General features: G+C 37.7%; 1 protein-coding gene and 2 long non-coding RNA genes across 4 annotated transcripts; 1 reads left to right on the forward strand and 2 right to left on the reverse strand.

Moving 5' to 3' along the window:
• Positions 1–1,830: 1,830 nt before the first annotated feature.
• LOC125277085 lies at positions 1,831–15,985 on the reverse strand. Of its 2 annotated transcripts, XR_007186808.1 has the most exons (5): positions 12,727–15,985; positions 12,482–12,578; positions 9,988–12,358; positions 4,453–4,499; positions 1,831–3,797 (listed from the first exon to the last, which is right to left on the reverse strand). It is a non-coding gene; the product is annotated as an uncharacterized LOC125277085 (long non-coding RNA). The 2 variants fall into 2 exon arrangements; XR_007186809.1 differs by having other exon boundaries at positions 12,482–15,985.
• Positions 15,986–16,489: 504 nt separating this feature from the next.
• LOC125277087 lies at positions 16,490–48,011 on the reverse strand. Its single transcript, XR_007186810.1, has 3 exons — positions 47,399–48,011; positions 17,124–17,250; positions 16,490–16,550 (listed from the first exon to the last, which is right to left on the reverse strand). It is a non-coding gene; the product is annotated as an uncharacterized LOC125277087 (long non-coding RNA).
• osr1 (odd-skipped related transcription factor 1) lies at positions 40,651–46,844 on the forward strand. Its single transcript, XM_048205323.1, has 3 exons — positions 40,651–40,973; positions 44,375–45,055; positions 45,880–46,844. The coding sequence occupies exons 2-3, from the start codon at positions 44,394–44,396 to the stop codon at positions 46,010–46,012; spliced, it is 795 nt and encodes a 264-aa protein (XP_048061280.1). The 5' UTR covers positions 40,651–40,973; positions 44,375–44,393; the 3' UTR covers positions 46,013–46,844.
• Positions 48,012–72,089: the final 24,078 nt, after the last annotated feature.

Here is a 72,089-nt window from a genome sequence, read left to right on the forward strand (position 1 = left end):
GGAGAGTTTCGGCATGTAATTTATGACTTCATTATGTTGGTGCTGTAGCATTTTGAGCAGAAAAGAATTATAATAATATTCTCTTAAAACGAACTGATCGGAATAATGATGAAACGCGCACTTCCTCGCCACACGCATTCTCGGTGAAGTGGAATCTGGATCCTTTTTCCCACGAAAAGCACAAGAGAAAAGCTGTTTCTCATAAAGAGAGACTTCACACAAGAAAAACATACGGGAATTGTCATCAGCACTACCAGGCTAGACTCTGCAGGGTCGACCTGCCCTGGGTGGCAAGTGTCACCAAATGCCAATCAGAGGGACTTTCCCTGCATTTGCGGTCACCATCTTTGATGGTGTTTACAAGTGTATTTTGAGGAGAAATGAATGAAGAATAATTTATTCATTCAAGTTTCTTCACAGTCTGTTTCATAATCCTGAGTCTGTTCCAACTATACCAGTTGGCTAAGCAAAGACTTTTGCAAAGACTACCATAGCGCTCTCAGTACCAGACAATGAAAATCATACCACTAACAAGCTGTAGTTAGATCTTCCACTTCCATTAATAAACATTTTTTTTACTGTATGTTTCCTTCATGTAAAATCAATAAACATCAATATGTGCACTATCACTATACAAAATATCTAACAGAAGGTGATTTTGCTAAACAACTGTACCACTTTCTCATGTTGTATTTTCATGTAAAATTCTAGATTTAAAAAAAAAAAAAATTGGAATAGAAGATTTCTATTTCAAATAAATGCTATTCTTTTCTATTCAAAGAATCCTGAAAAAAATGTGTTTCCACAAAAATCCAAAAACAAAACAAAACATTGTTTTCAATGTTTATAAAAATAAAAATGTTTCTTAAAGGTGCTACAGAGGATCTTTTTGTCAACTGAGAAACCAAAGACTGTCAGTGAGTTTTTTAAATGAGTGGATTTCATTATGTCGGACTCACCGCAGGTAACTCATAATCTGCAGTTGTTACTCCTGTCTCCTGACAAAAACATTGCACGCGGCGCCTGTGGAGTATGGAAAGTTACTGGAGCGCGCAGCCACGCTCGTCTCTCACAAGGAACGTCACGGCAGTGATTGACAAGCCAGATGGCCAATCCGCGCACGTCTCTCACAAGGAACGTCATGGCAGTGATTGACAAGCCAGAGGGCCAATCGTTTACATGATGATCGCGTAAACGATTGGCTGATGTTTTTAAGGCCCTACCTCGTGCACAGATGATGTATATTAATAATATTCCTTTCAGTGCACCTAATAAATAGTCTTTTATCAGTTAGTAAAGACAGTTTCAAGTAATATTGCAAAAATGTATAAAACAAAACATCCTCTGTAGCAACTTTAAGCACCAAATCATCATATTTGAATGATTTCTGAAGGATCATGTGACACTGAAGACTGGAGTAATGATGCCGAAAATTCAGCTTTGCCATCACAGGAATAAATTACATTTTATAGATATTAAAATAAAACACAGTTGTATCAATATATGTATCCCTTAAAACGCCTCTTTGATCATATTTTAAAAAAAAAAATTCCTGTGAAAAAAAATTCTTCATGCCTTAAAATAGCTTGAATGTAACTTATTTAATATACACAGATCTATGAATATGCTAATTAGCCCCGCCTCCACTCACTTGCACAAGCTCAAGAAATCCACTCGGTGAACTTACTGAGGAAAATGCTGTACAATAGTATCGCTTTTTACAACGCCAGACACATGATTAGCCTTTTGCTTGACTACATTATCAAACAGCTAATGTTACACAAACCATGTTCACATTCACAAGTCAGACAGCTGCCTTCTAACAATCAGTATCCTTAGAAACGCTTTGAATAACTCAGAACGTCAGTGGAGAAAGGCATATAGTTCATCATAACATAATTTCATAAATCATACACCCACCATATTGCCAAATCTACCCAATTTTTTATATCAACAGAAAAATATATCGGGATGTATTCTCTTGAGACTTCTGAGCGGACATGGTTAATGCTAAAGCCGCCGGCACGTTGATGTGATTGGTTACAAGGTAGTTTGTGACGTCAGAAACACCAGCGATTTCAAACCTTTCAAAAATCTTTTTTTCACTGCAGTTTTAAATAGAAAATACTCAGCAATGATGTTGACTTCTGAATTTGCACATGTTTTTTCTTAAAGCATATTAAAAACACCACATAGACATATAAACAACATTAAAAACTTGATTTTCACCACTGGGGGACTTTAAATTGTTGAAATATTTTACAGTATCACTGTTTTTACTGTATTTTTGATCAAATAAATGCAGCCTTGGTGAGACTTCTTTTGAAAAGATTTAAAAATCTTGACTTCCAAACTTCTAAACTGTAGTTTAAGTATTTTAAATAAGTAATATTCATTCTTTTTTAGCATGCAAAATTTGCTCTCAATAGATTGTGCCTTATTCAAAAAACTTTTTGAATGACTTTTTTGTTTTTGTTTTATTTGAGTCCTGTAATTAACAATGCACCTTTACTGCCTGCAGAAAGCATAAAAAAAAAAAAAAAGAATTTCAATTAAGAGATATTTGTGTTAATTTCCTCTTGATTCTGGAATCAATAATAAAATAATGGAGAAGTACATTCAAAATGGGCATATATCCTAGTACAGAACACAAATACAGTAAAGAATATTCGTGTTCTCTTCACATTAGTCACTGTACATAATTTAGGATATAATTGGCTCTTGTATACAGCCACTACAATGTCTATTTCTGAATACAGAAAAACAGAATGTGAAACATATTACACCTGTGAAGTTTTGTTTCAATCAGACTCTGAGGTCAGCGGTGCTGCTAATCATAAAGATGAGCTGATTACAGTCCAAAAACACAGTATATGAGTAGTCCTTTCTGAAATTAGAAATTACCAGCTCTCAGTTCGCCCCATTTGAAAGCATGGTTAATACTGTCCCATGAGAGTTACATGCTATAAAACATAAAACTAGGCTTTTCTGTGAACAGAAGGAAAAATGACAAAAACAAAAAAAGGAAGGGGGTTTGGTTAAAAAAAAAAAAAAAAAAAAAAAAAAAAAGCACAGAGAGCAGAAAAGACAGCAAAAAAAAAAGGGGTAGAGAAGGAAAAAGGAAAAAAAAAAAAAAACAAAGCGAAAGAGGAGAAACTTGGCACCTCAGCCACACACTGTCATGTAGGCAGGCTGACATCATCATTGTAAAATTGGGAGGCCGGTTTCGTCTTTCCTGCAGATGTGGAGGCCTGATCACATTCCGTGGGCCTGTGCCACTTTTCATCAACATCCCTCCTTCACCCCTCCCTCGCAAACCCTCTCTCCTGTGAGGAGACACCAACAGAGGGCTGTGGGTATGTCTGTGTGTATTTGGGGGATAAGTTGTTGAAAGAAGTATGTATGGGCACATCACCGAGAAAGAAAGAGCACAAAAATGTGTGTGTGAGTTTGTGAAAGAGTAAAAGGGAAACTTTAGGTTAGTAGTGGATGTGATGGATCTTCCCCAAGATCTTTCAGCGTGTTGGCATCCCTCAGGGTTCCAGGTCGGGTCGTCCGCACTTTCTCCTGTTCTGGGCCTTTAGTCTCTTCTGGTGTCCAGCACAGAGCTTGTATTCCCCAGGCCTGGCCCCCGAGCTGCCCCCTGGGCCTCCACCTGGGCCTGATTGGATCCTGCTGCTGCAGAAAGCCTTGATTTACGAGAGCAGAGCGCCAAGCCTCAGACACGCAGCTGTGTGTCGGCAGGAAAGGGAAGTTGTGCATCACACGGTGTGCGTTTTACGGGGGAGAGTCACACCCTGATGAACCAAAGAGCACAAAATCAGACTCCATGATTGACAGGTGTCAGGGTGGCGTCTGATATGAGCTGAGGTGTGGCGTGGGACACAGTTTTTTTTTTTTTCTGTCATCAAAATGGATAATATCAATGGATTATGTATATATATATATATATATATATATATATATATAAGGCATTAACTGAAACTAAGCTACAAAAACACCTATTTAGCATACTTATTTTTGAAGATTTAATAAATGAGGACTTAATATTGAGTAATCTACATTTGAAACTAAATATTGTCAGTTACTTTGTCTATTTTTGCTTCGACAACAAAAACAGCCAAAGCAGTTTTAAACATCTTGTGTTTAAACAAAGGGAACGTCTCACAAAGGGAAAAAATAAATCAGCTCCTTAGCAGATTCCAAGTGATCAAGGGCTTGAGACATTCCGATTCAACCCACTGTACGGATTACACAAGTTGTGGGCACTGGTGCAATGTAAGCAATGACATTCATCTGAGTCAACGACATGGAGAGAATTTAGAAAGGGAAGGGCATAAAAAAAGAAAAGCGGAATGCAGCCTCACTCATAAAGACTTGTCACTTGTTTTGTTCATGAATGAATCAAATGTTGTTGAAAAAATTGGTTGAATAAATGATTCAATGACTCACTCATAAAGACAGTCACTTGTTGCCACTTATTGGTGTAATGATATAATCTGCAGAAAGAACAAAGAGATATGAGACAACAAAACAAAATATAAGAGTAAAATTTGACAAATCTTGTGCTGTTCCTGGCAGCAAACCACTGTATCTCAGTTCACATGCAAAGGATCTCAAAGGCACAGCAGCACAGAACAGCTTGTTTAATTCTAAGCATATGAGAAAAGGTGGAAAAAATGCTCAAGAAAAAAATGGACTTTTGTAGCACATATGCACAAACAACTTTAAAAACATTATAAATGGACCTCAGGGGAAAACAATAAAAAAAGTTTCATATGACATTTAAATCAAACTGTTTGGATAATTATAATGATCAAAAACAATTTACAATTGAACCAAATTTAAAATCATTATGATCCTTACCCATGAGACCATACCCAATGCACATTCATTCCTTGAATTAAAGAATGTTTAGTCAGACTCACATATAGTTTCATTTATAAAGCCCAGTGTAAACTTCTTTGACACAAATACGGCCACAGGCAGTATTTTGCGGTGGCATACAGGTTTCGTCTGATACACTGAGCTGTACAGCATATGCTGCTTCGGACCAGGAGCAAATGGGACGCACGTCCAGCAGAACCAATCCATTCGGTCAGGCCTTTTCAAATCCATTTCCTAATCGCATATCCCACAATTTCAACACATTGTCCACGTGCAGTTTCTGAGACAAGGGCTTCTTTAGCACAGCTAAACCTGCACGGATCATCATCCCCATATTTCACCGTGAGTTATGAACCATGCTCATCTTAACATATTTCAAATATTCCACATGGATCTCAGTACTACGGTATGGCAAATTTAAAATTCATTCAATTTGGTGTGGTATTTTTGAGTCCCCATTGAGAGCTTCAGAAGCTCTGACTGATTCAGAGAATTAGCATGAACGTGTCACTGCCAGTAAAAGTGCGTTCACGTCAAGACCGGCTTATGCATTAAACATATGCATGTGGGCAGTTTTTCCTCTTTCCTGCAATAAAATCAATTAGCCATACGTAATAAATCTAAAGATTGACACACGATGCAGAAATAAACTTTCCATGTACAGGGACCCTTAAAGTCAAAACTCTTGCCTGCGCTCGAGACACATGTTTCAGTACTTCTCTGAGTGTCAGATAAAGCGTTTGTCTGGAATACTCTTCGGATGACTTACGAGCTCAGCAGTTTCCTTTCCTCCATCAGAGCTGTTGGCAAAATTTGCCCCGTGTTGCTAATCTGAAGCCAGTCTGTCACTTATAACTGCTTAGATTAAGATTTGGTAGGGGAAGTTTGATCCACGCCAGAACGCAGGAACAATGGGCCTTCAAAGTTTCCTCCCTCGGTCTCTCTTCCACAGTATTTATGATGCTCAAATGTGAAGTAATTGGATAGGCAGAAGAAATATGATGTGCTCTGTCAATAGAAAAGTACGATGCAACGAGAGCTGTTGGAAAACTTCAGGGTTCTATCATTTAGCCCAGTATGATAATGTGCTTCATCGTGCGCATTCTGATCCACACATCCTTCATGCGGTAAACCAGAGAACACCCCCATGAGCCCCCAAAAGATTAAGTCAGAGTCAAAGTAAGTCTTAAAGTGGAGATGAGTCTAGTGGACATGAACCGTCCTCCTGAGTCAAATTCAAGAATATCATACTGCAATAAGTCCTGGCTCCACACTTATTTGACTAATTCATAAAACTGCTGGATTCTCAGTAGAGCAGTGCTGGGTTGTAAAGAAGGGCCTGCATCTTGGGGATTTCAGTTAAAATTTGGCTTTTGCATGCTGCCTAACCGTAGGACAGGCCCATCAGTGAGAGAAAAGCAGCAAAATCCACTGCGGACTTCCCGTGGGAGACGGGAAACAAGTTCAAGATTGCGTCGTGAGCGGCGCTCGCTTCTCTTCACGAATCACTGCTGTTGTCGTTCAGGTCGTTTCTCAGGAAGCGCTATCCAGATGGGAGCTGGAAAATCACCTCTGTTATTATACTCTGCGTCTCTCCATGTTGTTCTCAGTATAAATACCGCTGTGTAAGACTAACACAAATCTTAATAGGAAACTTACCTGTCTAAGAGTTTCGATCCACATATGCAATAAAGAAGTCCTACTTAGTGCTGTCTGCGGTGCTGAAACCTAATATGCATCAATGCCCATTGGCCTCTTTTTGGCCTTAGAGACACAAACGCTTCTATAAACTTATTTAACAAACAAACAAGCAAAAAAAAAAAATTCTATATTTTAAATTGTAATAATATTTATGAAATACAGTTTTGGTGAGCATAACAGACTTCTATTCAAAAACATTAAAAATCTGTAAAATAAAATAAAATAAAATAGACAGAACTCAAACTTTTGAACGGAGCCTAAATTCTCTATCTCTCAATCTATGTTAAACAGTGCTAATGATCTGCAGTTTAATTTAAATTCCTAATTCTATGGTGCAATTTCTTAAAGGGATAGTTCACGCAAAACAAAAATTCTGTCATTAATTACTCACCCTCATGTCATTCCAAACCCGTTTCTTTCATTTTCAGAACACAAATGAAGATCTTTTTGATGAAATCTGAGAGATTTCTGTTCCTCCATGACATTCTACGCAACTACCGCTTTGACGCTTCGAAAAGTTTATGAAGAGATGGTAAAACTAATCCATATGAATTGAACGGTTTAGGAATTATCCGAAGAGCCTCAATCGTTTTATATGATGAGCAGATTAAATTTAGGCTTTTATTCACATATAAACATTGATCAGTGAACATAAAGCGAAGCTCAACCAAACCTGCTGGACGCGCGAGAACAAAACTCTTGCGGAAGCTCAAACGTGCTGCGCAACACAAGGATAAACCTCATTGGTTCCTGCGGAAGCTCAAACGTACTGCGTAACACATGAGAATGAACCTCATTGGTTCTAGCATGTCAAGCGAACATGCTTGAGCTTCTGTTTACCACAACTGATGCGTGAGTTGATGAATGTTTATACTGTATATGTGAATAGAAGCCTAAATTCAATCTGTTCATCATATAAAGCAATCAAGTCTCTTCAGAAAATTTGGACTAAACCACTCAATTCATATGGATTAGTTTTACGATCTCTTTATGAACTTTTTGAAGCATCAAAGTGGTAGATGCATTGCTGTCTATGGAGGGACAGAAAGCTCTCAGATTTCATCAAAAAGATCTTCGTCTGTGTTTAGAAGAAGTACGAAAGTCTTACTGGTTTGGAACAATATGAAGGTGAGAAAATGATGACAGAAACGTTATTTTTGGGTGAACTATATCCCTTTAAACTTGTAAATAGTGCCATAGTTTTTTATTTCTGATATGCCAGTTCTGGTGATATCACCCCACAATAGCTCTGAAATGTAAAACAAACACATTAAAGGTGCCCAAGAATGCTTTTTCACAAGATGTAATATAAGTCTAAGGTGTCTCCTGAATGTGTCTGTGAAGTTTCAGCTTAAAATACCCCATAGATTTTTTTTAATAAATTTTTTTAACTGCCTATTTTGGGGCATCATTAACAATGCACTGATTTACACTCGGCACCGCACCCTTAAATAGCGTGCTCCCTTCCACATGAGCTGTCGACTATATTACAGCGCATTTACAAAGTTCACACAGCTAATATAACCCTCAAATGGATCTTTACAAGATGTTCATCATGCATGCTGTATGCATGCTTCGAATTATGTGAGTAAAGTATTTATTTGGATGTTAAAGTTTTATTCTGAGTGAATTTGAGGCTGTCCTCCGTGGCTAACGGCTAATGCTACACTGTTGGAGAGATTTATAAAGAATGAAGTTGTGTTTATGCATTATACAGACTGCAAGTGTTTAAAAAATGAAAATAGCGACGGCTCTTGTCTCCGTGAATACAGTAATAAACAATGGTAACTTTAACCTCATTTAACAGTACATTAGCAACATGCTAACGAAACATTTAGAAAGACAATTTACAAATATCAGTAAAAATATCATGCTATCATGGATCATGTCAGTTATTATTGCTCCATCTGCCATTTTTCGCTGTTGTTCTTGCTTACCTAGTCTGATGATTTGGCTGTGTGCAGCTCCAGACGTTAACTGGCTACCCTTGTGTAATCCCTTTCATAATGTTGGGAACATGGGCTGGCATTATGCAAATATTGGGGTGTACACCCCGACTGTTACGTAACAGTTGGTGTTATGTTGAGATTCGCCTGTTCTTCGGAGGTCGTTTAAACAAATGAGATTTATATAAGAAGGAGGAAACAATGGGGTTTGAGACTCACTGTATGTCTTTTCCATGTACTGAACTCTTGTTATTTAACTATGCCAAGGTAAATTCAAATTTTGAATCTAGGGCACCTTTAAAACAATATAATGTGATGTAGTTTTTTTAATTAATTAATTTATTTATTTTACATATATAGACTACTTATAGAAATCAAACTTTCATACTTGCTGGCACTGATAAGAGAAGCATGTATTTTGCATACCAAACATTTGGCACAAATGTGGTTCCTTTAAAATATGTCTGTGCCCAACCTATTTGCAAAATGCTAATTTATTTTTACTAGCTAGCACAATACAAATTGACAATTTACATTCAAATTACATGTAAAAAAAAAAAAAAAAAAAAACATTATTTAGGGTTTTTTAGATAACCAGGACTATAGTCTTTCCAGACAACTCATGTCAGATTTTTTCAGTTCATTTAGGGAAAACTTTCTAGGAGATATCTCACAGCCTTAAAAAAAGAAAAAGAAAAACGTGTGCAATTCCAATCAGGTCCCACAGCAAACTCACTCATTTTAGAAGAAAGCACAAGTTCCACCCACGAACAGCACAGCGTTGCTTTCCACACTGTGATGGAGACTAAAGCAGCAGACAGCTGGTGCAGTGGGGCTGGCCACATTCTCCAGCAGATCATTTTCACACGCATGCTTCAGCCTTTACGTTAACTGAGCCCAGCATCTCAGAGCCATGCCAAGAGGGGCCTACCACCTGCAGCGGCCAAGCAAGCGCAGGCACGGCGTGCTCGGCGAGATGATAATCAACACAAAACAAATGCAAACGTTTTCCACAGAACGTCCGTAGGGATTCCGCACTGACACCAGCTGGTGATGTAATAGCTATCTGTCCTGTCTCATTCATCACATTTGGAAATGAGTTTAGAGATATTTGCCCACAAAAACTTTTTGGTTTTGTGTAAAACCTTTTAAATCCTCAAACGTCACAGTGCTGTAACTCAGAGGGTTTCTAAGTAGGGCTGCAACAAAAGCAACATAAAAAAATATGAAGCATGTTTTAGTCATATTTCTAAGAGAAATCAAGACAAACACATGTAGTTAAGTTATGTAATTTAAGGCTTTTTAAAAAAAGTTCAGCTATTACAAATAAATATTTCACTACGTGTGTGAGAAAAAAAATCCCTCAACTTGACAGCTATAATAAATTACTTATGTAACAGTGGAGTGTTTGCTTGGATTTAAAATAAATAAATGAATAAATAAAACCACAGACCGATTGCTCTCTCTTTCCATCGGAGCTCTCTCGTGCTTCCTGGGATCTTCCTTCTTATTCATTTCCATGCGGCTGCCTGCAGCTGTCCATTCTCACGACGTGCAGCCTTGCTAATTTTCCTACAGGGTGTGAGATTGATTGTGAACAGAAGAATGTCCGGTGAATGGAGCACGCTGTCTGTGAGAGCACTGAGCATGCCTTTGGGTGATGAAGCTTCTGTTTTGGCCGGACAACTTCTGTTTGTCTCTCCCTAAAGCCTATGGCCCAAAGCCAGACCAAGGCACCCTACATTGCACAGTTTGCTATGTCTAATGAATGCATTTATCTCATGTGTGGGATAGGACAGCAAATCATTTACACTAGCAGATTCCTCTAACCACAGCTGGGCCTGAGTCTTAGAGCAAACCCCCCAACGGTTTTATTCACTCATCCATATTCTCATATTATTACTCAGGGTGTCAAGTAGCAGTTAAGCTGCTTCTAGTTTTGAGACTAGACCTACTTTAAGGGTCACAGAGCAGTATTTTCAGGCTGGAAAAGTTTTCAAACATTTCTTTCTTAGAAAAAGGGAAGATCAAGACGGCTATTAGAACTCTTTAGAGTTCAAAAGAGGAGGACTGCATACCTCATGAAAAACAGCACAGTAGAGGAAAGCCAGCATGTTGCTGAGGGCACTTCTGAGTCCATGTTCTCACGGTCTTATTTATATAAATACAAATTATTTGGACACTTTTGCCACATTTATAATTGTATGAAACTCTTTAACCAAGTGGCATTCGTTAAAAAGCAATATATCATAAGTATGTAATAAAAGAATACAAGAAAAACATTTCGCAAAAAGAAGTTTGTTAGCCTTCAATAGATCATTCCAAATGAAGACACTTTCTGATCGTCAGATGTTAGTGGAACATGTTCAAAGTTAATGTGATGAACTACTCCGGTGGTTATTCTGCTAGGACACCTGTGTGAACTCGAGAGGAACTGACTTCATACATCCACTAAAATGGGACCTTGGGACCTGCTGATTAAAAGTAATTGCAAAAATGGCTCAGAAAAGTGAAGCTAGTTCTGAGAAAACTTTTTTTTTCTTTTTCTTTTTTGCAAATTCCGTATGGTTTTATATTTTATTAATTTAATGCAACAAAGTTCATACATTTTTTAAAGCATGACATAAGTGTCCAAAAATGTATTTTGGGGCCACTGTATGTTCTAAATAAGCTTTTCATAGACATTTTAGGCTGTAAATATACTTATGGTGTTCTTCTAGAGTATAAATTCAGCTCTGTTTGAAATTATGGAACGGATCTTCACTCAAAGGAGAATAGAAGCAAAGCGGCGTTTCACATGTTTCCCCAGAATGACATAAATCAGCAAGCACTTCGTTATGAAACAGTTATAATGAAAACTGTAGGAACGCCTTGAATTTAACCAGTGAATCTTCAGTGGGATCAGCAGTCAAATTAAGGAAGCATGGGGAAGAAAGGATACCACCTTAATACACAATGAAATTGTATATCCGCGAAAATTTAAAGACTGATATCAGGTAACATGACCACCTGAGGACCTCTATGAACAGCTCTAGTGAGCGCTAACAAGTGTTCATCAAAAGCCCATGAGCCGAGTTTGACAGATGGCATTAATTATTACTAGAACTGTCATCAAAAATATCTCCCCCTTTGTTTTGGTTTCAACCATTTCATGCATTTTTTTTTTTTCTGCCAGGACTTCTTTACCGACTAGCTATCAATGCAAGATGTCAATTACCAGTGAATGAATAAATGAATAACTAATTAACATAACATTTAAAATAAAAATCATGAACGATACTGCCTCGCCAAACCACACTCACTAAGAGTCTGTTTTTAAAAGAACTGTTTTCCTCTTCCCTGCGACCCTACAGAGGATAAGTGGTTTGGAGAATGGATGGAAGGAGGTTTTCTTCCTAAACATAAGTCTTATAAGTAACTCAAAGTAAAAAAATAAGTGAATACAAAGTATCGGCCAAAGATAAAAAAAATAATAATTTGCATTTATCAATCAGCACATCATGTAATTAAATAAATAAAAATAATAATAATTAATTGCCAGTCCAATTTCTAATATAACCTAGTAGCATGTGCTCCTCAACATTCTTTCAAATGATAGTGTTTAACATTAAGCGTTCCCCACCAAACCGCTACCAGCTCTGGAATCCTGGAGTGTCAGATTATTTTACACACTGCGGATGAGTCCAGTCCAACCACAGATCCCTGGCAATTCCTGTGGTAAAATGAGTTCAAACAGAATTCCCCGATCAGAGGATCACAGGAGCAGACCGCTGTTGAAACCCTGAACATCAAGGACACATGCACATTTCGACAGGTGATATGAACTGGAATGCAAACACAAACTACAGATCAACAAGCAGAAATTGTATCTTATTTTTGTAACAATCTTCTTGTGGATTTGTGGTGTGATTTAACACTCGCATAATCCAATCACTGCTTTCTCTTACTTTTGTTTTTTTTGGGAGCTACATCCCTCTGAGGGTGTACAAGAGAACGGCTTCACCTTCAGCCAACGCCACTGAAAGATCCAATCAGTCATCTGAGCTTTTGAGAACAAATGAATAGTAAAGACAGACAAAATGTTATAAAAACAAACATAACAGGTATACAGAAAGATGTGTAGTCAAAGACATCCGTTGGGGAGATTGGTTCAAGAACTCCAAGTAGTCAGAAGTTAAACTTGATTCTTTACCTCGAAACGGACAAAAACAACTGTGGGGATGCTGAGGAGCCCAGTCTCTAAGCACCCACTCCATCTGTCTCATGTTACCACAATTTCTTTAATTGGCCCAATTGAAGCGCAGCCATTGATTGGGGCTATTTGCAGACAGGGCAAACATCTCAGCCTCCTCAATTATCTCATTGATTACAATAATGCGGAAAATTGCCCATGGAGAGCTGGACAGTAAGTCAAACACCTGGCGAGAGCATCAAACTCCACCATTTAGATGCAGAAGTGTGGAGATGAAAAGAGCGCAGCTGTCAAACCATGTTGAAGAAATGAAAGCCGAACAATTCATCACTTCTTCTCAGCGATTGGAAGAGCTCATTCTCGATCTCGCAGGAAACATCATCTGTTTATCTCACTGTGGCATTTTGTTGAGTTTCCAAAGTGCTCATTGCTTGTGTATTCAAATATTTAATGGAAGAATGCTGCTTCGTTTCCATTACAAACAGCTCTGTTTTGAACCATTACCAGATTGACATTTTTGTTCAATTACAACAGATAGTTTAGTAGAAAAAGGGTGACAGCAAAACGACCATGTGGTGATCGCTGTATTCATCGGTTGCTAAGCTCGCAGAGGGTCAGTGTTTCATTCTATCGGAGATAAACTGCAACATCAGATGGAAGAATTTAGGCATTGTTTACATTAGCTGTGCCCTCCTAATCCCCATTACCAGAGAGGAATTCACAAGATGGCTTCCAAGCACAACTCAAAACACATGGATCTGACAGGAGGAGCTCATAAATTAAGAAATGACTTCATTTTGTGCGCTTAAGTCTTCTCAGAGCTGCTAAACTTAGAAAAGAGGCGGGACTGTGGGCACGGACACTGTCATTTCAATATGTTTTATTCAAAACGAGACATGAGGGATGCATTGTTGTCTGGTCTTGTTCAAAATGAAAGAGAACGGAAGAATGCGACCCTTCATCAGCATATGAAATCTGGTCTAAAGGATCGCTTTAACAAAACCATTGTATTTTGTCAAGATTTCCAGAAGAAGCTTAAAGTATCTCCTAGGCTACAGAGACAGTCATAAAATGTCTTCAAGATGTTTATCAATCCACAACAGAACAACATTGGCTCAACTTAAAGGAACGAAAAATCACAGATAAGATCTCTTTAATATACTTCAAAAAATGCTATTTTGTACTTAGTATTTTTTGTCGTTTTTCCAGTACAAATATCTAAACATTCTTAAATCAAGATACAAAAGTAAATGACTAGAGATAATAAATCTTGTTTTCTGAAAAATCATATCAGTTGTATCTCCTAGACCACATGTGTCAAACTCTGCTCCTGAAGGGCCGCTGTCCTGCAGATTGTAGCCACAACCAGCTCCAAAACACCTGCTTGGAAGTTTCTAGTAATCCTGACGACTATTATTAGCTGGTTCAGGTGTGTTTAATTAGGGTTGGAGCTAAACTCTGCAGGACAGTGGCCGTCCTGGAACTGAATTTGACACCTTTGTCCTAGACCAATGAGATTAAATGGGGAGAAAATGGATGCTTGCGTCTCCTCTAGAGTTTCAGACCTTAACAATGCCAAACTTGAACATTTCCCAACATTTTTCCAAGGCCAATGTAATCTGCACAAATCTCTGTACTAGTTGCCTCATATGAGTGATTATTTCTCCTTATAGGTGAAACACCTAAGACAAAGTCTATCCTTAAATGAAATATAACTGAGAGTCCATTAAGTCTCCTGAAATATGAAAGGAGGAAACATCTAAGCAATAAAATTTTCCTCAATGCTCATTTTACAAATGATTTTAGTTTAGCAACCACAGATGCAATACCGTAAAATGCGATTGGCTGAAGAATGTGTTACACACCAATCAGAGAGCATGTTATTGGCCCGGCAACAGCCAGAGCATTCACATGTGTTAAAGATTTTAAAGACGCTGGCTCTGTGTATGTTTACAAAAGAGTAGGTCCTCATTAATGGATCATTAGTCATATACACAGTAGTTTGATTTGAATGTCCTCCATTTATCTGTGTCAGCACTTTTTACTCTGAGAGGGCTCATGAGCACACAGGCATGTCATGTGTTGTGTGTTGCTTTAGTGTGTACATTACCTTGCATCTTTGTTTCTGGTAAAGATTTTAAAGACTCTGGCACATGTCATGTTTTTGTAGGTCATTCATCTGATCATTTGTTATGTGAAGTGGTTTAAGTGATGTTTGAACCAGTTGGTCTTTCCATTCGCACAGCAAGAGACGAAAAGACAGTGTAAATATTTAAATGTCTTTAAATAGAATTGAACTGCATCAATGCACTCTTATATAACAGAATTTAATTTGTGTTTTATGAGACACTGATTCAATTAATCATCTTTGGTTGAGCACAAATCTGCAAAGTCCAATGTTGTTTTCAGTGTTGACTTTCATTGTATGAACAAAAACATTCTTCAAAATGTCATCTTTGGTGTTCCGCAGAAGAAAGAAATTAATACAAGTTTGGAATGGAATGAGGGTTTTTGATCTGACATGAATTTCTCACACATTTTATCCCAGATGTTCTTACTATTAATCGTGGATAAAATACGCCTATGCAATTACGCAAATTTGATATATTACTTTACTTTCTGAGATTCATTCACTCTCCACCACAGCGTGTATTCAAAGTGTGTCACTGTGTTTAGTAACACCTGCACTGGTCATCTCTGCCTGCTGAGTTCTCAATACACAATATGAGTGCTCTGAATCTCCCTTTAGACTGTGCTCCATTAAGCAAAGCTCCAGAGACCACACACACACTTATAGGCAGACAAACAGACTGTTCTATTCCTCAGACAGGAAAGGCATACACAGTTTTATGATATTTGTGATGTCAGTCTGACCCCAAACTTCAGCTGCTACTGCCTGGGAACAAGCAGAGTGAGCCAGAGTTCACCACAGGTCAGAACAACAGCGCCGGCACTCCTTAACACGCAATAACAAACCAAGACAAAGCAGCAATTAGTTGTGGTCACAAAATGAGAGTTGATTTATCACATCAGAACTGAGTTGCAGAAAAGAGTATTTTATTTGAACGTTTATAATGATGTTCTAATGTTTTATGTTTATGCTTTTGAAAGAAGACTCTTGCTTACCAATTAGCTGAATATATTGCAGAACCTGATTTCACTAAGTGCAACATGTTCCTGGATAAACATCTTTGTTGATCCTGGAGCAACTTTACAATAAACCAATCAGATCTGAGGAAGACGTGTACAGTTTATGTCAAGTTTAGACTGATAACCAGGGTTAGGTGTTTCAGAATCAGTGTTATTCACCTATCATTTCTCTCTAATTTTAGGGATAACTTATGAGTAGGGTTAGGTTTAGGGGTAGTGATATGTTTGGATTACATTTTCAGACAGGAATGTTGTTCTAGGATCAACAACCCAGAAACATGGATAACTCTGCAAAATCAGGACGCGTGAATATATTTTCATATTCATCACTTGTGGGCACGTGAGCATCAGAATTGGACCACGGAGCAATGGAAGAAGGTGGCCTGGTCTGATGAATCACATTTTCTTTTACTTCACGTGGATGGCCGGGTGCATGTGCGTCACTTACCTGGGGAACACGTGGCACCAGGATGCACTATGGGAAGAAGGCAAGCCGGCGGATGCAGTGTGATGCTTTGGGCAATGTTCTGCTAGGAAACCTTGGGTCCTGCCATCCATGTGGATGTTACTTTGACATGTACCACTTACCTAAGCATTGTTGCAGACCATGTACACCCTTTCATGGAAACGGTATTCCCTGATGGCTGTGGCCTCTTTCAGCAGGATAATGTGCCCTGCCACAAAACAAAAATGGTTCAGAAATGGTTTGAGGAGCAAAACAAGGAGTTTGAGGTGTTGATTTGGCCTCCAAATTCCCTAGATCTCAATCCAATCGAGCATCTGTGGGATGTGCTGAACAAACAAGTCCGATTCATGGAGGGCCCACCTCGCAACTTACAGGACTTAAAGGATCTGCTGCTAACATCTTGGTGCCAGATACCACAGCACACCTTCAGGGGTCTAGTGGAGTCCATGCCTATTAGGAAGGTGATCCTAATGTTATGCCTGATCTGTGTATTTTAACAATTTAAAACATATTTTACTTTTTTTTTTTCCTGTGATGGCAAAGCTGAATTTTCAGCAGCCATTGCCCCAGTCTTTAGTGTCAAGAATTTGGTGCACAAGAAACATTTCTTATTATTAGTTGGGCTGCTTAAAATTTTGTGGAAAGATTTTTTCAGAATTCTTTTCTAAATAAAAAATATTTATTGAAAAACATCTTTACTGTCACTTTTGAACAATTTAATGCATCCTTGCTAAATAAAAGCACTAATTTCTTTTGTGTAATTTATATTAATATACTATACCTTTCACATGCTCTGAAGGAACCATCTTTGCTGACAATCATTCTTGTATTGTAAAGGAGTTTGCATTCACACGCATAGCCACATGAGGGATTTGGGTGGAGAGGTCTTGTCACCATAACTTCAAAACCTAAAATTCTCAAATATACAAATCAGTAAAGTACAATTGGATTGATTAACATTTCAATTATGTAAACACTGAATCTGGCAGATGCACCGCAATAAAGTTTCAACTACAAACATATATGCAAATTCACCACAGAACACTATGGGAATGTTTTTGTTACCTGAAGGCAAGAGGAGATGCACAACCCCTTACATAATAATTATGTTATAAATAATTTGAATTTCAGTATATGCATTTTTCTCCAGGCCAAACCTTGGTGATGACAGATTTTGCATACTTCATGTAGCCCAAGCCTAAATCTGTGATTCTGAGGCAAAGAGTTTTGTGATGGGCCCAGTGCTGTGTATATTAAGATAACGGTTCTGTGGGCTGCAACCTGAAGGTTTATCACAGGTCCAAGGAAAGCAAGGAAAAAACTAAGCTAAATGTAAGTCATAAAAAGCAACTAACCATATAATGAGGAACGGGTACGATAAGCAGGCAACATAAATAAACGTTTCAACTTTTAAGAGGGAGAAGAAAACTCTTTCCACATCTTTTATTGTTGACATCAAAGGCTGTGCATCCAAACAAAACCTGCAGTATTTTGGCGCAATTTCATCCAGCCAGTTAAATTAGGCAGATGCCAACATGGAAAGATTGCATAATGTCTCCTAATGCTCAGTAACCATGAACAACACCATGAAACAAGATAATAAACATAGTTTGTGTTTGTGATGACCACAGTTATTATTGGTAGCCAAAAGCATGAAACCATCGAAATTCAAGAGACATCTTGAAACCTGGTCTAAAATGGTCCGCTCTCCTGTTATGTTAAAAATGGTCATGTTAAAAAATTTGCATACTGTTGTGTTGATGCAGTTCATGGTAACATTAATAAATTTCAATGTTTGATCTTAAAGGGTTAGTTCACCCAGAAATGAAACTAATGTCATTTATTACTCACCCTCATGCCGTTCCACACCCGTAAGTCCTTCGTTAATCTTCTGAACACAAATTAAGATATTTTTGTTGAAATCCGATGGCTCAGTGAGGCCTCCATAGCCAGCAATGACATTTCCTCTCTTAAGATCCATTAATGTACTAAAAACATATTTAAATCAGTTTATGTGAGTACAGTGGTTCAATATTAATATTATAAAGCAACGAGAATATTTTTGACTTCTTTAGTGATGGCCAAATCCAAAACACTGCTTCAGGAAGCTTAGGAGTGTTATGATTCTTCTGTGTCGAATCATGATTCAGATCAAACTGCCAAACGACACACTGATTCATAATGCTCTGAAGCTTCCTGAAGCAGTGTTTTGAAATCGGCCATCACTATATAATTCGTTATTTTTATTATTTTTTGGCACACCAAAAATATTCTCATCGCTTTATAATATTAATATTGAACCACTGTACTCACATGAACTGATTTAAATATGTTTTTAGTACCTTTATGGATCTTGAGAGAGGAAATGTCATTGCTCCCTATGCAGGCTTCACTGAGCCATCAGATTTCAACAAAAAATATCCTAATTTGCATTCCGAAGATTAACGAAGGTCTTACGGGTGTGGAACGGCTTGAGGGTAAGTAATAAATGACAGAATTTTCATTTTTGGGTGAACTAACCCTTTAAAGCCATGTTTGTTTACTTTAGCATCAGACTGTGTTTGGATATGTTCTCCTGTGCATGCAATTCCTCACTCTTTCTTGCTTTCGCTTTTTATCTCTCCTTCCAAATCTCTAGCTCATTTTCAGATTGCGTGTGTAGGCATGGCTCTAAGTTGCTTAGGTGCATGCTGTTCTCTCTCTGAAGCAAAACAATGAGAGAGGATTTACACAAGTTCGTCTTGCTATTAATTAGTGATCTCATTTATTTTGGAGATGGGAGGAATAACAGGCCTTCCACTCCGGCCTAGATTTACTGCATTTTCTTGCTATGTGCCGCTCAGAAATCTGAATGAAATCCAAGTCCAGCTTTCAGCTTTCTGGGTTTGCTGTAACACAGAAGGAATTAAGGCAAAAATGTGATCTGTTAGTCTTGGCAAAATCAACTGTTGCTAAATCACAGAATGTGTCTATTTTTCATTTAGCCCAGGTGTAAAAGTCCAGGACATGAAGATTCAACCCTACACATGAGGTTGGGCCAATATTAATTTCTGCGCTAAATAACTCACAAGGTAGATAAATTACACGGCGAATACAAAATTAGGAAGTACTGTTCTCCTTGGAAGACATCCATGAGAAGCGTTATCTGCATTTCCAAATGAGTTTGGGAAGAGTATGTTCATCTAGTCCTGTCAATCACTTACTGTGAGGGTCTTGGTCATCTTGTCCTTGTTTATTTCACAATAATGACTTGTTGACTCTACATTATCCTTATCAATATTCAACAATATCTAGTGATGGGCGATTTCAAATCACTGCTTCATGAAGCTTTGAAGCTTTATGAATCTTTTGTTTCGAATCAGTGGTTCGCAGTGTGTATCAAACTGCCAAAGTTACGTGATTTCAGTAAATGAAGCTTTGTTACGTCATAAGTGTTTCGAAATTTCAATGGTTCACCACTGGGGGGCGTGACTTTGGCAGTTTGATACACGCTCCGAACCACTGATTCGAAACAAAAGATTAGTAAAGCTTCGAAGCTCCATGAAGCAGTGTTTTGATATCGCCCATCACTAGATATTGTTGAATAAAGTCAGTTGAACCACTGTAGTCACATGAACTGTTTTAAATACATCTTTAGTAGCTTTCTGGGCATCTGGAAGTGTTAATTATCTTGCTGGCAATAGAGGCCTCACTGAGACATCAGATTTTATCTAAAATATCTTAATTTGTGTTCCGAAGATGAACGAAGGTCTTATGGGTGTAGGAAGATATGAGGGTGAGTAATCATTGACAGAATTTTCATTTTTGGATGAACTAATCCTTTAATATTGAATATTTTCACTGGAAACAATAACTTGGATGCAAGAAAGCACCAGCTGTGTTTTCTGTCAAGAGAGCAGGAGTCCGCTGTGTGATACGAGAGACATGAAAGAAGCAACATTTTCAGGATGAGCAGTCTTATATAAATCATTGCAATTGACGATGACAAATATAACTGACCAATCAGAAGTCAAGTATTACATATAGCATTTTAAAAAGGGTTTATAAATTCTGGTAAGAATTAAGAACTAGCTTGTGCTCAAAAGAAATTTATTCAGGTTTTTTTGGTTTGACAACCACTGTTGAGATTTGCAGGGTGGTTCCCAAATATACTTCAGAGAGATCGCAATGCGCAATGTTCTTTCTTCTAATTTATCAATTTTATCTCTCTGTTCCTTTCAGAAGATAACAGTCCATATAACTGTACTTGATGCATCACTATCTGTGGCTTCTTGGATGTTGTTTCATGCACTTTTGGATGTTACTTTTGCAATATTTATATTTCATTTACCTGAAAATGTGAACATTTTGGAGAGATCTCTGCTAAAAATAACATAAGAAGTCAATCCTATATTCTTCCTTCTATTTTTCTTTTTTTTTGTTAAATGTGAGAGACAGATGCTGTTTGTGATGGTACACAAAGAGAGAGGCTGTAACAAATGCTGATACAAACAGAAACGCAAACACACACAAAAAAAAAAGAGCAGGAAAAGAGAAAGAGAGAGAGAGTCAGGGAGGAGGGCTGTTTTTGGATACATTTGTTTTATGTGTGGATGCGACACAGCATTGGAATGCATTGGACCAGAATACAGTTCTCCAGGGTTCGGCCGTAACACAGGAATGTTTCGGAGCATAGCTGCACTCATCCGTCAGCGCTGCAAGCCCACCCGCCTCCCCCCTCTACATTAGCTGCTACTTATTGCACTGGCATTAGCAGAGAACTGGAGAACACAGCTAATAAATTACTTTGCTTTCAATTATTTTCCCTCCCATATTTCAGCCCAAGGCATGTAAAGTAAACAGTGTGAGAACGAGAGGGGGAGAGAAAGAGGTTTTCTTAAATCGACCCCAGTAGCTGAGAGCCTCAGTGCAGTTGAGCTTGTAAGAGTTTATATGGCGGTGCTGCATACTGTCACTTTTATGAGTGTCTGTAGTCCATGAATTCTGCTCTAATGTAAACCCATAAACTCCCAGCACTCACGGTGGAGAGAACAGAACAAAAAAACAGTCGGTTCAGGAAATATGCGCTTATTGAGTTTCATAAAATTCAAAAACTTTTGTTTGTGCTTTTAAGTTTTACATTTGCGAAGGAAAACAATGAAAAATAGATTGAAAAAGCAGACAAAGTGAATGTTCTGAGTGCACTTTTATGTCTTCTGCTCTCTCTGATAGTTAATTGTGGATGAGGAAACGTAGGGAACGTAATCTGATCTCAGGTCAGGGCTTTTGGGCAGCAGCCTCCCGTTACAGTGGACGTTCCCACCGTAAAGCTGCTCGAACCTCTGCTCAATTGCACAATAATCATCCCTCAAATATTCACTAATCTTTCAGATTAACCACAAAGCAATTCTTCTCTCCTTCTTTTCCACATCCCTCTTTCTAGTCAGACCAGAAGGAATGCCTGAAAGTCTTCTATAGCTTAATAAATTCACTCCTCACACATTTGGACATGAAACTCAAAACCCATAGAGCGGCCTTCGGGAAAGGATACCCTATGCGATTCAACAGCTCTACAATTATATCGGAGGGAAGAGAAAATAAAGAGTTCTGTGTGGAAGAATATCCATAACCAGTAAAAAAAAAAAGAAAAAAAGAAGCCCTTTAGTGATTATGAAAGCAGACAGAGTGATGTTATTAGAAAACGGAAGGAATATTTACATATATAATCCAGTGGTGTGTATATACAGTGGCCCCATTTATTGTATACCACACATAAAAATATATACGCTACCATTCAAAAGTTTGGGGCCCCTTATGTTACTTTTATTCAGCAAAGATCCATTAAATTGATCAAAAGTGACAGTAAAGACATTCATAATGTTATAATGTTTTCCCCTTTTCTTTATTATTCTTCTCTATTAGTCAAAGAGTGAATAAAAATGTATCACTGTTTCCAGAAAACACCGAAAACACATATTCGATTGACTTCAGAAGGATCATGTGACACTGAAGATTGAAGAAAAATTCAGCTTTGCATCACAGGAATAAATTACATTTTACAATCTATTAAAATAGTAAGCAGTTATTTTAAATTGTAAAAATATTTCACAATATTATACAGTTTTACTATATTTTTGACTACAGTTAAATCAAAAAAATAAAAACTATATAGATACTACAAAAGAGATGTACTATACAATACACTGTGCATATTTAATATGTTTTTTTTTTTTGTATATTACTTGTAGAGCACTACATGCACTAATTATACAACAAAATGGTAACATGGCAAAGTTCAAATGTTCAAAGTTAAAGATAATCTATTATGCCCCTTTTTACAAGATGTAATACAAGTCTCAGGTGTACAGAAGAGGATTAGGGCCAAGCAATAATAAAAAAATAAAACCATCTTGAGATTAAAGTTGTTAAATTTCGAGAAAAAACTCGTTAAATTTCAAGAAAAAAGTCGAGATAAAATGTTGAGAATAAAGTCATTAAATTATGAGAAAAAAGTCGTTAGATTATGAGAACAAATTCGTTAAATTATGAGAAAAAAGTCGTTAAATTTCGAGAAAAAAAGTCGAGATAAAATGTTGAGAATAAAGTCATTAAATTACGAGAAAAAAGTCGTTAAATTATGAGAACAAATTCGTAATTTAATGAATTTGTTCTCGTAATTTAACAACTTTTTTTCTCATAATTTAATGAGTTTATTCTCAACATTTTATTTCGACTTTTTTCTCGAAAATTAACAAGTTTTTTCTCGAAATTTAACAACTTTAATCTTGAGATGGTTTTATTTTTTTATTATTGCTTGGCCCTAATCCTCTTCCGTACAGGTGTCCCCAGAATGTGTCTGTAATGTTTCATCTCAAAATACCCCATGGATTTTTTATTACACCATGTTTTAACTGCCTATTTTTGGATGGGAGAAAAAAATGCACTGATTTGGTGTGTGTACCTTTAAATGCAAATGAGCTCGTGCTCTCCACCCCCAAGCTTGCAATTACAATACGCTGAGGCAAAAATAACACAGGAGAAGCTCACACAGCAAATATAACTCTCAAAATGGATCATTACCAACAAAAGTGTGTGATAGCGTGCTGCACGGCTAACATGGCTAAAGCTAACGTTACACACTGTTGGAGAGACTCGATAACAATGAAGATGCGTTTATGAATTATACAGACTGCAATACAAATGAAATTAACAACATGGTTTTGGTCTCCGTGAATACAGTAAGAAACAAAGGTAGCTTTAGCCACATTTAACAGTACATTAGCAACGGGCTAACGAAACACATTCAAAAGACAATTTGTAAACATATTAATTTATCTGTTAAATTATTCAATTAATAAGTACAATTACACAACTGCATCCTTAGTGGCTCAGATGCCAGGAGTTTATGGAGACTCATATGTTTACTATTGTAGCTGTTTACAGATTAGTGATAATGTTTACTTAGCTGAGACAAATCAAGCTCAGGGATGGTCTTTCTTGAGTGCTGCTGTCCTGCAGAGTTTTGCTCCGACCCAACTCACCTTCCTTCGTGTAGCTTTAGTAATCCTGAAGACATTCAAGTGTTTGATCAGTGTTGTAGCTAAACTGTGCAGGACAGCTGCACTCCAGGACCAGTGATACAGGTACACTCTTATAGCTTGCGAAAACAATGGTGGCGCCGTGGGTGGAAACATACAGATTCAGGGGGAATCTTATATTATAATAAGCTCAAGGGAAGCGAAATCTGAGTGGCTTATTTTTTCACATGCATTCAGAGAAAGGCTTACCAAAAACAAAGTTACTGGGTTGTCCCTTTTCACGTTTTCTGGTTTGGTAGATGCACTGGGGACCCGATTATAGCACTTAAACACGGAAAAAGTCATATTTTCATGATATGTCCCCTTTAATGTGATAAGCTATACCTGGAGGTGACTCTGCATGGACACTCAATGAAAACTGATTTTACTAAAAAATGGCCTAAGGACAAGATGATTAAAAGCAATTGCAAAAATGGTTCTGTTCTGAGAACACCTCTTGCATTATTTAGACTCAACTATAGGTTTGATATTTTGTTATGCAATGACAATCAGACATTAAGTTTGATTAAGTGTCCAAATACTTTTAGGGACCACTATATATGCTACGCTGGTATTTTGGACATCACAGTACAGACTTTATTATTATCAGGTGGTGCTTTTGTAGAAATAACTAGAGCCAAAGAAAATCAATAACGTGACGGTCCTATGGTGTAATAAATTCAACTGAAGGATGACAGCTACCTCTGATAGTGCTTTACACATACTAGCAACAAGTTGCTCCACACCCCACTGCCTCTCTCTCTTTAATTTATACACGTTCCACTCCTGTGTCATTACTCACTGTTTCTGAGTTTCAAGTTAAATGCCACTTCCCTCAGATAACTGATACCGATCTCCTGCACATGGGACCTGTTTACACTGGCGCAGCTGATGGATCTTGTGCAGCCAATGCACCTGCATGCACACACACGAAAATACATACACACATGAAAGTACTCTCATGTACACCATTAAAGGTTTCATATTGTGTGTGTGTGTGTGTGTGTGTGTGTTCACTCCCTGACATCAATCTGGCTACTGGCTGAGTCTGTACAGATGGGACTGATTACTACACACACTCTCCACAGGTAGAACACACTCTACATCAAACACCAGCAGAACATACACGCATACATACATTTGTACCGAGTGCACTACATCACATGGAACGACACACATATTATATGCTCTTCATCAAACTTTAAAGCATGCCAGCACACTTGCACACTTGCACACATGCGCAGATATTTTCATTGTGCTCTCCTTTAAAGAAGGAAAATGTGAGTTTTTCTTTTAGGAAGACAATTAGGCTATAGTCCTCCAGACAATATTTATTTTAAAATAGCATTTAAATATTATTTACACTTATATATGTTTACATTACACCTAACATGACATAACAATGAACAGCATTTCTTCATCTTGGTTAATGTTAATTTCTACATACATTTTAATATTTCATGTTGTATAAATTAGCATTAATTAATGTTTTATGAATTACCAATGAAGAATAGCATGTTTATAAACCTATATTAATATTCTGTAAATATAGCTCATTATTAGTTCATGATACCCATTGCAAAACCTTACTGTAAATGGCTACCAAAAATAAATAAATAAATAAATCTATGCATATTGTAGTTCCAGTAGCTTATAATTCAGGGCAGCATTTTACTGTTTTCTAATGCATAACAAAACCATACCATGCTCCCCGTTTCTCATCTGGTAACTGGATGCATAAGAGCATCCAAACAGCATGATTTACAAGCACTGTTACTGCCAGCAGTATAATCATTTATTATTCTCTGCATGCATGCCAAGATTCTCTCTCTTTCTCTCTCTCTCTGTCTCTCTCACACACACACACACACACACACACACACACACACACACACACACACACACACACACACACACACACACACACACACACACACACAAAACATACCACCAGACCTTTGATGATCTGAGTGTTAGACTTTTTGAGGTGGTGTAGGCTAGTAGTTAAAGATCTAGGCTAGTAACTGATTGAAACTGATTTAAACCCAGAACTGTCATTAACTAGCATCATTGGATCACTGAGCAAGACTTTCAAGACACTTTTGGATTACAGATCAGTCATTAATAGACAGAGAATAAATGATCAGGATTATACATGTAAATAATTGATGTAACACATGGAATATCAGCCTCATAATTAATTAAAATGATTAAATGAAATATGATTGTGCATTTATTTTCTGTAGATGGTTTATGTTGCAGTGATTTATGCCAGATTTGACTTCCAAATCTAAAAAACAAAAAACAAACAAAAAAACAACAAAAAGCTAAAAAAAAGAAAAGTAATCGCTATGGACAGATAAAAGCTAATTCGCACACTATCGGCTATTGGCAGAGCAGATATATCATGTCAATCAAAAGAAGGCAGGAAAATACACTGAATTTGTGCTTTGTGTAAAGAAAATGCAAAGAAACCAGTTTGATGTTCAATATTATTAGTAATTATATGAATTAATAACATTCAGAAAGTTAAGAAATGTTAATTTAATCTTCAGAATTAATGTGTGTTAATATTAATTTGTGTAATGTGTTTAATGTTCATAACTGATACCAGTTAATCTGAAACAAATTGATGAAATGGAGAAAATAACGTTTTTTTTTTTTTTTTTTGCATTTATTTCATAATATAATAATTAAAAATATAATGATTAATTATTATTTATAATGAAATTATCATTAATTTAAAAGAAGGTATAAAAGGCAGAACCCCCCAAACTTTCGGTATCGGTATCGGCATCGGCAGATATCACTCTCGGCTATCGGTATCGGTGGAGAAATTTAGTATCGATGCATCTCCAATAATTATTATTAGTAGGATTATAAACGTATTTTACCCAACAAGTCCAGAGAAGTAATAGCAATATATATCTGAAACTCTTGGTCTGTCTCTATATCTTTTTCAAAATATTATCCCTTGTGCTTTTCGTATTTATTACTTTAACTGTCACGTTTAACAGAACTAAAGAAAACAGAGAGAACGAAGGACTGAAAGGGGAAATGGGAGAGTGTGCCGTGAGAACTCAACGCTCCTGTCATTAATTCAGAGCAAGATTGTTAGGTTTTGTCATTCTTTTCTAAGTGAATATTAAAACATTTTTACACACCTAATTGTTAAAAACACCAACTTTGTGAATCATGAAGTCATTTCTTAGGCAATATAAAACTTTTAGGAGATGAAGACTTTTACTTACACTTGTTTTGTCTTTCAGTCTTTACTGTTATCTTTCCAAACCAGCCACTGAGTGTGTGATTTACATGCATTAATCTTTTCTTTATGCTGCCTTTCTATAACTTGTGTGTTCTCACTGCATTACAAAATTGCATGTATAGTGTATTTTATAATATAGTCTGCTTAAAGGATGCAGTGAATATTTTAGAACTACTTAACTGTTTGAATAGAATAGAAGGCCCTTTAAGGACTCTAACTCTGAGATATTTTCCTTAATGTTTCTGATTTCCTGATAAATTAAATCCTATTTGCTTTAAATCCCCTCACCAACATGCACATGTGTGTTTCTAATGAGGTCTCATGATATCTTGAAATTTCCCATTTCAGACACCCTCCAGAGGAGCATTTTTCGTCATTTCACAAGGGCCTAAGTACAACTGATGCAAACACCAATTTAATAAAACATAATTTAAAATGATGGATCTCAGGTTACTTTGAAACACTGCCAATGTGACAAAGTAAAAGAGGAAGGAAAAGAGAAAATTAGAGAGAGAGAATGAGATGTTTGTAATGTCTCAATAAAACGTATGTTCAGAGTTTAAAAGTCCCTTGTGCTTGTAGGTCATTTTGCTAAATAAAAGCAAAGAGGAAGAGAGAGTTTTCAATAGTACATAGGAGAATTCTCACATTTCGTGAGCTCACAGACATGCTACTCTGAGCAACGGAACTTCAACAAATCTGTGACAAATCTATTCAGTGAGCTTTAAACATGTATTTCACATGTCTGCTAATCCCACCAGCCTACAACACAACACCTGAAAGAACAAGTGAGGGGCCAATCGTCAAACCAACCGAAACAAATTTATTTAGCACTTGCTCTCTAAAACCATGTCCTAACCAGGGTTGACATGATAAAAACCCCAATGAGCTATTTCTTCCATATACAGTGGGTACGGAAAGTATTCAGACCCCCTTACATTTTTCACTCTTTGTTATATTGCAGCCATTTGCTAAAATCATTTAAGTTCTTTTTTTTTTTTTGCAGATTTATTAAAAAAGAACAACTGAAATATCACATGGTCCTAAGTATCAGACCCTTTGCTCAGTATTTAGTAGAAGCACCCTTTTGATCTAATACAGCCATGAGTCTTTTTGGGAAAGATGCAACAAGTTTTTCACATCTGGATTTGGGATCCTCTGCCATTCCTCCTTGCAGATCCTCTCCAGTTCTGTCAGGTTGGATGGTAAATGTTGGTGGACATTTTTAGGTCTCTCCAGAGATGCTCAATTGGGTTTAAGTCAGGGCTCTGGCTGGGCCATTCAAGAACAGTCACAGAGTTGTTGTGAAGCCACTCCTTCGTTATTTTAGCTGTGTGCTTAGGGTCATTGTCTTGTTGGATGGTAAACCTTCGGCCCAGTCTGAGGTCCTGAGCACTCTGGAGAAGGTTTTTGTCCAGGATATCCCTGTACTTGGCTGCATTCATCTTTCCCTCGATTGCAACCAGTCGTCCTGTCCCTGCAGCTGAAAAACACCCCCACAGCATGATGCTGCCACCACCATGCTTCACTGTTGGGACTGTATTGGACAGGTGATGAGCAGTGCCTGGTTTTCTCCACACATACCGCTTAGAATTAAGGCCAAAAAGTTCTATCTTGGTCTCATCAGACCAGAGAATCTTATTTCTCACCATCTTGGAGTCCTTCAGGTGTTTTTTAGCAAACTCCATGCGGGCTTTCATGTGTCTTGCACTGAGGAGAGGCTTCCGTCGGGCCACTCTTCCATAAAGCCCCGACTGGTGGAGGGCTGCAGTGATGGTTTTGCCCATCTCCCGACTGCATCTCTGGAGCTCAGCCACAGTGATCTTTGGGTTCTTCTTTACCTCTCTTCTCCCCCGATAGCTCAGTTTGGCCGGACGGCCAGCTCTAGGAAGGGTTCTGGTCGTCCCAAACATCTTCCATTTAAGGATTATGGAGGCCAATGTGCTCTTAGGAACCTTAAGTGCAGCAGAAATTTTTTTGTAACCTTGGCCAGATCTGTGCCTTGCCACAATTCTGTCTCTGAGCTCTTCAGGCAGTTCCTTTGACCTCATGATTCTCATTTGCTCTGACATGCACTGTGAGCTGTAAGGTCTTATATAGACAGGTGAGTGACTTTCCTAATCAAGTCCAATCAGTATAATCAAACACAGCTGGACTCAAATGAAGGTGTAGAACCATCTCAAGGATGATCAGAAGAAATGGACAGCACCTGAGTTAAATATATGAGTGTCACAGCAAAGGGTCTGAATACTTAGGACCATGTGATATTTCAGTTTTTCTTTTTTAATAAATCTGCAAAAATGTCAACAATTCTGTGTTTTTCTGTCAATATGGGGTGCTGTGTGTACATTAATGAGGAAAAAAAATGAACTTAAAGGTCCCGTTCTTCGTAATCCCATGTTTCAAACTTTAGTTAGTGTGTAATGTTGTTGTTAGAGTATAAATAAAATCTGTAAAATTTTAAAGCTCAAAGTTCAATGCCAAGCGAGATATTTTATTTAACAGAAGTCGCCTACATCGAACGGCCAGTTTGGACTACATCCCTCTACTTCCTTCTTTAATGACGTCACTAAAACAGTTTTTTGACCAACCTCCGCCCACAGGAATACACAAGAGTTGCGTTTGTAGAGTGTGTTTGTCGCCATGTCGTCGAAACGCTGTTATTTTCATCCCGCAGTCCAATCACTGGGTCTGATTCCGGCTCAAATTGATAGGGTAAAATTAAAGACATGATTACAATAACACTGAGCGCATGCATCTCCACGTTATGGTAAGAGGCGTGACCTTTCCGGGCAAGGAGCGCTAAGCTGCTGTCGAATCACAACACAGGAACTGCTGGCACAATCAGAACTCGTTACGTATTTCTGAAGGAGGGACTTCATAGAACAAGGAAGTCATCAGCCCGTTTTTATGACAGTGGAAACAGCGGTATACAGATAAGTAAATTATGTGAAAAATACTCTGTTTTTTTACACGCAAAACATGAACACATGTTATATTGCACACTATAAACACAATCAAAGCTTCAAAAAAACACAAAAAACTTTAAATGATTTTAGCAAATGGGTGCAATATAACAAAGAGTGAAAAATGTAAAGGGGTCTGAATACTTTCCGTACCCACTGTATATGAACCTTTTGTTGACCGCTTGGTTCTATTTCTGCAAAGTTGAACTGGGCAGCCCCACTCAAAGTGAAATCTTAAAGGGTTAGTTCACCCAAAAATGAACAAATTGTCATTTACTCAACCCTCATGTCGTTCCAAATGTGTAAGACTTTCGTTCATCTTCGAAACACAAAGAAAGACCACACAACTACCACTTTGTTGAATTTAGACTTGTATTCACATATTAATATTGATCAGCGAATATAAACAAAAGCTCAACTGTATTTACTTGCTTGACACGCTAGAACAAACCTCATTGGTTCTTGCAGAAGCTCAAACGTGCCATGTGACACACAAGAATGAACATCATTGGTTTTCGCACGTCAAGCAAGCACGTAACTGATGTTGTTGATCAATGTTTATATGTGAAAGCCTAAATTAAATCTGTTCACCATATAAATCGATCATGTCTCTTCACTATGGACCAAACCGCTCGATTCATATGGATTAGTTTTACAATCTCATTATGAACTTTTTGAAGCATTAAACTGGTTGTTGCATGGAATGTCAATGGAGGGACAGAAATCTCTCAGATTTCATTAAAATTTTAATTTGTGTTTTGAAGTCTTACGGGTTTGGAACGACATGAATGTGAGTGAATGATGACAGAATTTTAATTTTTGTGTAAACTAACCTAAACCTTAATGTTTTTTGATCCAGCATGAATTTCAAATATTGCATTTTAGCCCAGATGTCCTTATTATTAACTGTGGATAACGGGCAACGTAATGTTAACCAACCTGTTAACAGTTTTGTGAGTGCCATGGAGATGTTGAAACCATTCAGGTTCGTTATAAAAAGACATTGGACTGCTATCCCTGGTCTGAGATTTTTAGAAGCAATTACACTGTCATAATATCAGAACGAAAATAATATTAAGCGGAGAAACAAATCTGCTGAAATGTAGCAGCCAAACCTCATAGCTAAATCAAATGTGCTGAGAGAGTACTGGGTCTCATCAGATCTCGCTCTGTGTTTACAGTACTACAAGGCACCAAATGCTCAGTACTGTTACCAAAATGACCCTGACAGCTTTAAACCGGACCTCACATCTTTAGAAGGTCAAAGGCCAAATACTGTAAAATCATTTTTTACACAGCTCAAAACATGTCTCAGTCAACCAGGTCAAGTTTAAAGTATTTCGCTCCTGGCTAAAGATGCAAATGCTAGCGTTTTGAAGTGACATCTGGAAAACATCAAGTCCTCAAGCTGCTCCTAAAAGGTAGGACTAATTTTAATTATACAAATTTTGCTCTAATGTTCGCGTTACTGTTGCCCGCTTTGTTTAACTTTCGCCGCCGCTTATATCGCCCTGCCATCAGTGCAGTGAACCCACAGAGTGGCGGAGCGTCCGTCGGCAGATCTTAAATCATCAGCAGATTAAAGAGCGAGCCGATCGGTACCTATAAACTCTAACTCTGGCAAAACACACTGGATTGTGGGACTCTGGGGTGAGAGCAGTGGATTTGCTATGTTTTCCCAAGCACAGCTGAAAGGCTCATCAACAGCTCCCTGATGGTCTAAAGTAAAGCGTGTACACACACAAACACACACACTCTTGGCGTTCTAAAGTGGAAGGTCCCACCAGATCCCCATTCCCAGATTCATACATACTCTATATAGAGACTCACTCTCTCTCAGTTTCAAAATAGACCAATAAGAAACCAAAATTCTCTTGAGGCTCTGTGGGTGGGCAGAACAGAAGTTGTAAAATGTTTCTGACCTTTAAACACACTCAAATGCTGAAACATAGTTATTTGTCTATATTTCTGAGTATTTGGAAGAAGGGTTAACTGTATTCATAATTTTAACTCTGCCCTCTGACACTCTCGCCCTGGATTCGAAATTGTACAGATGCCATTATGAATGGAGAGACCCATTTGGAACCTGGGTCATGACCTCTAAGGTCATTCACAAACTTAATACACTTGTGTTTTTGTCATAATTATATGACATTTCAGTTACAAAAAGCTTTCCGCCCCAAATCTAAGATGCACATTTTGATCGTTATGTTTAAAGTTGGCATGAAGTGTAAGTTGCGATAGTCTTTTCTTCCCTATTGCGACGTACTGCATATCCGAGTGAAATGGCTTCTCGAACAAGAAAAAATGTAGGGCGGGGCTTGATTTTGTCCATCAGGAATTTACTGGATTGTTGAGTCATTGTTGTTTGCTAATGCTGCGATCTCATGTGACTGACAGGTTGTCCTGCCCTTGCGCTGAGGAAAAACACGCCATCAGAGAAGAGAAGAATTTTTCATACATACTGCAATATTCCATAAAATAAAAATTGTCAATTTTTGATTTTTTGGTGACTTTAAACATGATTTGTGTGGCTGCATGTAGGCCAAAAGTATTTGCTCTTGAAATGTGATGTTTTATGAAACTTTTACGAACATCATTTGCATAAATCGGAGACTGGGAGTGTTGAGAGCATCAGCTGTTTAATTTATCAAAACGCAGCTTCGTTCCTCCCCTCTGGTTTGCCTAAGATCTGATAACACTGTTATTCTACGGCTTTATTGAAATGTTTTGCATTCAGCCATACTCGTTCTCTGGCGCGGAACAATCCCTCGGCTCACACGGAGCTTGACCCGTGCTGACACTTCTGCTCAGCCATGATAAAAACATTTATCACTGGCCATACAGGGGTCAGAAGAGCAACTGAGGGGTGTTACACATCTATCCTTCGAGCTCCCTCTCTCACTTGCTCTCGTTATCCCTCCCTCTCTCGCACTCTTTTAGCCTGGACATGAGGGAAAGAGACCTCAGCTGAAGAGAATTTGTTTTCATGAAGTCCTGCGGATATTTTTTTAAAAGGTCAAATGCTCCATCTGATGTTTTTTTCTGTTCTTTACATGGTCAGCATGGATAGAGGATGAAACATAGAGCAAGAAAGTGTGACAGGGATGCTGACATACTGCAGCAAAAATGAAGAACAGACTTGTTGAATAAGAGAACTAAAAAAAAAAAAAAAACTCTTGCACTTTGGTCAGCATGACAAATAGGCCTACTGCATTTATTTAAAACTCATTTCTCCAATATATGAAAAATTAAGAGGATAACACTCTAAATCTCATTCACTTGTTTTTAATTCCTTGCATAAATCTGACAATAAAATTGATTTCGGTTATAGAAACACTCTGGCAAAAGTCATAAACGAGCATCAGCAGCTCTTGAAAAGTGTGACTTATGTAATTAGTGGTTAAACTGTCATCAAAAACACAATAAGCCTTTACATTCATTAGTATTTTCTATGTATTGAGTGCAGCTTGAAAGGCATTATTATAAAAGTAGGATTCGTTTTGTAAATGTTGGCACAAAGAAACTTACAGATTCCATAAAATGAGGTTGGAGGACAAAAATAACTAAATTTTCCTCAGGAATTTATGTCTGCTCAAACAAGTCCTTCTGTGGAAAGGAGACTAAAGATATTATGTAACATAATCAAATTAAAACACTCCATGACTTTTGTTCATGCTTAATCGATGTTCTAATGTTGGCTTTATCTCAGGGGTATGAAACTCAATAGGACGGGCTTAGGATAAGAGCATAGGGCTCATAAATTCAACCACAGGGTGTATGTTTGTAATTATTTAGCGAAGACTTAGTAAATGCAGATACTGTTGAAACGGGTCAAACCAAGTGCCTTCGGTTCACACCCTGTTCGTGAAAGTGGCTGACGTGTTCTTAAAGAGAGAGTGGACTTCACACAGCACAAATGCATTAACAAACATCTGACCCATATTCATCTAGGATTTGAGCACTAAACCTGTGCATATTCATTGCAAACATCATCATCAGCAGCAGCTGTAACACTTCCTATAAATGCATAATCATTTCCTCCATAAATACCATCCGGCGTGTGTCACTATTGAGAGGTCAGTCAAAAGATGATCCTTCCTAAGTCTAAACACAGCTTTTTACCCGTAAAGTATTAGAAGCGCCTCTGAGCGCTTTCAATTATCTCAATCACCTCCAAAGCCATCTGAGCTAAAAACACAGCAGTTTCACGTAACCACGAGAGGTTCAGAGAAGCTACACCTCTGTTCTTCATTAGCCATTAAAAGCCTGTTGTTTTTGTAGAGGGAATAAGTGACCTAAAGGGGCATCGTTATGGCTTTGCGGTTTCAGTTTGAACGTAAAGCCGTGCTGGATTACCTCCCTGAGAAGCACCAAGCCCCATTCCATCCAGCTGACTCACAACCCAGCCCTATACATCTCTCCAGCTCTCTTTCCTTAATATATGAACAGCTGTGATTGCTTTTATTAGCTAATGCATAAGTTTCTTCCTGATTTTTGCATTCTAGTGAGACTGGTAAGATCATTACTGAAAAAAAACGAAACCCAAAATGACTCTAAAAGAAAACAATTATCAGACCACAGTTAAATAAATCATAGCTAAACACAATTTTTTCAAAACTATGAAAGTTTTGCTTAAAAATGCTGAAATTTTGTTGCCGCCGATAGTCTCTTGGGCAGAGCGCCGACACTTCAAAATGCTAATTGATTAAACTTAGCAAACGACTGTTGAATCATTCACTCATCTGATTCGTTCAAATATGCTGATTCGTTGAGGAAGAAAACACTGTGTTGCTCGGAGACGCAGCGGTTTGTTCTATTTTCTTTGACGGAGCAATAACAGAATGTGTTGTGGGTCTATGAACGTTACTCAATAACTTGTTTATTGAACTGTTGTATAAAATCAATGTTACATTTGCAATTGTGCAGATGGTCAGAAAAAAACACTCTTTCTTGTGTGATAACTCGGTCACTAGACAACTATTCAAAAATATTTTTTTTGTGTATGCATGGATTTTGATCCACCAAGTGGCAAGCCGTTGTATGTGGAATTTTTTTTCTCCAAACCAAGATGGCCGACGGTCAGTCAGAAATGCCAAGTTGCTCTGGAATATCGATCCATTCCTTCTATTCTAGCAGACTCTTGCAGGTAAAAAAGATGTTGTAGCATCAAGTAACATCTAAGGAGTCATATCATTGGCAAATTTTTCAAGTATCAATTTTAGATTGGGAGGAATTTCTGATTAATCATCTGTCCACTAAATTGGGCACCATGCATCACAAGCTATATTTCAGCTACCATTCATACTACATACTGTGACTGTTGTTCTTGAAAATATTTCAGCTGCAGTACATTTATTTTTGGCTGTAAATAAATGTATTCGAATGTAATTTGCAGTTACATCAAAAAAAATAATGTGATTATGTAATGTACATTACTTGTAATACATTACTATTCGCATGTATTGAGTAAAGCATTACAAGTTGTAATGTTTTACTTGTTGCATCAAAAAAGGAATCTGATTACAAAATGCATGTTACCTGAATTGCACATTATCTTTACTTGTTACATCAAAAAGTAATCTGCGTCAACTCTGTATGCAGTTGACACTGTGAACGCAGTGCAGAGATTCTGTGCTCTACGTCAGAACACCAGCTCTGTATTGGCCGGCTCCTGTGTCAGCATCACATGCATCCGTCGTGGTGCTCAGCCAATACTGAGCTGGCGGTCGGACGTAAACACGGAAGCCTGCACTGAGTTCGCTGTGTCAGCAGCGTAGAAGACTGACAGGGAAGAGGAAAAATTGTTGAATAAAGCCGTTATTTTTGTTTTGTTTTAACGCACAAAAAGTATTCTCGTCGCTTCATAACATTAAGGTTGAACCACTGTAGTCATGTGGACTATTTTAATGATGTCTTTACCACTTCTCTGGACCTTGAATGTGGTAATTTCGTTGCTTTCTATTGGAGATAAAAAAAAAAACTCTCGGATTTCATCAAAAATATCTTAATTTGTGTTCCGAAAATGAACGAAGGTCTTGTGGGTTTGGAACGACATGAGGGTGAGTACTTAATGACAGAAATTTCATTTTGGGGTTAGCTAACCTTATATTACAGTATCTCTTCAGTTAAAACCAAAATTCTTATATATATAATAAATAAAGGAAAATTCTTGACTTAAGTTGTCATAATGCATGCATGAAAGGGTTAAATGTGTACATACATACATGCATGCATACATAGATATATTGACGGCAATGAGTTGAAGAGAATGCTTAAAATTCTTAAGATCACATAATTTTGGAAAATGAATAGAAATTATCATTCTCTGTAAAGAAAGTAGACGTGAACGTGAGAATGTATCAATATCTTTCTAAATGTGCGCTCTTTTGGCCTACAAGCCTTAATGGAGCTGTTTAAAGTAGCCATGTGATGACAAATAAATCGGAGCAGACGCGATTCAATACGTGCGTCCTTCATTTATGTGAAATAATGATAAATACCAGTTTGATTATGGCCTGGAAGCTCGCAGTCAGAGGGTATTAGCCCCGGCTGGCCCGTTTATAGACCCCGCTTGCACTGGCCGAACAGTGGAAATGCGGCTAATAATTTCTGACTAGCATATAACTGAACAAATCAAACAAACAAACGTAAACGGGTAAAGCCCAATAGTACATGGAATTTTTTTCAACCACAGATGGCGATAGAGAGACCTTAGTTCCGTTTGTCATCTTAAAGGGATAGTTCACCCAAAAATGAACATTTGATGTTTATCTGCTCACCCCCAGGTCATCCAAGATGTAGGTGACTTTGTTTCTTCAGTAGAACACAAATGATGATTTTTAACTCCAACCGTTGCCGTCTGTCAGTCGTATAATGCATGTCAATGGTAACAAAATCTATGAGTAAAATAAACATACACAGACAAGTCCAAATTAAACCCTGCGGCTCGTGACGACACATTGATGTCCTAAGACACGAAACGATCGGTTTGTGTGAGAAACCGAACAGTATTTATATAATTTTTTACCTCTAATACACCACTGTGTCCAACTGCCTTGAGCGCGTGCATGGCATCTGGTGTGTGAGGTGTGTACGCGCTCTGGCATAGTTTAAACATGGTGCCTGTAGTACAACAGTTGTCATACAAATGGAAGTAAACCACTAAAAAATATGGTTTTATTACATCAAAACTTAATTTTATTTTGTTACTTTTCATAAGGGCAGCTTTACAAGTAAAAAGGACACATACAAAGATCTTGTTCACATACCTCACTTGGATGTGGAAAAACCATAGGCACAGCTGATGGTTTAAATCGTACGTGATCCTCTCCTGGGTATGTAAAATCATCAGGGGAAAAATGATCGCTGCAGACCCTCAACAACTTTAGTACATTAATGGGTGTGTTGATATCCAGCCGAAGAGCAATCAACCATAACTTCAGGCGAGCAAGCTCAGAAGTTGGGAATACGTGGAAAGTCACCACTCCCGAATGCACGCTCAAGGCAGTTGGACATAGTGGTGAATTAGAGGTAAAAAATTATATAAATACTGTTCGGTTTCTCACACAAACCGATCGTTTCGTGTCTTAGGACATCAATGTGTCGTCACGAGCCGCAGGGTTTAATTTGGACTTGTCTGTGTATGTTTATTTTACTCATAGATTTTGTTACCATTGACATGCATTATACGACTGACAGACGGCAACGGTTGGAGTTAAAAATCATCATTTGTGTTCTACTGAAGAAACAAAGTCACCTACGTCTTGGATACCCTGGGGGTAAGCAGATAAACATCAATTTTTAATTTTTGGGTGAACTATCCCTTTAAAGGGATATTTTACTCACCTTCATGTTGTTCCAAACCTGAATGAGTTTATTTCTTCTGTTGAACACAAAAGAAGATATTTTAAAGAATGTCGGTAACTAGACAGTTGGCAACCATTGACTTCTATAGTATTTTTCTACTATATATTTCTAATACTTCTATAGTATTTCATCTACTATGGAAGTCATTGGGTGCACTGTCTGGTTACCAACATTGTTCAAAATATCTTCTTTTGTGTTCAATACAGGCTTGGAACAACTTGAGGGCAAGTAAATGATGGCAAAATGATTGCAAAAATGCAGTAAATGAGGGCAAAATTTATTTTCATTTTTGGGTGAACTAACCCCTTTAAGCATTTTTGTCATGATAGTAGGGTAGTCCGAGATCCGTGATTGAGAACGAATTTCTTGCGATTGGCGGACAAATCATCCGTAGTAAATCATATGTAAAATTTAAATGGAAATGTAAAACCCAGGCTGTTTTTACTTTAAGTAGGCTACAACTCAGGTTTGGCTTAGAAAAATATGTTAACGTGTAGCCTAGCCTATATCAAGACTCTAAAGAGCATGATAGACGCAGGCAGGGGGCCTGTATTTAGACAGCCGTCAGTAGTTCAGAATTTGAGAGCAGCTCTCTTACTTCACAGACTTTGAAATGTTAAACTTTCAGTGGCTGAAGTGTTTAGATTAGCGAAAGTGATGTAAATAGACGTGATGAAATATGTAAGTGAGCTGTAAACAGTTCTTTTTATCTTCAGGCAGTCGTGTGTGCGTTCATGTGCATGTGCAGAACGCATTGTGTGTGTGAGCCGCGCTTTAAACATGCGCAGCTCGCGCTCGCACCAAATCTATTCTTTACAGTTTGTTTTCTTTTTCCCTCCAAAAATGTAAATGATGTCTAGCTGCTGTTTTTTATTATATGCAGCCGAAGAGTGGGCGCACGGCTTCCGTGGCAGGTTTTGCTGATTAATTTCCTGAGGTCAGGGCTATTGCGCTGTGCTCAGTGATGCAACATGGACTCACAGACAGCCAGAATTTTCTCTTAAACCCAACAGAGCAAATTCGGCCGGAATAAACTGCATGGGCCTTTGCACTCAGCATTTTATAGGCCTAGCCTATCTCTGTGTAGATGATCACTAAAATTGGCTTAAGGAGAGTTTGATAGTTTATGCTTTTGAAATCAGATAAAAGTAACAATCCCATTCTTGTATGAGAGGGGGAATTAAGCCAACTTCTAAGCTTAAACAAAACCTCCCAAGCACTTCACACATGAATACACATTCCCATTAAAGAAATCGATTGTTTGAATTTTTACTCATGATTGTTTTTTGTTCATCAGGCTTTTCAAACAAGTCAAAAACAATGACTCAGTATATAAGGTGCGCCAAATTTACGTCCAGCTCTCAACAAACACACCCGAACCGGCTAGACTAAGTCTATGGATCACTTGAAAATTACAGGTAGTTGTGTTAGAACATGATTGGAACTAAATTCCAATCCACAGAATCCACAGAAGCAGGGCTGAGCGCCTCTGCAGTAGCTGGATTGCAAATTTACGCGCTCTCGCCACCAGGTGGCGCGTATTGAGCGCTTAACAGATGCGCTCTAGCGTCCTTGTCCTGCTCTGATCCACTGAGTGTTTCTGCTGTGCGTCTCGAACGAATGAACCTGTAATCTGCATCTCAGAGGAGTTTATGTGGGGTGACGTCATAAGAGATTTCCTGAGTCAACAAAACAAAGTTAGTGAAAACTAACTGTTTATTTCCATTTAAAAAAATGAGAATTTGATGTATTTCTAACATTTAGCCTAAATCTTAAAAAGTTACATGCGTGCAGCAGTGCATTCAAAACGGTACACATGTCATTTAAATAATTTGTCTATTTTCATTTTAAACTAAACGAACTTTCCTTTCTCTCTTATATACACAACTGTGAGATTACGTGAATTTTTCACCTTCACAGTTTACGCTAACCTAGGTGTGTTTGACCCCAGGAGGAAAAGTTTATACCAAGAATTTCCACCGCACTTCGGTTTCTTAAAGTGCTCGAGATTCTTGAATTCACCTTTCCTGCGTAAGGAAAATGAAACTCGTGCTCTTAATCTGTCTTCACTGGGGTCGGGGTGACAAATTGACTAATGGTTTTGGGACGTTTAAAACTGGTCTCTCATTTCTTTCTCGCAGAGAGCACAAGTTAAAGGTGACAGTTGTATATTTACCTTAATTAATACAAAGTGAAGCTTGATTTGTTGCCGCCCCCACCTCGCACAGAAGCTCATTTTAAACAAGAATTCTTTGACTTTCTGCTTCATGCCTTATTGATGAAAGCGTTCATTTAATTAGACTTTTTGTTACCCGAAACTCAGCTTGGAAATTAAAACTTCTTTATGTATGGAAATAATAATATTAGCCTAATAATAATAATAATGTGGGAAAAAGTAGGCTACATAACGTTTATCATTAAACGTATCATATTTAATGCAAAATGTTCCCATTTTAATGATTTCTGTTTTTCTCTTTCCTTCTACTGCCCTCATTATTATCTCATAAGACCTTTAATGCCAACGTAAAAGTTTGAAAAGTTGCAGTGGAGTTCAGTCCTCTGGCATATATACTGGGATAAAAGTCTGCATGTGTTTGGTGCTTTAGCGTCGAGGGCTGCTGTACCAGTGGAGGAAACTTCACTTCAGTATTTTGGGGGTTTGGCTGTGTGACGTCGCGGGTTGGGTTACAATAAAGAGGCGGTTTGACTTTGGGACCACAAGACAGAGCTAGAGTAAGACACAGAGAGAGAGTTTCTACCCCGAGTAACCAAATACTCACAGCGCACAACCGCTGGACCACAGCTGTGCGAACTTCAGGGTTTTCCCGTGTCTCTGCTGCGAGAACATGCTGAGCAAGACGAACATTTCTCCGATCCGCCTGAGAGTTTTGCACTGAATTTAAAAACGCTGTGGGAAGACTAAGTGACTCTAAATCTTCTTATTTTGGATCGCCCTGCTTCACCAAGACCTGGTAAATATTTTCTGGCTTTTTGAAATATTTTGACAAGCTTTTACTACTATTGTACTGTCAGTGATTTCCTGCTCTAGATGTAAACAACAAATGTGTAGCCTAATGATCAAGTGCATTTAAGAATGAATTAGTAAAGCGAGAAATTGCTTGTAAAGCATGACGGGTACAAATTCTAATACTTGAGCTGTTTAAAGGAAAATATTTGGAACAGTTGTTGAATTAACTTCATTGCAATGTCTAAGTTATTTGTTGCTTAAAGCAGATAAAAGTCACAGCAAAGTTACTAATGTGTAAATGATGGTGTTTAATGGTGATCGGGTCAGTGATCAACAGGTGGGATGCGCGTTCCAAATTCGTATTGATTATAAATGGTGTGAACACGTTTAAAATGTTGTTGTAGGAATAAAATAATTTGTTTGCACTACATACATGTTACTCAAACAAAACTAAGATTCACAAATGTCTGGTAAATTAAATATGTCGTCTGTGGAAAGCCTTGAAACTGCTTTCATGTCACTCGTTGTTTTTCATTCAAAACTGTAACAAATTCGTTCAAGCAAATTTTAAACTTTAGATTGTATTATGCCTCTGTAGAAAGCTCTCTTTTTTCTAAACCATGCGTGGCCTTGTGGTCGGTGATCTCGAGACGTGATTTGAATGGTTTTACAGTGATGCTCGGTGTTGAGCAGTTATTCGTTTGTTTCGGTTTATTTTTAGCGCTATTCGTTCACCTCGTGTCTTGCGGAAGCAGCAAAATTGTCAAAAATAAATCGAAATATATTTTGTCACCCAAGAAAAATCCAGTTACAATTAATCCTAAACAGTAGAGACTTTTAATAATAATAATAATAAAAACGAAACGTCATTTCTTTTAAAATAATATGGACCGAAGCCTATATATAGACCTATATATTTTAAAATAATAAGGGCATATTTTAAAACAGGCCTATGTATAAATAAAGTTTTTTTTTTCTTGTCCCAAAATGATTTAGTTTTGCATTTAAAGTATTCTACAAGACATTTAAGCATAACCTAAATCTATCCAACAATTGAAACATTTCAGATATGAATAACGTTTAGCATTTTAGCCTAAAATATTAATGTAAAAAATGTTTTGTCATAAATTAATTGCCACATCTGTTGGATGCCCCCTGTCAGAAATGACTACTATTAAAACATTTAAGGTATACTCGACTTGTTTAATTTTTAGAAAGAAAATGCAACGAATTTCGATATTGCATCAAGCATAGTTCAAATATAAACCAGTTAAAATTAATAAGTGTTTTAGTATTTGGACTGTGACCTTTTCAGCTTTAACTGTTATATATTTTGATCTAATCCGCAAAGTGCATCAGTATGAATTTGACACAATATGCTGTGGTCATTATTTAGCTACTTTAAAATATTACAGTCAAGTATTTTCCTTATGATACAGGCAAATGCGTTTTACATCAAACTGCAAACACAATAAAGAGCTAGGCCTTCTACCACAATACTTAAATATATTTGTATGTTTAGTGAACTGTTTGGCGGTGCTTAATGAATGGTGTGTTTCCCTCTCCCCAGGGTTAAGTGATCACATCCTCTCGGGGGGCTGCGTGGAAAAAGGAAAACATACACTTACATGATAATCGTTGCACAATTGACCAAAGACTCGTCGTTAACGCATGAACCTCGAGACCGTGATTAATTCCTGTAATACACGTCGAGATTTCTCTGTGATCTCAGTACTCGCGACAGGCGCACATTCACACTTACTGAGAGATAAAACACTGATGACCTCCGCGCGCTCAACGCGCAACTGATGAATGCTGAGCAATCACAGTTATTGATAAGGAAGCTTACTGATAGACAGAGGCCACAATGAGGGCGCAAACTTGCCATGCGTCTGACAATATTCTTGGAGTAGCCTATTTGCACACACTGACGAGTGTTTATGGTTTCAAATAGACACAACAAATTAGATTTTACTTTATGTTTTAAATATTTCTTAAAAAAAAAAAAAAAAAAAAAAAGGGGGGGGGGGGGACGTGTCACATTAGAGACCTACATCCCAGGGTGGATGAGGGTAGCCTAGCCGACCCCGAGCTCAGCAAATTGTGGTGTGATTTTCTCGACTCTTTCACCACCTTCTGGGATAGACGTCTTTAGCTCCACAACACTGATTCTGCCTGGCGTGGGGGATAAAATCTGCGAGATTTATCGAGATACAGTGCGCAAATCCGACTAATTAGTCCCGGAAAAATGTCCAAGCACTTGTGAAATCCCACAATTCAGAAATGTCTATTCCCCCAAAACTTTCAACTGGCGTTAGATTTAACGGTTAAGCAGATAGTTCCCTCACACATTCCCCTCCGTCACTCGTTTTGAAGGTATGTGGACTTCAAAGGGTTAAGGGTACGAGCCTGTTCTCGGGAGCGAGTCCTGATCTCCTCTAATGACCTCCGTAAGTAAAAGTCAATTACTTCTGCGCCATGATCAGAGCGTCCAAATCCCCGGGGGAGCTTTGAGCTTCAGAAAGACTAATTAGGACTATTTCACTTTTTATTTACCGCAGACCAGACCCTCTCCGCATATATTCAACATAGAAATATAAGCGTCATCATTTACATTTCAGACTTTTTAAGCTGAAAACGTTTCTAGCGATGTGACTTCCTTTTTTTCCTTGACCGTTCTTGAACTTTAGAAACATGACACATTTAAAATGTTGTACAACATTTGCAGCCATCCATCATAACCTGAGAACCATATCTGGCAACCCTATAGTTTCGTTTTGTATTCACAGTATCATCTAACACACAACACACTGTTGCATTTTACGTGGTAGGCCAACTTATACAACTGTGTGGAAAAAAAAAAAATCCTCCAGACACATGAGTAACACTGTATACACACCAAGCCTGTTTGTTTGAGTGTGTGTGCTTGTAGTTCCTGAAGAGACAAAGAGGAGTTATTGTGCTTTGTGTCTGTTCTCATCCAACCTGATTAAACAGTTGAGGCAGGTATGTCACCTGCTGTCTTTCGTCTTCATGGCCATGGGCATATTTTCGGCATTTAGAAGACGCCTACGCCAAAATGTACATGCACACACATTCATCTGGCAGGCTCGAGCATTGCTTTGTGCTCACATTGGAGTGTGCTCTTTCAATATGTCAGACAAGGTGCCTCACTTGACAAGTGCAGTTTATGTCTTGACGTGAGTGCGCGCGCGTGTTTTTCTTTTTCTTTTTAGGGAAATCCCTTCAGCCTGTAAGGACCAAAAACAAATTGTTTCCAAGTAACGCATAATATAGGTCTATAATATAACAGAAAATGTAAACATAGCGGGTGTATTCCCCATGGATGCCTGCAGGTGTATTAGTTTTGCTCTTTCTTTACTCATTAGTCTTTTTCTCCTACAGAAACTTTCTGGAATCAGACATGGGCAGTAAGACGCTCCCAGCACCCGTGCCTCTTCATCCTTCTCTGCAGCTGGCGAACTACTCCTTCCTTCAGACCTCCAACGGGCTGCATTTGCCTGCCGACCACATGCCCAGCATCTACAGTTTCAGTGCCCTGCATGCCGTCCACCTGCACCAGTGGACTCTGGGCTACCCACCGTTCACTTTGCCACGCTGTACCTTCTCCAAGCTGCCTGGCCTGGTGGACGCACGCTTCCCTCTACCCTCAATCCCTCTGTTCCCCCATCTCGTCCAGCCCGCCAAGCAGGAATCACCCGGGCCTGGTTCTGGAGCGTCCAGCAAAAGCAAACCCCGTTTTGACTTTGCCAACCTGGCAGCGGCCGCAACGCAGGATGACGCCCTGAAGGCGGAAGATCTGAGCACTAACAATGGGCACGTGCGCTCGCCCTCGTTAGGCTGCCTGCTAGATGTGGCCAAGCTCTCCTCGCCAGAAAGAAAACCCAGCCGTGGACGACTGCCATCCAAGACGAAAAAGGAGTTTGTGTGCAAGTTCTGTGGCCGCCACTTCACTAAGTCCTACAACCTGTTGATCCACGAGCGCACGCACACAGACGAACGGCCGTACACTTGTGACATCTGTCACAAGGCCTTCAGGAGGCAGGACCACCTGAGAGACCACAGGTAAGGACATATCAGTACACTGATCACAGATCAGATGTTTTATAGCTGATATTGAAATACACTCCTGCTCATACCTGCCTATTCATACATAAAGTGTACGGTAATGTGAATTCCGGCCCACCCACAAACTCCCAACCTCCCGCAGATTCTGTTCCAATCGTGACCTCATCATGAATTACCGCACCTGGTAATTCTCTCCCATCATTCCAGTTAGAAAATTACATGGGGTATAATGTTAAATGTTTGTTATTAAATAATAATAATTATAAAAAACAAGTATATATATAAATATTTATTAATGTTATTCACATTTTTTTTTAATATAAAATAACGATCTGAGCTTAACGTTAATGTGGTTAAAGTTAAGCCTCAAGCACTACAGATGGAAACAAATAAGTTTCTTTTTTTTAAACCACACCTGCTCTGGTGATTTATGACATTCGATATTCCAGTACTATAAGAATGATTCAAATTAGTTGAGACATGCTGAACAATCTCCTCCAATTCTTCAGTAATGATCTTGGCTCTTTTCCTCACTGACAATTATCACTAGATATACATCATGTTTGAGATTTAATTAACATTTGCAGACCCAAAGATTTGTCATAACAAGGCAGCTAACTATTGCACTATCTTCAATTTAAAATTGCCGTCATTTCAATAGTTCACATTTTTGGCAGCATGCTGAAACACAGGATATTCAATCCTTGAAAAAAAGCTCAGACCACTTTAAAATCTGTGTTGTTTAAGTTGTAAACATGCCTACATCCATTAACAAACCGCAACTATTCTCTCTCTCTCTCTCTCTCTCTCGTTCTCTAAAGGTACATCCATTCCAAAGAGAAGCCATTTAAATGCCAGGAGTGTGGAAAGGGTTTCTGTCAGTCCAGAACTCTTGCTGTCCACAAAACATTACACATGCAGGTCAAGGAGCTCAAACCAGCCAAGATAAAGTGAGGGCATCTGCTTCAATCAATGGGGACACTATAAAACAAAACCTAGTGACTCCAGCCAATAACATTCCAAGGCCACAGAGACTCCATCCGAGGGCCGTGGACCTCTGCGCACGGCTTCACGCACCAAAGATGGATTAGGCCTGACCAAAGAGCTTCCTGAAAAGGCATCCTTCCATAACCTACAGCCATGATGCCTTAAAGTTTGACTGATACAAAGGAATGGAGAACCCGGATGAGAAGTCACGGAACTGAGCAGAAGCTTTAACATGGATTTAAGACAATCAAATTGATTGAGTTGTTTAAGAAAGAACAAATAAGCAAGACGAGCGCCGACACCAAAGAGAACAGCTATAGTGAGATCTGTGATTTTAGTCTGCACTGCTCCATTCCGAATGATCTGTTGTTTTATTTTTGTACACAGTGATTTTTCTAGATATTGTTGACATTGTCGTTGATGAAGGCAGACTCTTCGGACCTATGCAGTTACTGAGAGCCCACCAAAGCTCTCGCATTTAAAACCCAAAGTCAGTCGAGCAGTCGTTTCTTCTCACCAAAGACACCTACGATCATGTAATTCCTCCTTTTGTACAGATTCCTTTTTGTATAACTGATATTTGGCACTTTAATCTGATTATTGTTTATTTACATGTATCACTGGATTCCTTAAACTTATTTTTGAAAATAAATAGTCGTTTCTGTATCAAACACATGTTTGTCGTAGTCAATGCAAATCCTAACCCTATATAAAATTCTTCTCAGCACGTTTTTGAAATGCAAAATCTGGCGATACACGATCACAACTGGCACAAATAAAGAGGGTTTGTCTTCACAGACTAGTTCAACATTAAACAAAAAGCAGGGATAAACAATGTGCTCTACACTTGACTGAATAAATCAATAAATAATGATCCGTGATGTGAAGACATGGATTGACTTCACATCGCCCTGGGGGACGACATCTGCTGCTTTCCTCATAAGCATCCTGGATCTTTCACTGAGCTTTAGATCACTGTAGCTTTAAAAAGCCATCAGAGGGCATGAAAGTTCATGTATTCATAGAGAAATCAATGTAAACAGACACACCTGCAAACACAATTCAGAGGTTAAATGTGGTGTTCAGAGAGATAAAAAGACTTGTCTAGAATCATCAGGAGTGTTAGATCCTTGAGTCGGCGCAAACTCTAACTAAACAAGGTAAACTTGGGCGGATCTATTTTTAAACTCCAGAATTAGCAGCAGAAAGCTTCAAAGAACAAGGATCATCAGAGCCAGTCTTTCTTACAGGCCCAGATGAATTGGCTCATTACAGAAACTGCATTTCTCAACCGGTGCTCGGACCCACGCACAATTTAAAAACACAAATGAGGAAGAATCTTTAAAAACTCACCATTCCAAATTCAGACCACAACATCAGATTTATAGCCTCTGCTATGGTGAGCAAAGTGCCAAACACTTTCACAACATCTGTGATACAGTTCTTGCTCTACACCCAGAGCTGGTCTCTTGGGTTTGTTCACAGGAATGGAAGTATGTGTTTGTGAGTGTGTAGCATGTGTGTGGGTTTGTGTATGATGTGAGTTTCCGTGCACAGTCATGATTACTTTCACCCTGACATCATCGCCCTTGGCTTGCAAGAAGTGGTCAATGGGCAGAGGAATCAGAATTCTTCTCAGAATCATCTTACAGTATGATGAGAACTGCAATGCTGTGTTATGAAGCAATTCTCAAAAAAAAAAAAGCATTATTATTTATGTATAAATTGTCAAAATGATTGACGTTTACACAGCACCGCTAAACAACTAAAAACTCTGTATTATACATGCCAGGCCAGTAGTTAGCAATTTCACTTTGTAAAGAAAACTACATTCCTATAGACTGAACACGCAATACACATGCACATATCATATCATCACCGTTTTCACAAATTCGTGTTTTTGTAGTTTACATGGAGACGATAATAGTATTTTTTTCAAAAAGGGTTAGTTCACTCAAAAATGAAAATAATGTCATTTATTACTCACCCTCACCCGTAAGACCTTTGTTCATCTTCGGAACACAAATTAAGATATTTTTGTTGAAATCCAATGGCTCAGTGAGGCCTACATAGCCAGCAATGACATTTCCTCTCTCAAGATCCATCAATGTACTAATGTACTACTGTATTTAAATCAGTTCATGTGTGTACAGCGGTTCAATATTAATATTATAAAGCGACGAGAATATTTTTGGTGCGTCAAAAAAAAAAAAAAAACGACTTATATAGTGATGGCTGATTTCAAAACACTGCTTCATTAAGCTTCGGAGCTTTATGAATCTTTTGTGTCGAATCATGATTCGGGTCGCGTGTCAAATCGCCAAACTGCTGAAATCATGTGACTTTGGCGCTCTAAACTACTGATTCGACACAAAAAGTTTCATAACGCTCTGAAGCTTTATGAAGCTGTGTTTTGAAATCAGCCATCACTATATAAGTCGTTTTTTTTTTTTTTTTGGTGCACAAAAAATATTCTTGTCGCTTTATAATATTAATATTGAACCACTGAACTCACATGAACTGATTTAAATATGTTTTTAGTACATTTATGGATCTTGAGGGAGGAAGTGTCATGGCTATGCAGGCCACACTGAGCCATTGGATTTCAACAAAAATATCTTAATTTGTGTTCCGAATTTGTGTTATGGGTGTGGAACGGCATGAGGGTGAGTAATAAATGACTATTTTCATTTTGGGGTGAACTAACCCTTTAATGCCCATTTTCAAAAGTTTGCATTTTCAGGCCCCCAAAACGCTGTTCATGTAAATGAACAGCCAAAACGCAAACAAAGTTTTCTGTTTTTAGTAGAAAAAAGCCTTGTGTAAACGGCTCTTTAGACTATAAGCTTCACAAATAATTTTTTACTAATTAACGATAAAAAGCATTCTTAAATAAAAGGGCAAACTTTATGAACAAATAAAATAAAATAATAAAATAATAAAAATTAAAAAACAAAACAAAACAAAAAACAAAAAAATGAAAACATTCAGTATATTAATATTTATTTATTTATTTATTTATTTATTTATTTATTTATTTTTTACCAAACTGAGTGTTTTAATAAATAAATAAATAAATAAATAAAAATGCTTTTTCATCAGATGGGCATCAAGGGTAAAACAAAACAAAACAAAACAAAACAAAACAAAATAAAACAAAAAAAAAAAAAATAAAATAAAATAAAATAAAATAAAATAAAATAAAATAAAATAAAATAAAATAAAATAAAATAAAATAAAATAAAATAAAATAAAATAAAATAAAATAAAATAAAATAAATAAAATAAAATAAAATAAAATAAAAATGTTCAATATATTGTATTATATTATATATTGTATTATTATATTATATTTTATTTCCTCAGATGGGCCTCACAGGTCAATGTTTCATTATGTGTGAACATATACTGCCTTGAAGTTCAACCTTTCTGACAGCAGGAAAAAGGAGGAGATGAAGAGAAAGAGAGCACTGTGTATGAATTAAAAACTGTAATCTAAAATCCAGCGCACTAAGAGAGAGAGAGAGAGAGAGAGAAAAAAGAGAGAGAGAAACTGAAACTGAAGAGCTAAGCCTGAGAAAAAAAAAAAAAAAAGATTACTCCAAAGGAAGTCAATATGTTTTTCTTTATAATTATATACTTCCCAAGTTGACTGCAATCTCAAAACCACTGTAACAGTAAACCTTCACCTAAAATCCCCCTTTCCCCCAAAATTCTGAGGACAATCACTACTTAAATATGGGATGGTTTAAACGCCAACATCATTTCATGACCTATCAGGACTAATTCTCAGGTACTTTTAGCTTCATAAGCTTCAAGACAAATCCATAAAAACTCATTAAAGTTTAAAGGAAGATCAGACTGAAGCATAAAATCAGTTCTGACAGAAGTATTTATCATATTTTTTTAAACAAACACTCTCTATGCTGCTTCAGATATGGTTTTTATTACAGCAGCATCAGTTTGTTGCAATCATTTTTTAGAGCAAGTCAACTAAGGGTTAGAAAGAAGGACAGAAGGAGGAGGAGGAGAGAGAGGGAGGTTACAGGATGGAGGTGTGCCCCGTCCTTCATTCTTCTGGCTGCCCGGAACACATCAGTCCATCAGCATCTCTAACTGACCCTCTGCCGAAAGAGAGCCAGGAACACACACACATTCAGACTTGCCCCATTGCTTCGACTTCAAAACATTTTACACCCCATGAGTGAGCGCTGATGCAACTGAATCAAATAATAACACCACCACCATATTCCTGTAAATCTAAACATTGCTCATGCAGTGTTGCAACACCGAATACATCAGCTGGACACACACACTCACACAAGCAGTGAGAACACTCACTCTCAGCATATGTGGTTGGTCGATGTATGATTTAGTGAGATGTTCAAGGAGGTCAAATGCAGTGACAGACAGTGGCTCTACGATGACACATTTAACACTCAGGAGCAGGTGACACACACACATGAGTGGGCCACAGTGCACATGCACAGGATGGGGTGAAGTGCAGGCCAGCAGGATGGAGAGAGGACACTCTGACAGACAGACGGACACACACAGGCCTCCAGAGTCCATGGCTTCCTCAGACTGGAGGAAGAGGAAGTGAAGCCTGCAAGATGTGGCCATTAAAAAACACACACAAATACAGACACACACATTTACAGAGTTTATACCAATGTGCAGAGACGATTATTAGTCATTTTGCTCATTAATTTAGAAAATATTTAACCTAAATCTTTAAACTTTGACCTCAAACATCTTTGACGTATCAGCCATTGCTCGTGTCAAATTTATAACTTTAAAGGGTTAGTTCACCCAAAAATTAAATTTCTGTCATTAATCAGGGTGTTGTTCCAAACTCGTAAGACCTTCGTTCATCTTCGGAACACAAATTAAGATATTTTTGATAAAATCCAATGGCTCGGTGAGGCCTCCATTGACAGCGAGATAATTAACACTTTCAGATGCCCAGAAAGCTACTAAAGACATATTTAAAACTGTTCATGTGACTACATCAACAATATCTAGTGACGGGCGATTTCAAATCACTGCTTCATGAAGCTTTGAAGCTTTACGAATCTTTTGTTTCGAATCAGTGGTTCGGAGCGCAATCAGTCACATGATTTCAGTAAACGAGGCTTCATTACATCATAAGTGTTTAGAAACATTTCGAAATTTCAATGGTTCATGTGACTTTGGCAAGTTTGATACATGCTCTGATTCAAAACAAAAGATTTGTAAAGCTTCGAAGCTCCATGAAGCAGTGATTTGAAATCGCCCATCACTATTGTTGAATAAAGTCTTTATTTTGTTTTTTTATAACACAAAAGTATTCTCGTCACTTCATAATATTAAAGTTGAACCACTGTACTCACATGAACTGTTTTAAATATGTCAGCTTTCTGAGCATTTGAATGTGTTAATTATTTTGCTGTCAATGGAGGCCTCACTGAGCCATCGGATTTTATCAAAAATATCTTAATTTGTGTTCTGAAGATGAACGAAGGTCTTATGGGTGTGGAACGACATAAAGGGTGAGTAATAAATGACATTATTTTCACTTTTGGGTGAACTAACCCTTTAAATTGAGCCACTTTAAATTGCATTCATTAACTATTCTGTATAATTATAACAGTAAATGGAAAATGAACAAAATACATTTCATGTGTTCATGTTCATTAAAAACATTCTCAAACACTAGACATATCTTAAGACTAGGAAGCTCATGCTTTAAGAATGACATTATATTGTTTTGTATGTATTCATGCTCATTTCTGACCTGTTAGCTAAATTCATGCAGACAGGATAATTATTATTTATTTTTTTTTGTAATACTCAAGAAATCAAGAAAACAATATGATTTTTTTTTTTAGTTTTTTTTTTTTTTTTTTTAGGAGAGATAACTATGGATAATTTCATCTAAATTAATATTACGCTCATATAAACCTGAAAATAACATATAAGGAGGACATTTTTTACTGAAAACTGGTTTGGTTTCTTAAAGAACCTTAAAGAATTGAATTGTGTAAGTTATTGCTGGTGTTAAATTTATTGAGCATTACAATTATCCATGCTCTCCCCTATACTGTATACATTAAGGCACAAATAATACATAAAACACAAAAATATTTGTTTTAAATGAACACAAATTTACACAAACTTACAGTATGTAAAACATACAGTAAAATTGCTCGCTAATGTAAACACGCAGGCACACACAAAGAGGAAGTCAGCTGGTAAAAGATGGTCCTGGTGAAATGGACTAGTGAAATTGTTCACTGACTGTGTGACCTTTACTCACAAACTGACACAATGTCACTATACACATGAAGCTTTCAGCTGTACAACAGGAAAAACAGTCTGTTCAAGAGGTGAATTTGGGGTAAATCGTTGCGTGAGTTTATGAGAGAAAAAGGAAACGCTGTGAAAGAGAGTATAAGTTATAATATATAGTTAAAAGCAAACTGAATAACAATGGAATAATCCATAAATTGTTGAGTTTTTGGGAGATAAACAGTGCTTTTTAAAGGCCTTAATATGTCCACCCCACTTTTCAAATTGTTCCTACGCCCCCTGGAATGACCTAAAGAATCAGTGACACACACATTCACACATTATAAAGCTTTAAAGTCTAAATAAGCCATATTTCATAATAATAATATTAACATTGCTGAGTAAAAAAAAAAATCTGACTGTGTAAGTGCCAGCTGCTGTAATGCACCTCAGCTCGGTCAGATATTTCTCTTAAATTTGATGTGACTTTTATTTTATGCAGAGGCGCAAGTGAAAGCTTAGCTCTCATTAGAGCTGACCGGGCTGGGAAACGTTCAGGCCCTGTAATAGCCCAACGATTTCAGAACAAACCTCAACATCTTTGTTTTTGGTTACAGACATAATTTAACTCGGCATGGATTCGGGGTCATGTCTGAGGTAAAACTTTAAACAACACTATTTCAATCGGGTGTCATTTTCAGTCCGGAGCTGATTTTATTCGGGGAGTGTCTTCACTGAGGGTGATGTTTATTGGAGAAGCAATCGTCTAAATTAAGACAAATTACTCTGCTCTGAAATGAGGTTTGTGGCTCTGAGAATCACGAAACGGCTCAATGTGAGTATATAAGCAAACGTAGAATGGATCTGAAACTTTTATTAACCAGAGACATTTCATCTTGTTAAAAATCGGGCAGGAAAGGCAAGTGTAATTGCAGAACAGCAGCCCAATAATGATATACACTGAGTGTGTGGCTTCTGTAAGGGCAACCACATGATCACGACCATATTGTAAACCTCTAAAGTTCCTTTACACTACTGCAGTAAAGCAAGCAGAACGTTTCACCTGCAGAAATCCAATGCGGCCCTTTAATTACCGAGCTATCAATAGAGAGACTGAAATTACAAATCAGCCGGATTGGTTTCAAATGTGCAGTGTGCATTTGTAAATGTGTGTTTGAAAGTGAAATTACCAATAATAAGCAGGAAAATGCTTTTGAGAGGCACATGGGCAGAGAGAACAGTGAGTAAAGTGGCTCCTGCTGAACCGAAGCAGTGGGTCAGTGTAACAAAACCGTAAACAAAGAAACTAGGCTAACAATAGCGAATCAAATTAAAGATTAAAAAGCTTCAAATGCCTATTTAAACTCTCATAAAGTGTATATCAAATGCACAGTGATCGTGGTGGATGTTTGTCCAACACCGCGCATTACCTCAGACCTGTCTGATCCCGACACAGAAGTGTTCCCATGCCCGAGGTTCGGTTTTATTTGATGAAATACAAATTTATTACAATAAAACCAGTTTATGATATAATTTCAAGAAACAAGGGGGAATATAATTGAAGTATGATTTGACTGGGTGCGGAGCCTTGAGAAAAGTTAAAGCATGCCAGAGAGAAGGAAAGCAATTACCCCTGGAGCGAAATCCAAGGTATTATTGGTCAAAGACTGCAGGGTAAAACGGCCCTGTTTGCAGTTTGCTTGGTAATTTCAGCTCATTTAAAGACCATTGCGTTGGGCCTTTAATTTATCAGGCCTCCATATCAAAGCTGAAGGGCAGATATTGTACATTTGGACAATGAGAGACTATTTGGTTCCAGTTTTAAATCTCCTAATAGAGCTCACCCCTATTTAACCAAGAACCTCTCATTTCACAATGCAAAAATATAGACAGAGTGGGTAAATAGTTTGATTTTTGCACTATGGCACACACTGTTTACAGTTAATCAATGATGTTTGATTAAATTTAACCGTTTATATTATCAAATGCAAAACTTGTGTGCAGTTTGTTTCGATTAAGCATAAATTTCCTTAGGTATAACGTTTCAAATAGTTGAAATTAGTGTAACCCCCGATTCAGTTTGTTCCCCTTTAAAAGCACAAGCTGATGTCTTACGGCAGCCCTATAGTTCACACAAAACACATTTCTCAAATGCATACACACCACAAATACTTCATAACACCCACTAAAGAAAGGTTCTTCTAGCTCATGAGCTATTGACAGCACACAATGTACGTCATTAATAAAAAGCACTTGTTTAAAAGGAAAAGTGTCATTTTCAATAAGCGATGAGGAATTCCTCATGACCAACGTCTTATATATTAGCTGTTGTATTGTGTGGTGCAATTTACCCAGTGTTTTGTGAATTAATGGAAGAAAAGACAAACAGCATTTAAATCAGCACACTGAGTCCTCTCGTAAACTTTTTTTCCCCCCACTGGGACAAATGGGCAGAACGAGTCTTACTCTAGTTCAGTCTGATATTTGAAGCACTACTGCGCCAGTTTCACAGACCTTTGGAAGGACCCTTCGCTGTATGCACAGCCTCAAACAAGTTATTACACCCCCGTACTCTCTGGCTCAACACATTACTGTTTGGCAGGTTGAGTTGAAATAAGGCAAACGATTAAATAAATCGCTTAATTGGTCATTAGGGACACTCTAACATGAACCCTGGCTCACCGGTGTCACATGTTGAAACTCCACCTGTAAATTTGCTCTACAAACAAGAGAAACATTACTTTTTATTGCCTCTCAAGTGGCTGGATTCATGTTTAAAATAATGATTACTTGTGTATGAGACGCAAATGGCAAATATCTTCATCTTAAATAAATCTAGGGGACTAGAATCCAGCAGAGAGGGCATGAGAACAGGGCTGGACTGATAAAAAACAAAACAAAACGGATCAGAACAGTATTTCATCTGCAACCAGATAAAGAGATCTTTTCGTAAGCAAGGAATATTACCAAAATGAGATCTTAGAGAAGAAAAATATGTTAGTTATGGACTGATTTGATTTTGTTAGTTACAGTGGGTACGGAAAGTATTCAGACCCCCTTAAATTTTTCACTCTTTGTTATATTGCAGCCATTTGCTAAAATCGTTTAAGTTCATTTTTTTCCTCATTAATGCACACACAGCACCCCATATTGACAGAAAAACACCGAATTGTTGACATTTTTGCAGATTTATTAAAAAAGAAAAACTGAAATATCACATGGTCCTAAGTATTCAGACCCTTAGCTGTGACACTCATATATTTAACTCAGGTGCTGTCCATTTCTTCTGATCATCCTTGAGATGGTTCTACACCTTCATTTGAGTCCAGCTGTGTTTGATTATACTGATTGGACCATATAAGACCTTACAGCTCACAGTGCATGTCAGAGCAAATGAGAATCATGAGGTCAAAAGAACTGCCTGAAGAGCTCAGAGACAGAATTGTGGCATGGCACAGATCTGGCCAAGGTTACAAAAAAATTCTGCTGCACTTAAGGTTCCTAAGAGCACAGTGGCCTCCATAATCCTTAAATGGAAGACGTTTGGAACGACCAGAACCCTTCCTAGAGCTGGCCGTCCAGCCAAACTGAGCTATTGGGGGAGAAGAGCCTTGGTGAGAAAGGTAAAGAAGAACCCAAAGATCACTGTGGCTGAGCTCCAGAGATGCAGTCGGGAGATGGGAGAAACCATCACTGCAGCCCTCCACCAGTTGGGGCTTTATGGCAGAGTGGCCCGACGGAAGCCTCTCCTCAGTGCAAGACACATGAAAGCCCGCATGGAGTTTGCTAAAAAACACCTGAAGGACTCCAAGATGGTGAGAAATAAGATTCTCTGGTCTGATGAGACCAAGATAGAACTTTTTGGCCTTAATTCTAAGCGGTATGTGTGGAGAAAACCAGGCACTGCTCATCACCTGTCCAATACAGTCCCAACAGTGAAGCATGGTGGTGGCAGCATCATGCTGTGGGGGTGTTTCTCAGCTGCAGGGACAGGACGACTGGTTGCAATTGAGGGAAAGATGAATGCGGCCAAGTACAGGGATGTCCTGGACGAAAACCTTCTCCAGAGTGCACAGGACCTCAGACTGGGCCGAAGGTTTACCTTCCAACAAGACAATGACCCTAAGCACACAGCTAAAATAACAAAGGAGTGGCTTCACAACAACTCCATGACTGTTCTTGAATGGCCCAGCCAGAGCCCTGACTTAAACCTAATTGAGCATCTCTGGAGAGACCTAAAAATGGCTGTCCACCAACGTTTACCATCCAACCTGACAGAACTGGAGAGGATCTGCAAGGAGGAATGGCAGAGGATCCCCAAATCCAGGTGTGAAAAACTAGTTGCATCTTTCCCCAAAAGACTCATGGCTGTATTAGATCAAAAGGGTGCTTCTACTAAATACTGAGCAAAGGGTCTGAATACTTAGGACTATGTGATTTTTTTAAGTTTTTCTTTTTTAATAAATCTGCAAAAATGTCAACAATTCTGTGTTTTTCTGTCAATATGGGGTGCAGTGAAAAATTTAAGGGGGTCTGAATACTTTCCGTACCCACTGTCACAGTATAGTGGTGACATATCAAAACCTATTTAGCAGCTGGCACTGATCTCACCTATTCAGCGATTCATGGGAATGATTTGCTTTGAGAAATGTCCCATTGTCCTTCGTTTCCATTTTAGCTCACTATAAAGGCCCGTTCACACCAAGGACAATAACTATAAAGATAACAATAAAGATATAGTTCTAAAAATCATTCACAATATTAAACAATAGCAGAGTTCACACCACAGCTAATGATAACTCCACAGAGAAACAATATTGTTGGAATCACTTTCTGAATTATTTTATCCAAAACATTGACAGCCAATCAGAATCCATCCTGCTTTAAGTGCTCAAGCATTTTAAATGACAGACAAGCACACGCTTTGAATAAATAGAACGATATTGTCCGCTGGTGTGGACGCTAATATAATAATCTTTATAGTTATCGTTCTTGGTGTGAACAGGCCTTTAGTCACAATCAGGCTCACGTGGAATCTGTATCATTAGAAAGCTCTGCAGATTTTAACAGGAACAGAATGCACATAATTTACAACATTGTACATATGATCCACACGCTTGTTTGTTTGCTAAATATTAAATATTTTGGCTAAATTATGTTTTCAATAGCCAATGGGACACATAGAGAAATAAAAAAGGTGTGTAGAAATAAGTAAAATAGCCCAGACAGAGCAAAAAGAGCAATCAAACGTTTGTCTAACTGATCGAGCAGACAAGCATATTACAAGAAAATGAGAGGAATAAACAATTTTGCCAGTATCAGTTTGTGTTCAGTAGTAATGGAGTTTTTTAATGAAAAAAAAAGAAAGAAAAAAGAGCACATATTCCAATGCTGAGGTCTCAGAGAGAATTACAGAACTCTGCTGGCCTCTTGTTGAGCAGTTGGGTCAATTTGTCACAGTGGATTTTGTTACATGGCAGAAATGGTGTGTGCCGTCTACCGTACTGCGGTCTGTTCATTAAACCTGAACACAATCACTTTCACCATACTAATCAGAGGCCTGGCTGACCACAGACTACACATGACTGAGGTGAAGATGATTGAAAGTGATTGTGATTGATGGTTATGCTCTTACAAACTCATAAAGACAGATACAATTATTATCTCTGTACCTGTTCACCATTTCATGCATCTCTTCCATATCATTAACTATAGTGTGAGAGCAAAGGAAAGGAATTTGATAAGAATCCATCCATCCATCCATCCATCCATCCATCCATCCATCCATCCATCCATCCATCCATCCATCCATCCATCGTACTTTTCAAACGTTTGGGGTTTTTGATGCTCATCAAGTATGTATTTATTTGATCAAAAATGCAGTAAAGACAATAATATTGTGAAATATTTTTACCATTTAGTACCATTAAAAAAAATAAAAAATAAAAAATAAAAAAAATGAAATATATATATATATATATATATATATATAGTGGGTACGGAAAGTATTCAGACCCCTTAATTTTTTCCCTCTTTGTTATATTGCAGCCATTTGTTAAAATCATTTAAGTTCATTTTTTTTTTCCTCATTAATGTACACACAGCATCCCATATTGACAGAAAAACACAGAATTGTTGACATTTTTGCAGATTTATTAAAAAAGAAAAACTGAAATATCACATGGTCCTAAGTATTCAGACTCTTTGCTCAGTATTTAGTAGAAGCACCCTTTTGATCTACAGCCATGAGTCTTTTTGGGAAAGATGCAACAAGTTTTTCACACCTGGATTTGGGGGTCCTCTGCCATTCCTCCTTGCAGATCCTCTCCAGTTCTGTCAGGTTGGATGGTAAACATTGGTGGACAGCCATTTTTAGGTCTCTCCAGAGATGCTCAATTAGGTTTAAGTCAGGGCTCTGGCTGGGCCATTCAAGAACAGTCTTGGAGTTGTTGTGAAGCCACTCCTTTGTTATTTTAGCTGTGTGCTTAGGGACATTGTCTTGTTGGAAGGTAAACCTTCGGCCCAGTCTGAGGTCCTGTGCACTCTGGAAAAGGTTTTCATCCAGGATATCCCTGTACTTGGCCGCATTCATCTTTCCCTCGATTGCAACCAGTCGTCCTGTCCCTGCAGCTGAAAAACACCCCCACAGCATGATGCTGCCACCACCATGCTTCACTGTTGGGACTGTATTGGACAGGTGATGAGCAGTGCCTGGTTTTCTCCACACATACCGCTTAGAATTAAAGCCAAAAAGTTCTATCTTGGTCTCATCAGACCAGAGAATCTTATTTCTCACCATCTTGGAGTCCTTAAGATGGGCTTTCATGTGTCTTGCACTGAGGAGAGGCTTTCGTCGGGCCACTCTGCCATAAAGCCCCGACTGCAGTGATGGTTGACTTTCTACAAGTTTCTCCCATCTCCCGACTGCATCTCTGGAGCTCAGCCTCAGTGATCTTTGGGTTCTTCTTTACCTCTCTCACCAAGGCTCTTCTCCTCCGATAGCTCAGTTTGGCCGGACGGCCAGCTCTAGGAAGGGTTCTGGTCGTCCCAAACATCTTCCATTTAAGGATTATGGAGGCCACTGTGCTCTTAGGAACCTTAAGTGCAGCAGAAATTTTTTTGTAACCTTGGCCAGATCTGTGCCTTGCCACAATTCTGTCTCTGAGCTCTTCAGGCAGTTCCTTTGACCTCATGATTCTCATTTGCTCTGACATGCACTGTGAGCTGTGAGGTCTTATATAGACAGGTGTGTGGCTTTCCTAATCAAGTCCAATCAGTATAATCAAACACAGCTGGACTCAAATGAAGGTGTAGAACCATCTCAAGGATGATCAGAAGAAATGGACAGCACCTGAGTTAAATATATGAGTGTCTGAATACTCAGGAAAATGTGATATTTCAGTTTTTCTTTTTTAATAAATCTGCAAAAATGTCAACAATTAGGTGTGGCTGAATGGCTGCAATATAACAAAGAGTGAAAAATTTAAGGGGGTCTGAATACTTTCCGTACCCACTGTATATATATATATCATGACAACTCTGAAGATTGTTATCATGACAATGGATATGACAATGTTAATGTATTTGGTCTTAGCGGAATAGATCTGCTACACTGCTGCTGTATATTATTATATACAGAGCAAGTACAGGAACTTTCTACTGCCAATCCATACGCCAATACACTGCTGCGAGTATGACATAGTGCTGCTGCGCAAATAGCATATATCAATAACCCATAGCAGATCTATACAGGTGGAGCTGGGGAAGGTGGAGAGTTTTAGGGTACGTTTACATAACAACGATATACTTAAAATGGAGAAGTTTTTCCTTTGAGTTTTCCGCATACAGACGATACCACTGTCAAAACGATCCCCATTCATACGAATCCGTGAAAATGAGTAAAAACGCTGTATTCTGCTGGCAGGCCATTAGATGGCGATGAAACACTATAGACTGAACATGTAATGCGCATGTGCATGTGTCATAATTTTCACAGATTCGTGTTTTTGTTGTTTACATGGAGACCATTTTCAAAAACTTGCGCTTTGAAACCTGTTTTCAAAAGTTTGCATTTTCAGGCCACCAAAACGCTGCTGTTGTGTAAATGAACGGCCAAAACACGAAAACGGTGTCATGTAAACGGCCCCTTAGAGGAACTCTGAAGCGCACTGCAAACTGCTATAGTGAATGTAACCAGGCATTTAAATGTGTGAACAACAAGCTCATTGGCTGCAGACGTGACATGGACCAATCACCTTGTGAAAGTAGTTATAGTGCTGTAATTATCATCAGCTTGCGTTAAGACCCATCAGCCTGCGCCATCTAGAGTTTCATGACAGAACTATAAATATATTTAATATATTTTAAAATGTAACTTATTCCTATGATGGGAAAGCTGAATTTTCAGCATCTTCAGTGTCACATAATCCTTCAGAAATCATTCTAATATGCTGATTTTCTGCTCAAGAAACATTTCTTTTTATTATCAATGTTGAATACAGATGTGCTGCTTATTTTTGTTTGCAACCATGATAAAAACATTTTCAGAATTCTTTGATGAATAGAAATGTCAAAAGAACAGCAGTGATTTAAAATAGAAATCTTTTGTAACATTATAAATGTTTTTACTTTCACGTTTGATCAATTTAAAGCATCTGCACTGAATAAAAGTATTGATTTCTTTTTTTTTTTTTTTTTTTTTGATGAGCCTAAACATTTGAATGGTAGTGTATAGAGTGTTAACATGACACATCCTGCTGTATTGTAACACTTGGAGTTTCTTGTTCTGCACCAGCCTTTCCTATAAATAACTGATACCAGTGTGGATAGCATTTAACCATCGTTGTTGTTTAGGCTTTCTGGGCCTGCCGAATGTTTAGCACATTGCTGAAGAATTCAAACTTCGGCTTGGCTGCCACTGATGGTTCATATTTTGGCCCTCTAATGCAGAGAGGAAGTACATATGGAGCCATAAAAATAAAAGCCAAAATAAATCAGAGCGGTTGCACAATAATGTAGGCGTTCATGCGTTTTACAAGACAGCAGAGAGGCCGGAGATTTTCTTACTCTCTATTTTTTTCTCTCTTTGTATCAACACTTGTTGGCATGTGTTTGCCCTAATATGCAGAGAAATTAGACCAAGCTGCGAGCAGCAATCTGTCTATCATAATAATAAAAAAAAAAAAAAAATTAAACACATCATTATGTTTTTTGACTGTGACATTATATTATGAAATGGTGTAAACAGTACAGTTTTCACTGCTTACTCACACACGTCTTATATGCAAATTTTATGCAAACACTTTAATTTCAATATCTTGAATGGACGAAACAGACACATATTTACTTTAGAAAGAACGGTTGAAAAATGTGAGAATGTTCGGTTTGTTTCTTTGCAGACTGCCAAACAGGTGGGTCTGAAAGTGAGGGTCAGAAAGGGTCATCCTGAAACGGCAGTACTGAAATGTTTCCACTGAACACGGTGAGCTTTTGGAGTCCTGCGGGGTGATCTGAACAGGATTGAGCCTGACATTCTGCAGGTTTAGAAGTTGGCTAGAAGCGGACAGATTACTGCAATACCGACATGTTTGTTTAATTATGTTTAAAAGTACAGGAAGGCAATCTCTGCCAGGAATATGTGCCGTTTTTGAAACTAAAGAAGAAAAAACTACCAACAAATAAATACTTTCCCCTGTAAGCAGCTGATCCTCAGTAATACAAGATCTCACAGCATCTCTCATCTGCAGAAGCTGTCTGTGTGTACGTGCAAATGGGTGTGTCTATGTAAGTCAGCATGCTTGAGCTCAGAGCCGTAACGAAGATTTCCATCATCGCTTTCTGAGGACTGGAACTGGTGGAAATACTTTTACTTAAGCTGTACCTATACAAATCAAACATACGGACTCTATAACTACCGTCACAATGGATAGTAAATGATCTGTTGGTGTTTCTCTTGTAAAATCATGTACGTACAGAACGGATTCCATTTTCATTTTCAAATTAGAAGCAGATTCAGTGAACAGACCCAGCCGCCCCATTGAACCACAGGGGAATGTTTTCCTTTCTCCTATTCACAGCATGAGAGTTCTCCCTCCTAGAGGGACGTGTTTGCATGTTTTTGTAGGTACAGCTCAAATGTAAATATGACCCCTAATGTTTGAGCGATACCTCTGGCTCCGAGTGTCTGCTTCTGTGTGTGTGTATGATTTAGGGCTTCTCTGTGATTTGCCTGATGAGGGTCGGCGGTAGGGATGCTTCCCCACTGACAGCCCCCCATCTGCCTCTGCTCCTGTAGAGTTTAAAGAGAGATTTGGGGGAGCAAAGGTGTGAGCAATTACCGTCTGATTATCTCTCAACTAAAGCCTAGATTACCAAAGATCCTTCCAGTAAATAAACAGCATTTTACATGCAGAAAAATAAAATTAGAAATTAAAAAACAATCTTAACATTTCTCAACCAAAATAAAACTGCAATATCATATCATTATTATATTATATTATATTATATTATATTATATTATATTATATTATATTATATTATATTATATTATATTATATTATATTATATTATATTATATTATATTATATTATAATAAACAACTTGAAAATTTTGTTATGTTCCTCTTAAATTAAACGTAACAGTCAGGGTGTACGCCCTAATATTTGCATATGCCAGCCCATGTTCAAGGCATTACACAAGGGCAGCCAGTATTAACGTTTGGATCTGTGCACAGCTGAATCATCAGACTAGGTAAGCAAGCAAGGACAACAGCGAAAAATGGCAGATGGAGCAATAATAACTGACATGATCCATGATTACATGATATTTTTAGTGATATTTGTAAATTGTCTTTCTAGATGTTTTGTTAGCATGTTGCTAATGTACTGTTAAATGTGGTTAAAATACCATCGTTTCTTACTGTATTCACGGAGACAAGAGCCGTCGCTATTTTCATTATTAAACACTTGCAGTCTGTATAATGCATAAACACATCTTCATTCTTTATAAATCTCTCCAACAGTGTAGCATTAGCCGTTAGCCACGGAGCACTATCAAACTCATTCAGAATCAAATGTAAACATCCAAACAAATACCATACTTACACGATTAGACATGCTGCATGACGAACACTTCGCAAAGATCCATTTTGAGGGTTATATTAGCTGTGTGAACTTTGTTTATGCAATGATAGAGTCGAGAGCTCGGGAGGGGGCGGAGAACGCGAGCAATTAAAGGGGCCGCAGCCTGAATCGGCGCATTTCTAATTATGCCTCAAAATAGGCAGTTAAAAAATTAAAAAAAAAAAAAAAAAATCTATGGGGTATTTTGAGCTGAAACTTCATAGACACCTTCAGGGGACACCTTAGACTTATATTACATCTTATAAAAAAACGTTCGATGGCACCTTTAAAACAAACAACCAAAATTGCAAAATAATTTATTTAATTATATTATATTATATTATATTATATTATATTATATTATATTATCAGATTTATTAACTACAATTTCTGTTATCAAAAAATAGCGTGCAAATTTTGTTATATTTGACATTTTACTGTTACATTAATTATTAGTTTGTGTGTTTCATAATTGCTTGCTGAAAAATCTATAATAGGCTGTTTAATGGCTGGTTTCCATTGCAACAAATTAAAGTGGTCAACAACACTACCTTCTTCTGGGCAATAATGGAGGAAATGGAGGGGGAAAAATGCTTTTCATAGCCCAGACTATCAGGTAAGTGTCTATACTGAATTTGACCTAAAAAGTGCAACAACTAGCATGTTACCACTTCTGATATTCAAATTGAGAAACTGTTTGAATTGAGGAAAGTGCCACATTCTTCTCTGAGCACTTTTTTGGGACATGAACACACAGAGATTATGACGTCATCTGTTCAATGTGAAAGATGATAAAGTGTTCCATTTTTGTTAGAGTTACAGCTTCACCGCTTTGCCAAATCTCAGCTCTAGAACAAACCAAAGAGCAGGAAGGGAGAGACCCATTAAAAGAAGGAAGATGGGAATAAAAAAGGTGGAAGGAAGATAAAAACAGTTTACTTATTGAGGGAGAGAGATTGAGAGTGGGAATGTGTAGAAAAGAGAGTGCAGTAAAAGATCAAAGACTGCAAAAACAGCAAAATGTAGACCACAGAACAGAATAAAAGAGAGAGCTAAAGAAGACAATGTAGATAGAGAAAGATTAAGGAGAGAGGGAGAGAACACAAATCAGATTTTAATAACCATATAATTGCTATTATCATTTTTATTATTATTACAAGTTACACTTTTTCCCCTCCATGTATATATGAGTGAACTCCTCTTAGATTCTCAAACATTCTCACTCTTCTCTCTCTTCAGTGAAGCCTTTCTGGCACCACACTAGCCAAGCTGGCACACTTCCCAACAACAGGAACTATAGGGATAGAAAGACAAAAAAAGAGTGTGGGAAAAGGTCTGGACAGGTCTACCAGAGATAGAAGACAGGATCTGCGTTTAGAACATACCTTACATGCTAACAGTCCTGCGACACCGAGAAATAGGACGATTTCAATCGCTCCAACCATCAGTTTCTGTTTAGTGATTTCAAACTTTGCAATTGATCATCCACCCAGAACTTCCCGAGATCTGAGAAGTCACAGGCAGGCTGCTCCCATCAGAAGCTGCTCTGGCGTTCTTCAGCCCATAAATCTCCGCAGCTTTTATATTTCTCTGTTCATCAGAGCTCTGAAACTGTTCCGTATGTCTCTTTCCCTCTCTGCTGTTAAACGTCATGGGCCTATGCTATTCGTGCTGAGACGTCTAGTTTGTGTTGTGTGAATGCAAGACAGCTGGATGGGGTTACACACATAATAGCAAGCAGGGCACTTTGGGTGGAGGACACTTGCCGAGCAGAGATGCCTTTGGTTTGGACATCTTGGATGAAGAGACAGAGAAAGTCAGAAAGCTCTTTTGTGGACAAAAAAATAATAAAAAAAGGGTATCTAAAAGCATTCTTCTCAAACTGCTTTTGCAAATGATGATAAAGAACTTTTTGCAAATCTTCTAAATGTTGTGAATGTAAATGCGTTACAGCATATTCATGAGGAATAGTAAAAGACTTTCTAAGGTGCAAAAAAAAAAAAAAAAAGTTATAGTGAGAACTATATAGTGTTTCAGGCATTATGGGATTGCAGTTTGGTGCTTGTATTTTTTTTTTTTTTTTTTTTTTACATTAACTGATATACGATTGATATATCAACCTGAAATTGATATTTAAACCTGCCTGTACTTTAAAACATACTCATAATCACCATAAGTTGGTAAAAAAAAAAAAAAGAATTTCAGGATACATTTTATTTCGAAGGTCGAATTTTAACTGTAAATTCTAAGATGACTATTTTCAAAAACACTATTTTGACAATATTTTGTATTTTCTTGTTAAATATAGTATAGATTTCCACTGTAAATTACATTGTGCAGTACACACACTTTTAATTTCCAGAAAACTACAGTATTTAACAGTGAAATTATATTTGTCATCACAAGTTTTTTTAAACACCATTTTCCCCTTAAAGTTACAAACATATTTACATCAGGTCTATTTCTAAGTGACTTCCTTTTGTGGCAACATGCTCTACTACATGGAGGAATTTGGATGCTGGTGCTAAACAGCCTATTACTATATGCTACTATAAGCTATAACCATTTGCACCAACGAATATGTGACAACTTGCCCCAACCATCCGTGTAGCTGGTAAATTTAATCAAAACCTATATTTCAGTGATATAACACTTCATGTGAAAAGTTCTCTCCTGTATATTTATGCTCTGATTATCTGTTTGAATTCCTGATAAGTCGGTTTTAATGAACAGTTACTGCTGCTCCCTTGTTGTATATGAAAACCAGCTTTCCGTCGACATATCAGCTTTTATAAAAAAAATTACTAATGAAGATTTGGCTTCAGATTTCTTTGGCTTGTGAGCAGTTTTTTTGTTTTAATTTTTTTTGATTTACCTCTTTTTGTGGTGCAGGTGATGTTGTTCACAGTAATGAGTTCTGAGAAGAGACCGTATGAATATCTTCCTCCATCAGACACCCGATACAAACAAATGCTATTTTAAAGAGGAAACATTTGTTACAGGAGAAAGGCCTCTGGGACTGCAGTGCAGGAAGCCGAGCCTTATTTCTGTTGCTTGAGTGGAGACAGTTATTTGTAAGATGGGGGCAGAGTTGGGAAAGAGTTCTCAGGATGTCCCATAAAGTGCGGCAGTATCAGTCGTTCTAATCTAAGTTCAGATGTTTAGGTGGGTTTGACCTGGGGTCGTCTTCACCCCTCAATAAAGTAAATAGTGACCTGTAGAGTAAACATGCTTTAGGGAAACAATTAGATAAAGGTTTCGACTTTAAGTTCATCCAAAATTTATAAAAATAGTAATCGGCCAGAGGTAAATGTTATTGGTCTTTCTCATAAAGAGAAATAAAAATAGACAGCAAAGCTTTTTGTTTTGTTTTTGATGCTAATGTTTTGTCTGAATCATAGAAGGTTGACAATTGGTGTGTGGGATGGCTTGCCAGTACCACATCTGAATGCTACTAACATGTCAGGCTACTGATTAGCCATCCAACTTCCATGCTAATCCTCGTCCATTATTCTAATAGCTGTCCAAATGCTACCAGACTAAACTCTTCAGTTAATACCTGGAGTAGGTGCAGGAAAATCTTAATGCTGTCTCTTTCAGAATGAAATAATGGCTTCTCTCTAATCAGCACTGCTTAGTGATAATTACCCTTCAAGACATACATAAACAGAAAAGCCCCATTGGCTACTAGCAGTGACAGAGATCAAGTACGGCTGCTGGTTGAAGACCTGGCATCCATGTTGCCTGTTTCTGATTCTGTGCTTTGTAATTTTAAAAGGCCGTTCCCCTGCAGGCGAATGGTCGCTCCAGTTATGGACATGCTCGAGATGGTTTTGGATTTCCTCCGGTTTGATCAGAATGTTGGACACTGCCCTAATTTTGAGTCATCTCAGAGCTCTTCTCCTGCTGGACTAAAAATAGCAGCTGTTGAGGCGGACCTGTCCCCACTGCTCCTGATCAGAGGAAATGCTGCTGGTTTGGTTCAAGGGCTTTAAATGAACAGAGAAGTCTCAAAAGGAAAACATTGTCTTTTGTACCACTGAAATGTCGCTCTTGTGACATTCTCACCTAAGTTTGGAGGATTAAAGCCTCTGACAACATCATGGATAGGATCACCGGTTTTAATTATGCAAAATACATACTTTCAACAAGGAAACATAATTCATATAGTAACATAATATAATTAAACTAGGGATTTTAGAATCCCTAACCATAATAGAGTCACAATAACTGAATCAAAAAATGGGAGAGAGGGAGGGTGGGACGGAGGGACGGACGGACGGACTGAGGGAGGGAGGGGCGGACGGACGGACAGAAAGAAAGATAGATAGAAAAACAAAGAAATAAAGTGACAGAAACTAGACAGATTAGTTAGATAGATAGATAGATAGATAGATAGATAGATAGATAGATAGATAGATAGATAGATAGATAGATAGATAGATAGATAGATAGATAGATAGATAGATAGATAGATGAGATGGTGGTGCAGGATGAAACATAAATTAATAATTTTTATTTTATTTAAAATTTACTTACTTATTTTATTTAACTTTACAACACAAAACAACAGAGAAATCTGCAGAGTTTTTGCAGTGTGTGAAATTGCAATGACAGGGGTCCTGTTGCCCAGCAGGTGAGCTGATAAGCAAAACCAATGAGATGATGTTCTGATGATGGTAAAGATGAAACACTTTGATGCCAACAGAGTTCACAAGTTCCTGCTCTGCTCTGGATTGGTACCATTCAGATAACAAGACACAAGGGTGGGGGTTATTTTCCTTATCAAATCTATGACTGCAATACTAGTTAAATGATTCAGCCAAATGGGTAATTCTCTGCATGAATGAGTCTGACCATTCACACACACTTGAAACTTTTCTTTTATATAAATACACTACCGCTCAAAAGTTTGGGATCAGTAAGATTTTTAATGTTTTTAAAAGAAGTTTCGTCTGCTCACCAAGGATGCATTTACTTAATTAAAAATACAGTAAAAACAGTTATATTGTGAAATATTATTACAATTTAAAATGACTGTTTTCTATTTGAAAATATTTTAAAATGTAATTTATTCTTGTGTTGGCAAAGCTGAATTTTCAGCATCGATAATCCAGTCTTCAGTGTCACATGATCCTTCAGAAATCATTCTAATATGTCAATTTGCTGCTCAAGAAACATTTATTGTTTACAATTGTACAAAATATTTGTGTACACTATTTTTTTTCCAGGATTCTTTGATGAATAGAAAGTTCAAAAGAACAGTCTTTATTTGAAATCTAATCTTTTGTAACATTATAAATGTATTTACTGTCACTTTTGATTGATTTAATGCATCCTTGCTGAATAAAAGTATTAATTTCTTTAATTTCTTTTCAAAAAAATAAAAATAAAAATTCTTACTGACCCCAAACATTTGAACAGTAGTGTAAAATGTTACAAAAGCTTTGTATTTTAGATAAATGCTGTTCTTTTGAACTTTCTATTCATCAAGGAATCCTGAAAAAAAAAGTACACAACTGTTTTCAACATTGAAAATAATCATAAATTGTAAATTGTTGAAATCTGTTTCTTGAGGAACTAATCAGCATATTAGAATGATTTCTGAAGGATCATGTGACACTGAAGACTGGAGTAATGATGCTGAAAATGCAGCTTTGCCAACACAAGAATAAATTACTTTGTAAAATATATTCAAATAGAAAACAGTTATTTTAAATTGTAATAATTTTTCACAATATTACTGTTTTTACTGTATTTTTAATTAAATAAATTAAGCCTTGGTGAGCAGACAAAACTTCTTTAAAAACATTAAAAATCTTACCGATCCCAAACTTTTGAGCGGTTGTGTATATACAAACCTAGGGCTGGGCGATATATCGCATGCGATTCTCACGCGCATTTCGTCAGTAAAGCCGGTTCCCTGATTACCGCTAAATCGCCATCACCTGCTTTCAAATGGAGAGCCTTTTAATAGACAAAGCCGTAGTTCACGGACAAGCCACGCAAAATCGCGTTCAGTATCGAAGATGAATCGACTTCGATAATGAACCCGATTTTGCGTGGCTTATCAGTGAACTACGGCTCTGTCTATTAAAAGGTGCTCCATTTTAAAGCAGGCGATTTAGAGGTAATCAAGGAACCGGCTTTACTGACGAAATGCGCGGGAGAATCGCATGCGATATATCGCCCAGCCCTATACAAACCCGATTCCAAAAAAGTTGGGACACTGTACAAATTGTGAATAAAAAAGGAATGCAATAATTTACAAATCTCATAAACGTATATTTTATTCACAATAGAATATAGCTAACATATCAAATGTTGAAAGTGAGACATTTTGAAATGTCATGCCAAATATTGGCTCATGTTGGATTTCATGAGAGCTACACATTCCAAAAAAGTTGGGACAGGTAGCAATAAAAAGCCGGAAAAGTTAAATGTACATATAAGGAACAGCTGGAGGACCAATTTGCAACTTATTAGGTCAATTAGCAACATGATTGGGTATAAAAAGAGCCTCTCAGAGTGGCAGTGTCTCTCAGAAGTCAAGATGGGCAGAGGATCACCAATTCCCCCAAAGCTGTGGCGAAAAATAGTGGAGCAATATCAGAAAGGAGTTTCTCAGAGAAAAACTGCAAAGAGTTTGAACTTATCATCATCTACAGTGCATAATATCATCCAAAGATTCAGAGAATCTGGAACAATCTCTGTGCGTAAGGGTCAAGGCCGGAAAACCATACTGGATGCCCATGATCTTCGGGCCCTTAGACGGCACTGCATCACATACAGGAATGCTACTGTAATGGAAATCACAACATGGGCTCAGGAATACTTCCAGAAAACATTGTCGGTGAACACAATCCACCGTGCCATTCACAGTTACCGGCTAAAACTCTATAGGTCAAAAAAGAAGCCATATCTAAACATGATCCAGAAGCGCAGGTGTTTTGTCTGGGCCAAGGCTCATTTAAAATGGACTGTGGCAAAGTGGAAAACTGTTCTGCGGTCAGACGAATCAAAATTTGAAGTTCTTTTTGGAAAACTGGGATGCCATGTCATCCGGACTAAAGAGGACAAGGTCAACCCAAGTTGTTATCAGCGCTCAGTTCAGAAGCCTGCATCTCTGATGGTATGGGGTTGCATGAGTGCATGTGGCATGGGCAGCTTACACATCTGGAAAGGCACCATCAATGCTGAAAGGTATATTCAAGTTTTAGAACAACATGTGCTCCCATCCAGACGTCGTCTCTTTCAGGGAAGACCTTGCATTTTCCAACATGACAATGCCAGACCACATACTGCATCAATTACAACATCATGGCTGCGTAGAAGAAGGATCAGGGTACTGAAATGGCCAGCCTGCAGACCAGATCTTTCACCCATAGAAAACATTTGGCGCATCATAAAGATGCGACAAAGAAGACCTAAGACAGTTGAGCAACTAGAAGCCTGTATTAGACAAGAATGGGACAACATTCCTATTCCTAAACTTGAGCAACTTGTCTCCTCAGTCCCCAGACGTTTGCAGACTGTTATGAAAAGAAGAGGGGATGCCACACAGTGGTAAACATGGCCTTGTCCCAACTTTTTTGAGATGTGTGGATGCCATGAAATTTAAAATCAATAGAATACTAATTTTACATTTACAGACTGACAAAATTGATTGCTAAGTGGATCAGACCAGTGACAGGCTTTCCTGACAATCCACTTTCTTTTTGTTTTTCATTTACTGTCAATGCTACTCATCTGTTACAATGATCTTGTAATTATCTTGGATTTGTATTATATTGGGGGATATGTGATTATTTGCAATTATTTTGATTAAGCAGCATATTAATTCAATTATTTACTTATTTTGCAGCAATAATAAGGTAACGTTTTTATTAGTGTCCTTGTTACAGGTTACATGTAGTTACTATAATTAAAAGTATAAAATATGCATAATTACATGCAATTAAAGGGTTAGCAAGTTAATTTAGACTTTCAAACACCCAGAAAGGTACTAAAGACATATTTAAAACAGTTCATGTGACTACAGTGGTTCAACCTTCATGTCATGAAGTGTCGAGAATACTTTTGTGCGCCAAAAAAAACCATTTTATTCAACAATATCCAGTGATGGGCGATTTAAAAACACTGCTTCATGGAGCTTTGAAGCTTTACAAATGTTTTGTCATTGCAATCTCAAACTGCCAAAGTCACATGATTTCAGTAAACGAGGCTTTGTTGTGTCATAAGTGTTTCAAAATTGGCAGTGCTCCAAATCACTGATTTGAAACAAAAGATTTATAAAGCTTTGAAGCTTCATAAAGTGCTGCTAATACATTTTGCAAATAATTACAAAGAAAAAGCACATTAAATTAAATGTACAATTTTTAAGTTTAAAAATAATACAATAATATTGTATTAATTTACACTTTAAACTTATATTATTTACCACGTTGAAAAATCATTCTTAGAGTGTAGTTTTACTCAAAATCTCATGTTTTTATCCCAGTAATGAAAAACACACTAATCATTAAAAAAAAAAAAGGATAACTTTTGGATAACTTTGCACACTATTACAGAGGACTAAACGCTTTCCTCCAGATCTGTTTGACCAATGGAATGCAGTCCTTTAATAGCTTCAGGGGTTTCCATGCTTCAGTGAC

Source organism: Megalobrama amblycephala, linkage group LG10, assembly GCF_018812025.1.
Source record: "Megalobrama amblycephala isolate DHTTF-2021 linkage group LG10, ASM1881202v1, whole genome shotgun sequence".
In the NCBI taxonomy this organism is placed as follows: Eukaryota; Metazoa; Chordata; class Actinopteri; order Cypriniformes; family Xenocyprididae; genus Megalobrama; species Megalobrama amblycephala.

Excerpts from the sequence above, each read along its gene's own strand:
- osr1 (XM_048205323.1), top strand. The coding sequence starts at position 44,394 with ATGGGCAGTAAGACGCTCCCAGCACCCGTGCCTCTTCATCCTTCTCTG. Across the intron at positions 45,056-45,879 it reads GACCACCTGAGAGACCACAG|GTACATCCATTCCAAAGAGA; the intron begins GTAAGGACATAT and ends CGTTCTCTAAAG.